Source organism: Solanum lycopersicum, chromosome 10 (assembly GCF_036512215.1).
Source record: "Solanum lycopersicum chromosome 10, SLM_r2.1".
Lineage (NCBI taxonomy): Eukaryota > Viridiplantae > Streptophyta > Magnoliopsida > Solanales > Solanaceae > Solanum > Solanum lycopersicum.
In genome coordinates, this window is record NC_090809.1 from 49,971,271 (window position 1) to 50,043,359 (window position 72,089).

The 72,089-nt window shown below is 33.5% G+C and overlaps 1 protein-coding gene and 2 long non-coding RNA genes across 5 annotated transcripts; 1 reads left to right on the forward strand and 2 right to left on the reverse strand.

Moving 5' to 3' along the window:
• Positions 1-12,844: 12,844 nt before the first annotated feature.
• LOC101266373 (putative late blight resistance protein homolog R1A-10) lies at positions 12,845-15,449 on the forward strand. 3 transcript variants are annotated; one of them, XM_069290348.1, is made up of 2 exons: positions 12,845-13,155; positions 13,228-15,449. In XM_069290348.1, the coding sequence occupies exons 1-2, from the start codon at positions 12,986-12,988 to the stop codon at positions 15,434-15,436; spliced, it is 2,379 nt and encodes a 792-aa protein (XP_069146449.1). In that variant the 5' UTR covers positions 12,845-12,985; the 3' UTR covers positions 15,437-15,449. The 3 variants fall into 3 exon arrangements, with proteins under 3 accessions (XP_069146449.1, XP_069146450.1, XP_010327575.1); XM_069290349.1 differs by having other exon boundaries at positions 13,248-15,449; XM_010329273.4 differs by having other exon boundaries at positions 12,846-13,155; positions 13,241-15,449.
• A 6,531-nt stretch (positions 15,450-21,980) lies between these two features.
• Positions 21,981-27,629, reverse strand: LOC112940150 (uncharacterized). The gene is made up of 2 exons (XR_003244082.2): positions 22,233-27,629; positions 21,981-22,133 (listed from the first exon to the last, which is right to left on the reverse strand). It is a non-coding gene; the product is annotated as an uncharacterized lncRNA (long non-coding RNA).
• Positions 27,630-34,136: 6,507 nt separating this feature from the next.
• Positions 34,137-44,687, reverse strand: LOC104649633 (uncharacterized). The gene is made up of 2 exons (XR_743512.4): positions 43,977-44,687; positions 34,137-34,681 (listed from the first exon to the last, which is right to left on the reverse strand). It is a non-coding gene; the product is annotated as an uncharacterized lncRNA (long non-coding RNA).
• Between the last annotated feature and the right edge of the window lie 27,402 nt (positions 44,688-72,089).

Genomic DNA, 72,089 nt, shown 5'->3' on the forward strand with positions numbered 1-72,089 from the left:
GTGTAACTTGATATGGTTCTTATGAATTCCTTGTTAAGCCGTTTGGGCTAACTAATGTCTCGACTACCTTTTGCAACTTGATGGAAAATGTGTCGTTTAACTATCTTGATGATTTTTTTAGTGGTTTATGTTGATGATATTTTTATCTATAGTCGAACATTGGATGAACATGTCAATCACTTGAGTATAGTGCTGACTCAATTGAGGAAATATACACTTTATGTTAAAATGGAAAAGTCTGAATTTGCTCAATAAGAGATAAAATTTTGTGGGGCATCTTTTTAGTAAAAACAAAGTTCCAATGGATCCTAAGAAAATTCAGGACATTGTTGATTGGCCAGCACCATATAATGTTAAGGATTTGCGGTCGTTTCTTGAATTGGCTAACTATTACAGAAAGTTCATTGTTGGTTATTCGAAAAGGGAGTGAATTGACTGATTTATTGAAGAAGGATGCTCAATGGGTATGGGTTGTATGATGTAATTTACCATTTGAGGTGCATACTGATACATCTGATAAAGTTATTAGGGGCGTATTAGTGCAAGAAGGTCATCATGTGGCCTTTGAAAGTTGAAAGTTGAATGATGCTGAGCAAAGATATTGATGCATGAGAGAGAAATGGTTGTTCTTGTACATTGCATGCAGTTGGGATAGTCTACTTGCTGGGAATTCAATTGGTGGTGCACACTGACAATGTTGCAAATACATTTTTCAAGATGTAGAAAAAGTTGAGTCCTAAATAGGCATGGCGACAGGAATTTCTGGATGAGTATGACTTCATGTGGAGCACAAGCCAGAGAAACACAATCAAGTGGTTGATGTATTGAGTCAAAAGGAGGTATTTGTTGTTGTATTCAATTTCAAAACCTGAAACTTATTTCTTTGGTAGAATTAGGTTATGTGTTGCAAATGATTCATTGTGTGTTAAGTGGATAGGTCAAGTGCAAGATGATACAATGAGACGGTATTGGATTGAAAACGATCTGCTCTATTTTAAAGGGGGGAGAATCATTGTACCAAATCAGGGTGGATTGCACAAAGACTTGATAAAGGAAGTGCATGATTCTACTTATGTTGGACATCCAGGTGTTGAAAGGATGTTGGCTCTACTGTCTCGTGTTTATTTCTGGCCAAAGATGGAAAATGACATAGAGGCTTACGTAAAGACTTGCCATGTTTGTCAAGTGGACAAGAATGAATGTAAGAACAAAGCAGGTTTGTTGCAACCTCTGCCTATTCCTGAAAGGCCTTAGTTGTCGGTAAGCATGAATTTCATTTCGGGTTTCTTAAGATAGATGGAAAAACATCAATAATGGTGGTAGTAGACAAGTTTTTGAAATATTTTGTTTTCATTGCTGCACCTGAATTATGTTCATCTGAGATTGTTTTTGATTTGTTCTATAAGTATGTGGTTAAATACTTTGGTGTTCCGACTGACATTGTGAGTGATAGGGATATAAGGTTTACATGCAGGTTTTGGACAACTTTGTTCAACATGATGGACACTGAATTAAATTTCTCTACTGCAAATCATCCACAAATAGACGAACAAACTGAAAGGATTAATCACTTGTTGGAAGAATACTTGAGTCACTATGTGACAACAAGTCAATGGAATTGACTTGCATTGTTAGAAACTGCGCAGTTTTGTTATAATCTGCCTAATTCGTCTACAACAGAAATGATCCCTTTCGAAATAGTTTTAAGCAAGCAGCCTATGACGCCATTGGATGTTGCTAAGTCTAAAAATCAGGGGAAATGTCCAGCAGCGTACAAGGTTGCATGATACAGACTTGAGATGTTATCTGAGGCACAAGACAGCTTACCCAAGGCTCAACGGCGCATGGAGAAGTATGATGTTCAACATCATCGCTCAGTAGAGTTTAATATGGGTGACTAGGTGCTGCTGAAACTTACTCCACAAATCTAGAAACAGATTGCAAGTAAGATTAGACATCGAGGTTTGAATCCTAAATATGATGGTCCATTCAAAGTGGTGAAACGAGTTGGCAAAGTTGCTTATAGATTGAAACTGCCAGAAAGGTTAAAGATTCATCCCACTTTTCATGTAAGTTTCTTAAAATCATACTTTGCAGATGTAGATGATTCGGACAGGAACAGGTCAAAGAGGGATCCTCCATCAGTACATACACAGTCTCAAAGTCATGTTATATAAATATAAACATTTAATAATAAAATTGCTATCCTTTGCATATTCATTGACTTTTGTGAAAAATTGGAATAAAGTTAAAAAAGGAATATGCATGATGCCGGATGCTTTAACAAGGTAAGCACAACTTACCATACTTCATTATTACTACATTGCACTTTTACAATTTAAAATGCTTCTTTTCTCAACTACAGGTATTTTGTCAATCACATCGTCAGAGCGAGATGGCTATTATCACCATCTATCCAGTTTCTTTCCAAATATGTAAATAGCATCACATAAATGCCTATATAAAGTGCTACAAATGTAATGTATACATAATGTATGTATCATATATTATTATAAGTGGGAAGCTTCTAACTTCAAAGTTGAATTACCATTTTACCCTTCACTTAAATATTTTTTAAAATGTAAAAGTATTTTTAATAAATAATTAGATAATAAACTTTAAAGTAATAAATATATAATGAAAGATAAATAGTCATTCAAACAAATGAAGTTCAAAAATTTCAAAACATCTCTTATTTAATTTTAGAGAAAAGACATAAAAACATCATCGAAATTGTCCCATATTTGTATGAAGACACCTAAACTTTTAAAGTGTCCTATCACCCTACTAAACAACTATATATCGATGTAAATTGGTCATTTTTAACCATTCCATCGTCTATGTAGTGCGCGTGTTTCTTACTCTTTAGGTAACCCGACCCGACCCTTTTTTTAAAGAAAATTCGTGAACTCCTTTTATTTTCATTTCTCAACTTTTTCCTAAAATCAAACGAAATACACAATGTTGTTGTTCACGATCTCATTATTGATCATTGTTGATCGTTGTTGATGTGTATTTGTGAAGATTCTAGGAGATTGAAGGTCTAATAGGTGAGGGTTCTAAAACATATAATAAAAATCTTCACTTTTTTTTGATTATTCTGATTTTATAGATTATTATAGTGTAGAATTGTTAGAATCTACCTCCTACAGTTGTCATTGTTATGATATTTTTGAGTATGTTGGGTAATCGACATGGTTAGTGTAGGGTATTGTGTTATTGACATAGTGCGACTGTTAGTGATTAGGGTTTTGTGATTGTGTTTTAGGTTAGGGTTAGATGTTATCCACTTAGGTCAAATCATATTATTTGTCACTTATACATTTGTAGACTTCAATTTGTACATTATCAACTGCTATTAGTGTTTTTGTTCTATTAGAGCTAAATGTTAGTGCTTTTTTCTACTTTTGTTAGTTAGTGTTTCTACTGTTGTTGTTTGTTAGTGATTATGTTTGTTGTGTACAACTTGTTAGAGTTAGTTATTGAAATGTGCATTTGAATTGTGTTTGTTGTTGTTACATGCTTTTTCAGGATGACTTTTACTCTGATAACTTTAAGATTATATCAAGGGGGGGGGGTAATAGAATTTGGTCAACCACCTAAATATATTGGGGGGCCATGTGACAAAATTCCTAGATGTAGATGTTGATAGGATTTCCTATTTTGAGTTGAGGGACTACATATAGGAACTAGGATATACAATAGATTGTGATTTTTTCATCAAGTGGGAGGGTTATTGGTCCTTGTTGACAATGATAAGGTTATATTTGACCTTTTCAATATGATAAATGATGGGGATACAGTGGAGGTGTATGTTTTTTGTGGGGTTAGTGAAGCTAATAAGGCCCCACTTAAATTGGAGTTTTTCCCCCATGTTCTTGCAAATTGGTCAAAAAATTGGAAAGGAGTTGAAAGAAGAAGAGTGTTTTGGAGGATAGCTAAATCCACATATGAAGCTGAGATGAAGGACGATATAGAGACAATGAGGAAATTAGGATAAGAAGGTTTGGATAATCTTTTATGGTACAATTTGAATATATGGTGCAAGAAGTATTTTGAAGAATATAGCAAATGTGATGTGTTGGACAATAATACGGCAGAAAGCTTTAATGCTTGGATTGTGTCTGCAAGGTATAAAACCATCATTACAATGCTTGAGGAGATAAGGGTGAAGATGATTAAAAGAATTGGTGATTTGAGAGAGTTCTCAAACACTTGGATCACTGATATATCTCTTATGTCTTTGAAGATTTTGCAAGAAAACATTCAAAAGTCTATGCAATGTAACTTGACTTGGAATGGAGAAAGAGGTTTTGAGATTAAACACCATATACTTACATACACTGTGGACATTGTTAATAGGAGGTGTAGTTGCAGATCCTGGCAGCTCAGGGGAAATCCTTGTCCTCATAGTGTTGCTGCCCTTCATTACAATAACTTGAAACCAACCCATTATGTGGCTAGTTGTTATAGCAAGGAAACCTACCTCGACACATATGCCCATTTTATTCAGCCAATGAATAACATGAAAATGTGGCCAACCTCAAATAATCTAATTGTAAAGCCACCAAAGATCAGAAAGTTGCCGGAAGACCAGGTAAGGTTAGAAGAAAGGAAGCAGATGAAAGCAGAAAAACTTGGAAAGTTGAGCAAAAGAGGTGCTGTAATGACTTGTAGCAATTGTGGCACACAAGGACACAATAAAAGAGGATGTCCTACAAGAAACCAATATGGTCCAAGTCAATCAAATGAACCATGTTCTTAGTCAAGAAGTACTGGTCCAAGTCAGTCATCTGAACCATCTTCTCAGACACAGGTACTTTTATTTGTTACTCTCAAATGTATGTTATATGTAGATGTATATGTATTGATATATTAATATATAGGCTACTAAAAATGGTAGAGGAAAAGGCACAGGAAAAGCAACAAGAGGAAGAGCAAGTGACAGAGGTGTTCAAGCTCAATCACATGGAAATGTTACAAACACAGAGGTAATATATCTATTTTATTATATCATTGTCAGATAATATAGATATGCTTTAATATTTTGATTTCAAAGTACAGACTATACATGGTAGAGGTAGAGGTACATGTAGAGGAGTAGGATTAGGGAGAGAAATGGCTCGAGAAAGAAATGTGAATGAAGGACTAAGTAGAGAAAGAGGAATGACTCAACATAGTCAAACTAGTTCTGAAGCAAACTGCAGTGGGGGAGGCCTAGGAAGAGGGAAGAGACCAGTAGAACATGAGGACACCAGTAGAGGACAAACAAGACCTTTTAAAAGGCCAAAAATGGTAGGTGTTGGCATATACCAAGCTGAAGATGGATTTACAACTCTCAATGTAAGTTTACAACTATCAATGCAAGTTTACAATTGTCATTGCAAACCTAATTGTCTAATATTTGAGTGTGTATTTTTTGACTAAGCAGCGTGGATTGCCAAGTAGAAGAGTCATCAATACTGGTACAAAAGTTACAAAGAGGGCTGATGTTGTCACTGTTGATATTGGCTACACACCAGTACGTGGATTCAAATGGAAGGGGATGACAACTATTACCAGTAGCAACCTGGAAAGAATGAGGGCTAAAAAGGTTATCCAAACTAGGTCTGTAGCTGCTGCGAATGCTGCTAATAGCCAAGGCCAAACAACTTCAGGTAGAAAGACTTATGTGCCATGGAAGTAGAGCCTTTTGAATGGTTGGAATCAAACTCGATTATGAAGTCTTCTTTTTAGTAAGTTTTGTTATTGCCTTTTTAATTATAATTGACATATTTGTGAAGTTTCTCAAATGGTTGTCATGATAATATAGATCAGAGACCCAAATACATTAACTAATTGTTCAAATCATAGCAATTTCGACAACAAAGAACAGTAATAACTTGAACATTCAACAAATTATATCCTTCAAGTTACACACATCTACAACTAGCAAGATCAAGACAATTAGCTTCTAGGTACACACACCTACAATTTCAAAAATTTGAAAGTAACTAAACATGTCTATGGCAATTTTGGTTGCACACACCTACAACTTCCATCCTTCACATTTTTTGTTAGACTTAAACATAGAAAACACACAATAATGATCAAGACGATTAGCTTCAAGTTACAACATTTGCCCTTCTTTTTCACCTTCATCATGACTTGGTTACTTTCAACACGACTTTCATAAGATGTCAATACTTCTTCCAACTCCTTAATTCTCTTTGATAATCTCGGAATAACGTACTTGGATCGTATATCAACTTCTTCTCGATCCCTCAATCTAAAGAAGTTGCACACATCCTCCTAAAATACGCAAAACACAAACTAAAGAAAAATACATAAATAGAAGATCTCCATAAAAGAATTAATAAACATACACGATAGCGTGGACAAGACCAAAATCTTCGAGCTAGGTTATGCTCCACCATGAAGTTTGCATTGATAGTAAGTCACCATGTTTGCATCGCAGTTTCACTCGCAACATCAGATCATTCTCGTCATTACAAATTCGATTCAACATTGTATTTGACATTTTCAATCAAAAACTAATCACAAAATTGAGAAGAAATTCAACCATAAAAAACTTCAAATTAACGTTTCTACTGGAAATTAAAAGAGAAAAGATGAATTCCTACCTTATTCTCTTGAAGAAGATGATGAAGTCGTCAAAAAGAGAACACCAATATTGTTCATGCCATGAAAATCAAAATTTTAGAGCTACCAACGGCTATTTTTGAGTTTAAATTAGGGAAGATACAAAAATTAATTAAATAATTAATATTAAAGAAAAAAGTGACATGTAATTGTTTTAAACTGGTAAATAAAATTAAAAAAATGGCTCATTATGCGCCTAACGTGCGTGTAAACAATCAAGATGAGTTAATGGGTAAAAATGGCCAATTTACAACTATATATAGTTGTTTAGTGGGGTGATAGGATACTTTAAAAGTTTAGGTGTCTTTATGCAAATATGAGACAACTTCGATGGTCTCTTTGTCTTTTCTCTTAATTTTAAGTGAAAGAATTTGAAGAGTTCCATTGATAAAATCATATACATGATTTTTCCAACAAAATACCTTATTTTGATGTCTTATCATGACAATAGCATGTGAATTGATTTATCTCACAAAATTCTTCTTCAAATTTTTCATGTTTCTTTTAATCAATAAATTTTAGACATATATGTATATAGGTAGAATTAATATTACATGTTTTGTTTCATTCTTTTCATAAAAAAATTTATGTTTTTAACGCAACAGGTGATAAATAATTCTAGAGAGTTTTTCATTTGGACAAAAAGTCTGCTCAACATTCATGAGGTAAAAAACCTACATGTGTGAAAAAGAATATGTATGTTATTTCGTTAATTTATTGACGGTAAATTCTTGGAGAATATCGTATCTGTATTAGAATTTAATTATTTCAGTGCATTCGATGCATTCTTCAAGAAGGATAAAGGCGTCATGGACATTTATTTGTTGTTTGATAAGTATTATTTTTCATTTCAATGTTGCATATTTTTACTTAGTTCATTGTTTGTTACATTCAATTTTTTCGATTGAAGAAAGGTAAATTGACTACTTTTTCTTGAATAATGGCAATAAAAAAAATCATTTACATGTCTGATGTACAAATCTTCTTTTAAAGATTATGTTTATTATAACAAGTTGATTATCATGTAGTGAACACACTAGGTTATTGGATAAGAGAATTAAATAATTCATGTAACTAGTTTTTTCTCATAATTAAATCTACAAAAATTAGCATGCATTAATTTAATGTGCTTTTTTAGAATTTATAAATGATTTACTACTTGTATGAAAATAAAATCATGGTGTGATTTCATATTTGTAAATAAATACCATAATAACGAAAGACGAGGAAGCGTTGAAGAAGAAAAACGGTATTGCTAAATATTTTTATATTCTGCAACTTTATGTTTTTATTGATTAAATTTAGAACTTATTATTCATTTATTCTATCTAGGAAAAAAATATTTGGATAAAAAATCTCATAGATTCTTTATGCTCATTTTAAGGAGTATATAATCCTTTTAATTTTTAAACATAAAACAATATTATTAATAATTTTTATACTATTTAAAAAAAATGTGTATTGACTGATATAGGTAAACGAGCGGAGGGCGAGTCCAGAAACTATTATTATTTTTATTATAAGTGAGAAGATCTTAACTTTAAAATAGGACTATGATTCTACCCTTTTCCTAATTTAAATATTATTAAAGAAATAATCAATAAAATATTACTTAAATATTACTTATATGGTATTAATCCATTATGTTTCTAGGTAGGATTAATTAAAGAAATATTTAATTCATTTTTTTTTCTAAAATAGTGTTCGGTAGATGAAGTGTTTCGTAACAACAAAAGACAGTAAATTATATTCAAAATATCCTTTAACATTAAAGAACAAAAATGTCTTTTGAATTACCATACATCTTAATATGACACATATTTAGATTTTAGTAAGAAACTTTACATATTCCCAACTTTAAACAATATAATTCTCATAGATGTTATGTATATCATCAATTTTTAAATGACTTTTACAATTCCAAACTTTTAACTATAAATACCAAAAATTTATCTTCAAAATCACTTTATATTAATGCATACACTTAGTTATTCCGATGTATAATTGTTGATGAATGATTATTGGTGGATGTAATTACACTGACACATTGTTCAACACAATTACTTTTTGTTGATGCATGAATGTAATTGTTCATCACATATGCAATAAAAAAGAGATAGATCTGTTTATGCTTTTGTTAGTTATTGAGAAAGTTCCTCTATTCTTATAAACTAGAATTATTTCTCTCTTTGATTTTTGTTATTTAAAAGTTTTAGAATTTATTAGTTATTTTATTGTTTTTAGTCTACTCTATTTCATTTTATTTTTAAATTCATTAGCTAATTTGGTATTACACACTCTCTCTCTCTTTTGATTACTTAATTTTATGAATAACTATTTATATATATTGTAACTGTATTTAAATAATTTACCAATATTTATACTAAGTAGCTGTCACGACCCAAAACGTGTCGTGAGTGGCACCCACACTTACCCTCCTATGTGAGCGAACCAACCAATCCAAACCCCAACGTGTCAATCATAATAAACAGAAAATAATGCGGAAAACTTAAAACTCAATAATGTAACCAATAAATAACTTATCATTATTCCCAAAATCTGGAAGTCATCATCACAAGAACATCTATCCTCAAATTACTAAGTCTAAGAGTATCTAAGAAGCTAAAATAACTAAACAGCTAGTCCATGCCAGAACCTCAAGGCATTAAGACGTGAAGAAAGAGATCCAGTCCAAGCTAGAAACATTAGCTCACCCTGAAATCTGACGTAATGAAGACTGGCTAGAGTTGCGGTTGAGTTGAAGACGACGGTACGTTTGCTGCACTCCACAATTAACAAAAAGAAAACATACAAGTAGGGGTCAGTACAAAACACAAGTACTGAGTAGATATCATCGGCCAACTCAAAATAGAAAGCAATATATATCAGATAATATCATAACATCAACTACAATGCTCAACAGGTAGCAACAACAAGTACAAGAATCATTGATAAATAACGCCAAGTACACCCATGAGGACTCAAGCCTCCATACCATACTCATTTGGGAAATAGGTTCATTAAATCTGAGTATATTAGCATAATTCAAGATTCATTCTCTTTACTATCCTGGTGTCGGAACGTGACACTCCGATCCTCCTCATACTATCCTGGTGTCGGAACGTGACACCCGATCCACTACTACTATCCTGGTGTCGGAACGTGACACCCGATCCATTAATACTATCCTGGTGCCGGAACGTGACACCCGATCCATTAATACTATCCTGGTGCCGGAACGTGACACCCGATCCATTAATACTATCCTGGTGCCGGAACATGACACCCGATCCATTAATACTATCCTGGTGCCGGAACGTGACACCTGATCCATTAATACTATCCTGGTGCCGGAACGTGACACCCGATCCATTAATACTATCCTTGTGTCGGAACGTGACACCCGATCCACTAACCTCATTCTTTTGATTCATCAAGCCTTCTTTTATACCAAGGCATCATCATTAACAAAGAGGTTCTTAAGGTTTAAGATTCAACAGCCTCATCATGCTAATTCATCACAATTACATAATCACATCATGCAAGCACACAATTATATAAGAGACTTTACAATACTACCCAACACATATCATTCGCTATTAAGAGTTTACTATGGAACTACCTCCACCGAAGAATTAGTGATCAAGAAATCTACTTTTCCAAAGCTTTACTTTCTTCTTCATTTCTCCTCTCTCTCGTTCGTTCGTTCTCCCCCTCCTTGTTCTTTCTATTTTTCTTATTCAAACCCTTTTTCCTTTACCCTAATTAGCATATAATTAAGTATAAAAGATGACAAAAGTAACCCACTAATTAATTCAAGGTTATCTCCTTTAACCCCCAAGAAATTGAATTATTAACATTAAACCACTAACTTCATAATTATAAGCAGGAATAGTCCAAAACGCCCCTTAAAACATTTAATAGAAATCCGACCTAGACAGGGTTACGCAGACTGTGACGGCCCGTCGTGCCTGCGACGGTCCATCCTTCTGCTTCCGTCACAAAGTTCAGAGACTCAATTCCTTGAAGAGTCTGTGACGGTCCGTCATGCCTGTGACGGTCCGTCATGCCTGTGACGGTCCGTCATGCCTGTGACGATCTGTCCTGCCATTTCGTCGCGAAGTTCAGAGAGTCGATCTCAGTACCCAAATTTCAGAATTCTAAGTGTTTTGGAACGAGACACCCTCGACGGTCTGTCGTGCTCATGACGGTCCGTCGTGGGATCCGTTGACTCAGACAATTATTACCAGAAATACTCTACTTCTCAAAATGACTAAACAGGTCGTTACAGTAGCATGCAATACAAATATATTTTCTATTCTGAAATTCAATTTTTTAAGTATGCATATATTTTTTATAGTAATTACAAGGAATAAACGTGCAACGCACGTTTTCAAAATCTAATATTTATATAAGAGCAACCAATATTTGTGAAAATAATCACTTATTTTTTGTATTGGGGCAACCACCATATAGTCTTTAAAATACTTATGAGATGCAAAATAAAGTACATTGTTGGGTAGTTCATTTAATTTTAGTAGTGTTTTGTGAAACTTATTTGACAAGACTATTTTTGTATCTTTTTTCACTTGAGTGGATCAATTACACCTATGAAACTTACATAAATATATTATAACAAAAAAATTATTTATCATTTATAATAATATTATTTTTTTCACTTGATCACTTTTAATATATTTATAATATAATTTTAATATTATTATAAAGAATAATTTATTAATTACGTATAATATAAGTTTTATTGATGGATAATATATTTATCACACATTTTAATACACTTATAATACAATGTGTTAATTTATTACCAAACAAGCATAATATATTTTAAAAATAGTTATAATCCATATATATTGCATAATATATTTAAAAAATAGTTATAATCCATATATATTGCGGAAATAATATGTATTGCTATAAATAACAATAATTAAAAAATTTCACTAATATCAATAATTTTTTATTAAAAGGTACTTATCCAACTAATTTTTTATTCATAGGGTATTTCTTTTAAGTACTCACATAGAGTGGTTTTTCATATCTATACCTATTATACCCATATATGGATGACCAGTTTTAAATTCGTAAAATTAGTATGATCAGCTTTTACCAATAAATTTAATACATAGAATTTAGTATCCTTAAATTTATTTTAGTCTATTATACCACTTTGAAATGAGTTTCTATGCGTATATCATACACAAATTTTGTTCACATCACATACCACGTATAAGTATAACTTGTTCTTTCCCTGAGATTTTAGATTGTTGAAACCTACATAAACACACAGACGTACACACACATGACATATCACAGTGGAAGGATGTCACCAAAGTTTAATATTATAATGACGTATAAAAACGTATGATTACTCTTGACAGGTTATAAAGAGAAATCATTATCAAGTTTTACTATAAAAGATGAAGATAAGACTCTATTCAGCAAAAGGAAACACTAACACACACACAAAAAAAAAAAAAAAGGCGGAGGGAAGCTTACGGGATTGGGGGAGACCAAAAGAATCAACAACAATGAAGTCAACGACAAAACAAGTCCGCAAAAGGCCTCAACAATTCTAAAATGGAGAAGTGCTAGAATTGTGGAAAGAAAGGACATTATGCTAGAGAGTGCTGAGGTTTTGACCAAACTAAGTCATAATATAAAGCAATTCACCAAAATAATATGTTTTTCTAAAGCTTTACAAAACTAGTATAAATATATTTTACAGTAACGTTTTAGGGTATATTTTACTTTTTTATAGCTGACGGCGTTAGATTGATTCACGTAACTCAAAGTAACGTTTTACTCCTAAAATATCAGTGTGATTAACGTTTTAGGAGTAAAACGTTACTCAAAATGATGTTTTAGGAGTAAAATGTTACTTATAGTAATATATATAAATCTAGTTTTTTAAAAATCTAGTTAATTATATTCTGCAATTTACTCGAGAATCCAATTCCTCAGCATTGTAGGCTAGTTAAGTGGTATCTTAAATAACCCAAGACAAAAGTCATTTTGCAACCACCCAAAAAGATGACTTGAGTTCTCCGTTCCTTCCATTAGAACGACTCGGGGAGTCAAATATCTCATTATCATGGAAGTAAATGTTCAACAAGTTAAAAGTTACACGTTTCACTTTAAAGGGTGTCCTATAAGTTTCAAAGGGTGAGTATCCTATGTCTTTGTCCCCCATTAAGAAAAAAATGGTGTGATAAAGAAAAGTAAATTATGTGGACAAAATGATCTCTTAGCCTAAGAAATAAGAATAACATAAGCAGAGACATTAAATCTTTTACTCATTCCAGCAAACAAAGAGAAATGGCTTATGCTGCTATCTCTTCACTTGTGTATACATTGGAACAACTCTTCAAACCTAATCAATCGTTCCTTTGTCCATGCTCTACACAACAATATGTTCAATCTCTCTATCAAAATCTTTCTGCTCTGCAACTTTTCCTTGACAATACAACCACAAAGGATATTGAAACTCTTAAGGTATGTAATTAATTAACTAGTATAGTTATCTAAATTGTATACATTTTTTTAAATAATATTTAATTTATCCAGTTTCAATTCCAAGCTTGTAGAAAAGAGGATCAGAGATGTAATATGCAAAGCAGAAGATAAGGTTGATTCAAGTCTAAGAAACATCATTCTAGCAGATTGCGGAGAGAAGAGAGAAGGGGCTGCTAAATTCTTCGAGGAAGAGTTGCTAAAAGTGGAAAAAGATGTTGATTCTCTCAGGAAAGAGGTGATGGTAGTTGAGTTTAGCAAGCATGGAAGAAAATGTGCAGAATTAGCAACAACTCCTTCCTCACCAGAAAAAAGTACAATTGAGGAAAATACTATTGTTGGGATGGAGGATGACTTCAACATCATATTTGATCGCGTCACTGCCCAAACAGACGAGTTAACTGTCATACCAATTTTTGATATGGGCAGTATAGGTAAGACAACTCTTGCTAGAAAAATTTACGATGATTCATATATTCGCTCTCGATTTGATAAACATGCATGGGTCACTATCTCTGAAGAATACAATCAGAGACAAATGCTTCTTGAAGTTGCCTCTTCGATTACCGAAAGCAATCAAGAAATGAGTGATGATCAATTAATGGAGTTTGTGTACAGAGGTCTGAAGGGTAGGAGATTTCTAATTGTCATAGATGATATTTGGAGTACTGAGGCATGGGACCTAATGCAAACAATATGTCCAAATGATGACAATAAAAGCCGAATTCTATTAACTACTCGGCTCAAGTATGTTGCTGATTATGTCAACTGCCCTGATTTTCCGCCTCATAGTAAGTCTTTGCTAAGTCGAGATGATAGTTGGAATCTATTCATCGAAAGACTATTCAAAAAAGATTTGTGTCCTCCTTTACTTGTAGAAATAGGGAAGCACATTGTACAACAATGTCAAGGATTACCTCTCTCGATTGTTGTCGTAGCTGGACTTCTTGGAAAAATGGACTTAACGCATGACAATTGGAAGAAGGTTGAGGAAAATCTGAACTCATTCTTTGGTACGGTATCCGAACGATGCCAATCAATTCTTTCTTTGAGCTACAATTACTTGCCACAATATTTGAAGGCTTGTTTTCTCTATGTTGGAGGTTTTCCAGAAGACAGATGTATTAATGTTTCCAGGTTGATTAGGCTATGGATTGCAGAGCAATTCATAAAGGCAAGAAGCAATAAAAGATTAGAAGTGGTGGCGGAGGAGTATCTACAAGAGTTAATTGACAGAAGTCTAATAATGACCGGAGAACAAAAGGTTAATGGAAGGATGAAATTTTGCAAAATTCGTGATCTTCTTCGCCAATTGTGCCTAAGTGAAGCTGATCATACCGAAAATGTTGTGCATGTCATGAATGGGGATGTTCTCCAACGGAGATATGATCAACATGGAGTGATCTTTCTGTCTAAAGTCAAAGATAAGCATGATGATCGTCCAGTACGTAAAATTGGTACAATCCGTACCTTTATTTCAATTAATATGGGAGAAAACGGGATTTATTCCCGTGTTTCAGAGTTCAAGTTTCTTAAGGTGTTGGATGTATTATCAGTTTGGTTAGATTTCTCTCTGGTAATACCCGAGCTTGTACATTTGAGATATGTTGCTGCAACAATTGGAGATTGTCTTTCATTAGCCAAATTGAGAAATCTACAGACCATAATTCTTCGAAAAACTCCCAGACTTTTAATAAAGAATTCAAGAGAGTTGAAGCAGCCAATAGATATTTGGAGAATGACAGAGATAAGACATGCGAATATTGATTGCCCACTATATATATCAAATCCTCTTGAAACAGAACAACCTTTGTGCCTTCTGTATAACTTGCAAACACTTTATCTCTATAACTCTCCTTTTGTTGCGGAAATCATAACAAGAACTCCCAATCTAAAAAAACTAACGATTTCAGATGATTCTGAGCATTGCAATGTTCTTGATTCTCTCAGTCTTGTACAGGATCTGGAGACACTACACATAAGAACAGTCCGGATGAATTTTTCTGTAGACATTTTCCCTCCTAATCTTAAGAAATTGAGATTATCATACACTAGATTACCATGGGAAATTATGAAATTGCTGGCTAATTTACCGAATCTTGATGTTTGTTTGACGTATCTAAATACTCTGCCCTTCATCTATGCATATACCTTTTTTCTTATTCTATGTATTTGTTTACTAGTCTACATCATGTATGTTGTACGTGTGTATCGTATATATTGTATACGATGTTGTAAAATAGAATTGATATTAATAAATTAATTATTTAAGTAAATAGTTATGATTTAAAGAAAATCAGAAAATTCTTTGAAATGATTAGTTGATATTGTCATTGAGTAACCTGTATTTTGAGATGAAAATGACCACATATCATTGGAACATTTGAAGTATTAATTTTACTTCATTCAATTTTGTAAACAAATATAACCGACAAAATTAAAAAGAACTATCCATACAAAAATTGTTGCCAATAGCCTTTCCTCTTCAGGTTATCAACATAAATGATAGACATCATTTAAGTACATTTTTTTCTTAAATGTTCATACTTGAAATTTAGTATGTGCATGACTGATTGCACGTATCAGGATACTACTTTTAATTCAAGTGCCAACAATCGTGAGGCGTAATATAACCCAACCGAATGAGTTAGGGTCGAGTCTAAAGGAAGCAATTAATCGTCGAGAATCAAATAGACAAGTAGAACTTTGTTCTAATCAATTATAGCTATAAATATTAAAGAATAAAAGCGTACTAAATCAAAAAGTTACACAAATGTCAATTATTAATGGGGGGTTTGTATTCAACTATTAAACAAAAAATAGCAAAAATATGAGGATACAAAATAGGAAGACGGGATTATTGGGATGTGATATGAATATGGGATAAAATAAATGGAAAAGGGTCAAAAATATCCTTGAACTATCTGAAATAACTCACATATACCCTTCAACTATATTTCAGCTCAAATATACCCTTCCCGTTAAACTATAGGGTCAAAAATACCCTTCTCATTAACAGAATCTGTTAAACGACACTTGAATGCCGTGTGGATGCTACATGAAATGCCACATAAGCCAATAGAGTTTCACTCATGACACACTAATAAACTACTGTGGAAGTACACAAATGAGGTTGCATATGATAAGTTGAAAGCCAATTGAGTCACTTTTGGAACATGTGTTTCTCCTGGTGCTACAAAAGCACCAGTTTTCGGAGTTGCCTTCGTAGTTTGGTACTCTTCAATCTTCATACATGCAAAACTGTAAGTGCGAATAGGAATATCAATTCAACGGCATCCACCTGTTGATCATCAACAAAAACTATCACTTCATTACAAAGCTATCTTCATTGGATAAGTTATTAACAACGACTGATTAGGGGTAAGTTTATTAGTCTATGTGTCGTGAGTGAAACCCTATTGGCTTATGTGGCATTTCATGTGGCATCCAAGTGGCGTTTAATAGATTCTGTTAATGGAAAGGATATTTTTGACCCTATAGTTTGGCGGAAAGGGTATATTTGAGTCGAAATGTAGTTAAAGGATATATTTGAGCTATTTCAGATAGTTCAAGGGTATTTTTGACCTTTTTCCGTAAAATAAATAACTAGGTAAATGCTATTGATAGTAAATCGCTGAACATTTGTAACTAAGCTAGACTTTACTGGGAGTAAATTTTCTTTCAAACAATTTACCTCAAATCAACTCGGTTTCTCTCAAACACCGAGTTGCAGCATTTAAGCACAACCTTCACCCTATCTCATTCACTCTCTCGAGCTGAACCCGCGATGACCTAATAACCATAGGCTATCGATTTAGTAGTTTTGGTTTTAAAACCTCTCTCTAGAGCAAGTCAAAAATACGAAGATAAAATCATATTTTCAACTACAATTCCATTAAATTCAAACGCAACTAAACAAAATTACATTTAAATAGAAAATGGACTATCAATGAGCAATACCCAATAATAAATTTAACCCATATTCATAGAATCACACCCAAGAATTTAGGGTTTTAGCTAGACATAAAAAAGAGATCGAAATTGATACCAATAGGTGTTTCCATCAAATGGGTACGATAAATAATGTATTTAAACACGTCAGGGATGAAGATTTTCAAGACCTACTTCCAATTTCTTGGAATTGAAAACCTTCAGAGCTTAAGAGCAATGTTTCCAAAAACTCTAAAACTGAAAAAATGTCTAAAAATTTCTATATTTTGTTCTGAAATTCAATTCTAGATAGATAGCTAACAATTCAAATAAGTATATAGTGTTCAAAGATTTGTGTTATGAAGGTCCACTTGGCGCAGTTAGTCGGGATTGTCGGCACGCTCGGCGATCCGCCCTGTGGTCTGGTTCTTCACCTTTTTTATTTTTGCCTTCAGCGTCTTTGCATTTTGAATCATTAGGCGATATGGTGTTTCTTTCGCGGAATTGTGCAGCAACGCGGAGACTGCTCCTTTTCATTACCAACTTGATATTTTCCTTCAGGGATCAGTAGACTGTTCCATTTTTCTTGATAGCGTCCATGCTTTTTCTCTCAATTCATATAAGTGGAACGTTAGGATTTACATCAGTTATTGAGGCAAAATATGTGTTTGAGAACATTAATTCTATGAAAATATAGCCCTAAATGAGTCCAAATTGTGGACTCATCAATGATAATAATAAGATTTATCATAAATATTTCAATATTTTATCTTTATAAGTAATCTTTCTTTTATAAAATATTAGGATTCAATTAATATTTGATTAAGAATATCACAGAGAGGTAATTTTACAAAAATAAAGAATACATAGTTGTTATAACTAATGATGGTCAAATAGAGGTCTGGGTGTATGTCATATATATATATATATATATATATATATATATATATATATATATATATATATATATATATATATATATCATATTTTAATGTTAATATATGAAAAATATAAACTTTGGTGAAAAAAAATTCACTTCTTTAACTTTCAACGTTATCTTTGTAAAATTGTAGTCTTTTCCTTTTTTGCCGCATACAGATAATATAGTTGTTGTGTAATGAAAGTATCTAATATCTTATAAAAGTTGTGTAGTGATATACAAAATATTCTTGATGAATAAAATTTAAAGTATTAATTTATAGAATATTTAATTTGATTTATTAGTATTTCATGTTCATACTTAAAAAATAATCGTTATTTTTTTATATAGCTAGCAAGAAGTGTATCTTGTGACATACCATATTCTCAATTTAAAATGAACACAAAATAACAGAAAAATTCATACTTAAAAAAATCCATACTCAGACTCGATATAAATATAGAAAAGAAAAAATATATAGAACAATACATAGCGAATGAAGAAGGAAGACGAAAATACATGTTCATACTATACTCACTATAGTGTTCATTTGATTAAAATATCTTGTCACCAACACTTTACTTTCTCCTTTTATTTTTTCTTACATATCTATTAAAAATATTATTATCATGACTATATCACCATATTATAAGTAAAAGTGAAATTACATTTTTGAAAAACATCAAAACTAATAATTTAATAGACGACGTTGATGCCCGTTGTTTTAGAAAATTAGAAAGAAACTCCTTCTTTTGAAGGTAAAAGAATAAAAAATAAAAAAAACAAATAAGAAACATCTTACTCAAATCATTTGACTATTTTCATATATTTTTATTAGTACCGTCTTTTACACAACTTTTTGTCACTATTCACTCATGAAAATCAAAAGAAAAAATATGAGTGTAAATTAATGAATGATTTGCTACAATGTCTTCAACAACTCTTTTTTATGGGGTACTTCGAATTTTATTAAATTTTGAATATCAACTGTTGTGAATAACCCTTGATATTTTATAAGAAGAAGAAGAATGAAAACATGAAAAAAAAATCATACTTTAAAAGGGAGAGGAAACTTATCTGTTTATATTTAACAAATAGTAGTATGAATAGGTGTTAATTGTGCCTTATCAAAAAAGTTATAACCTTTCAAAAAGTCACCACATATAAAAAAAAAGTCACAACTAGGAGTGTTCATGGGTTGGTTTGGATCGATTATTGATCAAAACCAAAAACTGAACTAATTTAATTGGTTTTAAAATTATCAAAACCAAACCAAATGTAAGGTACATTTATCGGTTTGATTGTTTTTTTTTTGGTTTGATTTGGTTCGATTTTTAGGTTATTAACCATACATAAAAATAAAAGAAAAATTCATTCAAAACGTGAAAAAAGTGACAATAATCCATTCAAACGAAAAAATAGTTAGAATGAATCCCATTATAGAACTTTCGATCATTGAATTTACTAAATAAAACTTCAAAATTCACTATTATGGTATTAAAAGGAATAGACAATGACATTTTCAGTTCCACAAAGAATTTTGATAGACACTCATATAAATGCAACCAATTAGAAAAATGTTCTCACCTTTGATATTTTTTTTCATAAGTAAATTATAAATAAACTTTGATGAAACATATATAATATCTTTAAAATTGTTTATGAATATTAATATATGTATGTATAATAATAAAATTTATGTATTTTACTTGTTGGTTCAGTTATTTCTTTGATTTTTTCGAACAAAACCATAACCAAATCAAATACTATCGATTCTTAAGAATCTAAAACCAAACCAAATCAAATCGGTTAATTTGATTGGTTTGGTTCGATTTTTCGGTTTGGATCGATTTTCATCCAAACCGTGAACACCCCCTAGTCACAACCCTTTGAAAAAGTTACAACTCATCGAAAAAGGCACAACCGTTTTGAAAAGTCACAACCATTTGAAAAAATCACAATTCTTTTATATAAAAAGGTATCTACTTTTAATATAATTAAAATAATAAATATAATAAACAGAGTATTTCTAATTGAGGGTATTATAATAGTTCAACATTCAAGTTTGGGAGTTCATATTTTTAAGGTAGTATAAATTTATGAAATGTCTATGCATTTTCTACCAAATATATATGAATTTTTTTTCATGTATCCGAGCGTGTTATTCTATGCATATGAGATTTTTCTATCATGATCTAGTATGCTTCCTTTAGTGTATCTAAGATGACTATGTCATGCATATGGTCATACATCAACAAGATCGTTTAGATCACACTTTTATAGAACTATGACAATCACAAATTCAATGTTGGTGCAATTAGCGATAATGAAGACCCACTAAAGCCAAAACGTACATTTATTGATTCAAAAAATCCTTTACTCGACTTCCTGGATTGGGTAGTCGACACACATGCAGATTAGTATGACAGTAAAAGATAAGAGTAAAAGAGACTCAGAAGTTTTGTACTAGCTGAAAACACTGGTATGGTGCCTACGTTCAGTCTCATTGGGTTCCAAAGATTTCCTTAAGAGATTAATGAGAACTTTGGCAGTACATAATGTGTTGACTAATAAACCTCTGATGTGCAAAATCAGATCTTCTACCTTGACACCACCTCTACTTGTATAACCTACATTCAAATTTTCTCCCTCTTTTCTTTTTCAATTGTACGATCACGAGAATACAAAGTTTCATGAGAGAAAATTGAAGATTATAGTACAAGTTCAAGTAAGGTGCGTACTTCAAAACCAAGGCTATGAGAGGTTTACATAGATATCAGGACAACTTTTTTAAGGAAAACTCAAGAGTGTTTTAAACCAAGGAGCTTGATTGAATCTTTAATTTCGATTGATTTGTTGATTCATGTCTATATCACATATGTTCATGAGAAAATCATCCTTCACCTGATGAACTTCTTGAAATCTTTGAATCTTAGCTAATATGTTGATTGATTTTGTCTATCTTTGATTTATCCTAGTCAGCTGCAAGTATTGTGGTTGTCTTGAATTAATTATGTATCCCTTGATTGATTATCGTCCTTGCTTGTATTACTTGAGCGATTACAGATTATTCCTTTACTTCTTGATAATGCTAAGGTGTTGTATGCTTTACTTCTTCCCTCTTTGAATTTTTGGCCTGCAATTCACATATTTGTTCAGTGTTTCATTATCAAAAACAATCGATGAGGCTAACATAAAGGGGTACTCGCAAAGGCAGAGTTAGGTCGGGCTTTCGTGGGTTTGAACAAACTAACTAGCTTTTTGATAAATCATGTATTTGTATCACAAAATTAAATAAAAGTATATGTATATTAACTTTTTACACTATTGTTACAATATTTTTCTCTTTTATCCTCAAACTCATCATCCTGGCTTCATCTCTAAGTACTCGTATTATAGCTACTTTTGTTTTATTTAATAGGTTTCTTGTTGAGTATTGTGTTGTTTGATAATCACTCCTTGCTTATATGCTTGTGTAAGTTTCAATCCCTGATCCGTGTGATTGCAATACTAAAAACTGACAAAAAGAGACGCAGTCCGTCCCCTTTTTTGGCCAAAAGCGACGAAAATAAGACGCATTTATGTCCGTCGATTTTTGGCTCGACACTTTTTCAAAAGCGACGGACAACGTCGCTAAAAAGTGACGGACTACGTCACGTTTTAATCTTATTTTTTTAAAAAATCAAAAGGCGGTGCAATCCGTCACTTTTTGGAAATTTGATATTTGAAAATCCCAGAAAAGCGACGGACAAAAGATCTGTGTCAGTCGCTTATCTAGAAATTTTTTAGACCCTGAAAAAAATGACAGACTAAACTATGCTATCCGTCACTTTTTCTGCAATTTTGTTGACAGCAGAAATTGACAATTCTGTTGCCCACTTGCAAATTCAATTCAATTCAATTTTACACTATTCAGCCCAATCAAACACACACGATTATATAAACAATCTACACAACATAAAACAAGAAACTTAAAATAACATTCAAAAGCATCTAAATAAAAATTTAAAGACTTATAAAGTCTTTCAAAATTACAAAAAAAAATCATAAATGTCTAGAGATCTAATATAGAGTTTTTAAAGCCCAGGCAACATCCTTTGCCGGATGCCACCTACAAAACACATAATAAATATGTTAGTACATGAATAATATATTAAAGTATAAGACAATAATAAAATAAACTAAGAAATAGATAACAAAACAAACTTACGGTGATCCATTCGGTTCAATTATGACTCTACCAAGTCCGTCCTTCTGGTCAGGAACTAGAGGAGGCATCTCATCATCTGGAGTAGCATAAGGTGTAGCTGTAGCTGAGGATGATTCGTAAGAATGCACATAACGCTAAGCCAATGGAGGCGTACATGCCATGGCATCTGAATGCTCGCTACTAGAATCTCTAGTCCTCATGGCAGATAACTGAGGAGATGTACTTGTGGGAGATGGAGTACCGAACGATAAGGGTCATCCTCAATGAATAGTTTGTAAAAGTAGGTCCTCGTAGCGTAATGAAGGCAATGTCTATAAAGTAGAGGAACCACCGACTGATTGACGGTAACTAGGATAATATTGTTGAGGATCCGCCATACTAAATGGAATAAGTATATGTGTATCATCGTTGATGCAGTCTAGCGCAGAAGACATAGATTCTGCAATATCCTCACGATCTATAGGTCTCCTAGACTTCTTCTTTTTGGATTGTTTAGTCAGGCGAACTCCAAGATGCTCACAATGTCTATCACCGTGACCGCTTGATGACATCCGCATGCAAATTTACATGTATAATACATATAAAAATCATAAATTCAATAAAATTAGCAAAATACACTAACCTACATATATATACTAGCTAGCTTTCATTCTACACTATTCCTCCTAACATGTTTCAATTCCATCATTCTTCATTCTTGCTCCTCAGTTTATTCATTTTCATTATCGTCCTATTCTTCTTCATCAAATGATTCATTCTCCTCATTATCAGATACTTTTTCCTCAAAATTCAGTATCTCATCATCAGATACTTCTTCTAATATTGTTGAGGATGTTGTAGTATGGCTTACAATTCAACATCAACTTGCCATTGAACAATCACAACATCATTTTGATACGCTACATCTAATACAATGTCAATATCAATTATTCCCACAAGCTTACTTTTTATAATAATCCACCAGTCAGCTTTGTCTCTACGCAATAGATATGGAGTGTAATACACTTGTTTAGCATTTTTTGCAATGATAAAAGAATCATAATTTCTGCATTTCCTAGTGTGATTAACTTTAATTATATTATGTTGATGGTCCACCTTTGTGCCTCTATGTGATGGGTCAAAGCACTCACATCGAAACAATACAATCTTCTTCTTAGGCCAACTTAAATACCTCACTTCGGTAATCTGATGAATGACACCATAATATTCAACAGTTTGGCTAGTACCGTCAATATCACCTTGTATATAGACACCACTATTATTTGTTTTCTTGTTCCTAGAAACTTCTTCAGTTTCAAACTTAAACTCATTGACACAATACTTATTCATTGCCAGTCCTGAGATTCCGATTTCACTAATTGCAAATGTTTGACACTTGACTATTCATCGTAAATCTACGTGATTGTTATTTCAAGTAATATAATTTAGTATAACATGAATATATTATTAAATACTTAGTGATTGCATAATTACATAGTTGTATAGCCATTTGAAAATTTTTGTCTAAATGGCTTCATTACTCCATGTGTTTGCTAACAAGCAGATCATTTTACATTCAAGTATTTTGTTAGTTAATGAAAACTTATATATTAGTATGTAATACCAGGTGATAACATATTTTTAACACTTACTTGAGATATGGTTGAATCTCTGGACAATTAAGCAAAATATGTGTCACAGTTGATTGCATTTTCATATCAGTGTAGCCTTGCTTTACATGCTTTTTAGATCCTCGATCATTTTGATTAAAAATCGATACAAGTGGAAATGAAAAATCAATATCACTTTTATCATTGCGATTGAGCTTGTTTCTCCTATATGACACATCATCACCAAAGTAATAAGAATAAAAATCACCATTTTTTCTCCCAATATGACCTTGAACAAATGATCCTTCAATCTTTCCCCTTTGCTTAATTGTTTGCTTGGATCTATCAATTTTTTGCATGTATATGTGTATATATTTGATAATTGATAAAAGACTTGGTGAATATATATAACTTAGTGAATATTTCAAATAGATACCTCTCAAATGGATACATCCATCTTGTTTGAAGTGAACCTCCGAGTCAGCCCTCTTGTACAAGGTGAATTGATATATGCTCCGCCACATCAAAGAAACCACATGAAAATATCTTCTCCAACTTAGTGGTAATAACAACAATATATTCTTATATCCGTTCTAAACTATTCTCCAACAATTTTCCAGAACACAAGTCTTTAAAAAAAGACTTACCTCTGTGATTGGTTTCCATATCCTTTCTGGTAGATGACTAAAAGCGATAGGAATTAAAGTTTCCATGAACACATGACAATCATGAAGTTCTATACCTATCAATTTTCCTTCATTTATGATGCTCACTTTCCTAAACTTGAAGCACAGCCCTCCAGCATCATCAAGATCTTAACCCGCTCACAAAATTCACGTTTCTCATTCAATGTGAATGAAAAGTTGACTTTTGGCTTAACTATTCTACCATTAGGTAATTCCTGCAGCCATAATCTTTTCTCCTACAATATTCATTTAAGTACATCCTTTCTTTTGGATAGTCTTTTTTCTTATCCTTAACATTCATCATTGTGTTAAACAAATTATCAAAATAATTTTTTTCAATGTTCATCACATCAAGATATGTTGTAGCAGATTGTCCTTCCAACACCATACCCAGGAAGTCTAGAAGGTGAAGCTTCTGTAACTTTAGGTAATTGAGAAACTTTCTCCCAAATTTGATGCTATGTGATAATGGAGGTGGGGGGGGTCACTTTCAACCTTATTTTTTCTAAATGCATTTTTCATCTGTCTAAAATCATGGTCCATTGTCAAGAACTAGGTATAAAAATTAAACCATGTATTTTTTTACCATACTTTAAAGTGAATGCCTTACTATAACCAAACAACATTCTGTATGCAGGAAAATTTTTAATAGTCCACATTAAAGAAACACATATAGTAAAATTCTGCTTAGTTGATATATCATAAGTCAAAATGCATTCAAACCACAATAGTTTGAGCTCATCTACAGATTATTGTAGATAGACATCAATCAAACTTTTTGAATTATGGGGACCTGGAATAAAACAACTTAAAAAGATGTAGGGACTGGTCATGTACATTTCAGGAGGAAGATTATACGAAATAAGAAATACCAGCAAACATGAATAAGGCAAAACTGCATTACAGAATGGTGTAAACCATCTGAACACAACCCCATTCTAACATTTCTTGGTCCACTAGAAAAATCATGATATACATTATCAAAATGTTTCCATGTTTCACCATCATATGGATGAGACAAGACACCTGGTGACCTTCTATATTCACGATGCCATCTCATATGTGGGTAGATCTCATCGATGCATACAATCTCTTTAACCTAGCAATGAGAGGTAAATAATGCATCGCCTGAATTGGCACCATCTTTTTATTTGGAGTCCTCTCATAACGAGCATGTCCACAAAATTTTTAATTTTTTAATTCACTACCAGTCTTGTAAAACAACATGCAACCATTAATACAACAATGAATTCTATCATACGTCAATCCTAACTTGGACATCAAACGTTTTTCTGATAGAAGTTCTTTGGTATGTTAAACTCCAGATTATATCCGCATTAAGAATATTCCAATCTGACTTAATATTCATTAATTTAACGGCAACTAACAAGGTAGAATGCAGATTCCTTTCACATAGTGGACAACTAGACTCTTCTAATTGATCATAGAAGTGTCTTGCTTCTTCATTGGGAGATTCATCAAAATATTGTTCCGATCCCATCCCCCTTTGAACCCCAAACGCATCATGATCATTTAATGAACCATGTTATATTCAACCCTAACCTGTTCAATCCTTTTGACCATGTGGTGTAACCATATTATATACATCCATAGGCATCGAATTATAAAAACATACCATCAAATTCGTCAGTGTCTCCATAATGAATCCATACAAAATATCTGGGCTTAAATCCATTATGGTACAAATGAACCATAACCTTATCTGGTTCAAAAAATTTAAGCTCTTACAATGCACTACAAAGACACCTAACCAATCCATTATTCTTGCAAATGTCAAGTGTCATTGTTTGGTCAATAAAATTTCTAACACCGTCAATAAACTCAGATTTCAAACTAGCATCAATTTCATAATGCACATACTATACATCCACAAACGATGATCCATCTACAAAAATGTAGATATTCAATTAGTTTTGACTTAATTCCACCAACTAAATCACATTATTTATTTGAACTTATTTACACAACTTAAAAATTTTAACTACTTTAGTTTTGACTTAATTCCAACAACTAAAACACAAAAGTTATTTTAACTTATATACACAACTTAACAATTTTAACTAGTTTAATTTAAACTTAATTCCAACAATTAAATCCACCATCTAAACCAAATTATTTGTTTAAACTTATTTATACAACTTAACAATTTTAACTATTTTAGTTGTAACTTAATTTCAACAACTAAATCCACCAACTAAACCACATTATTCATTTCAACTTATTTACACAACTTAACAATTTTAACTAGTTTAGTTTTAACTTAATTTCAACAACTAAATCCACCAACTAAACCACATTATTTATTTTAACTTGTTTATAGAACTTAAGAACTTTTTAACTTTAAGTAGTTTAGTTTTGACTTAAATTCAACAACTAAATCCACCAACTAAATCACATTATTTTTTCTAACTTATTTAAACAACTTAAAAAATTTTAAATGAAGTTTAGTTTTAAAGCTAAGTGTGAACACTAGATGAACACAAATCGATTTTCAATAGGATCAGCTAGTTTTGGTGCTTATGCTAAATAAACAAATAATTCCTAAATTTAAAGCTAAGTGTCAACACTAGATGGACACAAATTGATCTTGCAAGAAAGTCTATTTTGTCATCAATAGAATCAACTAGTATTTTTAATTATGCTAAACAAACACATGATTCCTAAATTAAAGTCAAGTGTCAACACTAGATGAATACAAATCGATCTTGTTAGAAAATCATTTTTGTCATCAATAGGATCAACTAGTGTTGGTATTTATGTTAAAAAGTACTTATATTAAACAAACATATTATTCCTAAATTAAAGCTTAATAACAACACTAGATGGACACAAATCGATCTTGCAAGAAAATCAGTTTTTTCATCAATAGGATGTTGGTATTTATGCAAACAAACACTCAATTGACACAAAAAAAATTATCACAAAATTAAATCAAAGTATCAATACTAGATGGACACAAACACATTATTGAAAACAATTGTATTTGAACTTTTATAAATTTAGAAGCACCAATCTCATCTCTTACTTTGATGAAAGAAGCAATATAGTCTTGTATCAAGCTTTCTAGATGTTAAGTTTCCTCAGTTACCTAGCACGAGAAGTTCTAAAATTAGTTAAATATAATCTTCAAAACCAAGAATATATATATATATATATATATATATATATATATATATATTATAAGTGGGATGTCCTTTAGCTCAAAGTTGAATTACGAATTTGCCCTTCACTTGAACATTATTTGAATATATATAACATTATATAAAAATAAAAGCATAATATTTTCATTTTTAATGACCTGGAAAATAAATTCACACTTCAATTACCATAATTAGGATAATTGAAAAGACAACAGTTAAACTTACATTTAAATAATCATGAATAGGGTAAACGAAAAGACAATTGAAAGTAATAAAAAAATTCCAAGTGAATAATGACTTTCTTCAGGTAAATAAAGAAACTATGTTTATCTTTAAGTAAATCATTTCATTTTCATATACATTTCAAAAGGTATGGAAGATATAAGAACGTTATTTTAATTAAGAAATCAAAGACTTTAAGACAATCATGAAGAACGTATGAAGTGTGGTGTCTGCAGCGATTTCTCGACAGCGACAACGGTGATAAACTGATTTTGTGTTCCTAGAAATCTCATAGTCCTCCAGCATCCCCTGCCCTTCATCATTTTCCTTTTTTGAAACTGGAATGTTTCAAATTTTCGACACTATTTCTTTGTTGATGTTTTCTTCTAGCCCCCTCCCCACCCCTCCTCTTATTGTAGAATATGCCTCTTCTTAGATTTATATGTGATGCAATTTGAAGTGTTCTTGAAATTCAAGGTATATTGATTTATCTGTGTAACAACCCGCTAGCCGTTTTGAAAACTAGGACTATTTTGGCTCCTTGCAGAAAATTTAAAGGGGGATATTTTAACTATTCGGTAACTACGAGTACCTAATTGAGGAAAACTTTATTAAATTAGTATATAGTTAATAGTTAGTGGGTCATATCTATAATTCATTTAATACCTTTATACTTGACCATGTATTGGAATAAATTAGTGGGTTAAAATTTTTATATCATAATATGAGGAAAACAAAAATTGGAGAAGTTTCTCCTCGGCATCTGAGAAGAACACGTTCAGGTACAACCGCCCTTCTCAGAATCTGTAACTTTATATGAATTAGTTTATAATCTATTTTGGTATAAAATGATTTATTATATGTATTATATTGTTGGTGTTAGATTCGAGAAAATCTGTCAGTAGGGTTGAAATTGTTGTTGACAAATTTTCAATTTCTTTTGTTGTGCATTGTGTGTTAGTAAATGGTGGAGGGGGACAAATTTATTAGCCAATCATTAGGAAATTATGCCAATGATTGGAATTGATATGTATTATTATTAAAGGGATAGAAAATTGGTCGTACAAGATTGGAGAAAAGAAAGAAGATGGTCTCGTTCACTGTGCAATCCTTATTCTCTTAAATTTTTTTTTTTCTATTTATCAAATTTAGTTACTAGTTTTTAATATATCGAGATAGGTAATTAAATATTAGGTGTATATTATATTATTTAACATTGAATCTAGGCTATTTGGAGAGGTTAAGGTTAAGTTCTTGGCTTGAAATTTGACGAATTGGCATATAAATTATACCAAGATTTGGGCTTGATTGGAAATATGAGTGAGTTTTGGAGTTTAGATTAGAATATAAATTGAGTACCCATGAACTCGTTTACTTACGTATATTGCACAATGGATAGATTAGGAACGTTCCGAAGCTTTGCGAAAAGGAAAGGAAAAATCTTGAAGATTGGTGACACGAGTTCGACATTTAAGATATGTTAAGACTTTTTAGACTTGTTGAAAGACGTTTTCCTAATTAAAGAAGAAAAAAAGTAAAATGAAATAGACAATGGGTAAGGGCGAAAGATGGGGGTCTCATATCAATGGTGTGACGGGCATTGGTACGAGTACCGGTGTTATAAAAGGGAAAGTTACTACTATAGAATGTGGATTGTAATTTGAAAATGCCAAAGCATATGGGCATTAGCTGATGTATTATTGACTTGAAATCTTTGTGTGATTGTGTTTTCTTTGTTACACCCGTATAGTTGTGATTATTGAGGTGATTATGTATTATGTTGATACTTGATTGAATGAGGTGCATCATCATCCCCGTATTTGAAATAATAGTGTACATGCATTGACATGAGATTGAGTATAAGTTGGGCACGTGGAGATCATCCGTGCTGGGATGGTGAGATGTTAAGATCGTAATTTGGGCACGCAGAGACTGTCCGTGCGGAAATTGTTAATTTTATCATTGTGCATTGAGATCGTCCGCACAGACACGTGGAGATTGTCCGTGTCGGTATATGGACCTCGCGAGTCCCCCATGGGTCATGAACTCTCGATGTACTTCCGAGGAGTATCATGTTTATACGGTTGAGGAAGTATTGGATATTCTGAGACATATCATTCATGGCATCATATTGCATTGCATTTCATCACATCCTTCATTCTCGATGATTATGTGTTTTTATTTGATGGTAGTAATTTTCTTAATGTTTGATTTCCTCTATTTGATAAAACTTGACTGGCGAGTGAATTTTAGACTTGTATAATTAAAGAATTAATTTTTCTTATATAAACATCCGTCACTACTTCTTCGTTGTCGGTCAATGAGATATACTGGGTACACGTGGTTTCGTACTCATACTACACTTGTTGCACTCTTTGTGGTGCAAATTCGTTTCCGGGTACGAGCGCATCTCGTGGAGCATTTTGAGTCCGAACTTGGAGTGTGTTGGATTTGTGAGAGCTTCTTGTCTGTTCCGTGGCCCACACCTCCCTCTATCTTTTAATTATTCTGTTATTTAGTATTTCGACAGGATATCCCTTATGTTAGATTTGTCATTTTAGTTTCAGACTTGCATCGTATTTTAGAAGCTCTTGTACTTAAGACACCAATTCTTGGGTGGTATATTTTTTTAGCTTCCGCATTTCGTACTTATAAGGAACTCAATGTTGGAGATTCTTGCTAAGTGTTAGTCTTTTTACTCATTCGTTGGTTTAGTTGGGTTAATATGTTGGGTTGACTTACCTATTGGTTGGAATATAGGTGTCATCACGACTTGCAAATTTGGGTCGTGACAATCCGAGTATTTCTATAACGCAGTTTCAATCAGGATATTCACTGGGTTTTTTTCTTTCTCTATTTTATTGGTCTTTATTTGTTCCTTTTTATCCTTTTTACTTTTTTTTCTTAGTTTGTTTTTCATTTTTTAAAAGGAGAAATTTCAACAATAAATATGATGAAAGTATATAATTTACAGGTAATTGTAAAATAATTTTACCTTTAAGAATCACACATGGTATTTTTCGCAGCTATAATTTTTTTATACAATTTATTTATTCTCTTATTTTCATATATAGGCTTTTAAATTGTATACATCATCATTTCTCTTACAAGAGTCTTTCATTTTCCTATATAATTTTTGGGTGATTGAAGATTAAGATCTTAGTTAGAGAACATATTTTAATCTTAGTATGTCTTGGATATTATTTTCTCTTCAGTTTGAATTAGTAATATTTTTTCCTTCAAATTATATATGACTCATCACAAGCATGTTTATAATGTTATTATTGGTTCGTCTGCTTTTTTTTAAATTTATTTTATGTTTATTAAAAATTAAATTTGAAAACTAAAAGATATTAATTATTTTTACTATTTGAATAGAGTGATGATTTTTTCATAAATACTGAAACACCATATCATAAAAAAATCTAACACAAATAGTGTTATATTTCATGTAAATACAATAAACTATACTCATATATAGACCCATGGACTTATCACAAGTAATTTCATTCTCAAGACCATCATATCGTATTGTCGTTAAGTTTCGATGTTTATGTTCTTTATAGAAAATGCAAAATGTGTAATTGAAATTTATATTTCTGATAAATTTATCTCGCGCCTTTGTTATTTCATTAACATTTATTATTATTTTTCTATATGAATTCATAGACATATTTTACAGTCATAATTCACATATTTCTGGTTTGATAGCAAATTCACCATTCTATTTTATGATTTATTTTAATGAATAAAAAATAAATAGTAAAATTAATATTGTTAATTTCAATATCTATACCTTATAACTCACTTCTAAATAAATAAAAAATTGTAATGATAGTAGGGGAAAAACGTGCAACGCACGTTATCAGAAACTAGTTATATTATAAGTGGGAAGCCCCTTAGCACAAAGTTGAATTACGAATTTGCCCTTCACTTAAACATTATTTGAATATATATAATATTATATGAAAATAAAAGCATGATATTATAATTTTTAATTACCCAAAAAATAAATTCACATTTCAATTACAATAATTAGGATAATTGAAAATGATAATAGTCTGAAACTTACATTTAAATAACCATGAATAGGGTAAACGAAAAGGCAATTGAAAATAATAAATCTATTTCCAAGTGAATAATGAAATCATTTCAGCTTCATATACATTTCAAAAGGCATGGAAGGTATAAAAACACTATTTTAATTAAGAAACAGAAGACTCTAAGACAATCATATGAAGTGTGGTGCCTGCAGCGATTTCTCGACAACGACAACGGTGAGGAATTGATTTTGTGTTCCTAGAAATCTCATAGTCCTCCTCCATCCCCTGCCCTTCATCAATTTTCTTTTTCTGTAATCAGAAGGTTTTAAATTTTTAACAATATTTCTTTGTTATTCCTCTCTCTCTTATTGTAGAATATGCCTCTTTTTAAATTAATGATGCAATTTGAAGTGTTCTTGGAATTCAAGATATATAGATTTATCCGAGTATTTTTATAACATAGTTTCAGTCAGGATATTCAGTGGGTTTTTTTCCTTTCTCTATTTTATTAATCTTTATTTGTTCCTTTTACTCATTTTTATTTTTTTCCTTAGCTTGTTTTTCATTTTTAAAAAGGTGAAATTTCAAACAATAAATATGATGCAACTATATAATTTACAGGTAATAGTAAAATAATTTTACCTTTGAAAATAACACAAGGTATTTATCGCAGTTATAATTTTTTTATGCAATATATTTATCCTCTTATTTTTCACATATAAGCTTTTAAATTGTATAATCATCATTTCTCTTTGAGATTAAGAATTTAGTTACAGAACATATTTTAATCTTTCTATGTCTTAGATATTATTTTCTCTTTAGTTTGAATTTGTAATATTTTTTTCTTCAAATTATACATGACTCATCACAAACGTGTTTATAATGATATTGAATCGTCTGTTTTTACTTATTTTATTAATTTATTTTTTGTTTTGTTAAAAATTAAATTTGAAAACGAATACATATTTATTATTTTTTACTATTCGAATGAATGTTAAATTTTTCAGGAACACTGAAGCATCATATCATCAAAAAGTAACAGAAATAGTGCTATATTTTATATAAATACAATAAAATATACTCATATGTAGACCCGTACACTTATCACAAGTAATTGCACTTTCAAAGAAATCTTATTGTATTGTCGTTAAACTTCGATGTTTAGGTGCTTTATTGAAAAATAAGTCATTTGTTTGGTACATATTTTAGGATATTTTTGTAATAGTATGCGGAATATGTAATTGAAATTTATATTTCTGATAAAGTTGTCTCACGCCTTTGTTATTTCATTAAAGACATTAGATACATTTATTATTATTTTTCAATCAGGAATTCATAGACATTTTTTTTAAAAGCAATTCATAGACATATTTTACAGTCAGGTTTCATATATTTCTGGTTTAATAGCAAATGCACCATTCTATTTTATAAGTTATTTTAATGAATAAAAAATAATAAATAAAATAAATACTGTTAATTTCAATATTTTATATCTTATAACTCATTTAATAATAGTAAGAGACAAATGTGCAACACACGTTATCAGAAACTAGTATAGAAAATAAGCAATATGTCAGAAAAAACAATTGACACAAACTTTATGGTCAAACTAAAGTTGAAGTACGGGAATAAAATAGAAATAAAATAAAATAGAAAAAACGATTTTGTATTTGCATTACAGTTAATAACTGATTTATATAATGAAACAAAAAAAAAGTAGACTTTAAATTTATTATGTATGGAAAGTTTTTGCATTACGTTTGTATTAGAATGATTTTAAGTAACTAATCTTGAAATATAAAAGGAAAGTTTTTGCATTTACGTTTCCTAATTATTCTTAAATTTGGTTTCCATTTTTTAACTACCTTAACGTCATATAATATAAACAAACAAATATATTAGGCCTTTGGGCATCCATACAGTTCTTCGAAATTTTTTCTATATAGTTCGAGTGTGCTAATAATACGTCACGTACGTTAATCATATATCATTATTTAGAGCGATTGCCTAAAACTAATAAAGTTTGTTTCTACTCTCATCAATAGTTATGGCAATTGAATCTCCAGACGCTGAATTGGGAGTGAGATTTCGACCCATCGATGAACAACTCATTCGCTATTTGATTAAATTTGTTGTTTCTAAAAATTACGTTTGTAAAGATATTGAATTTGAAGAACTTTACGGAAGTAAGAAGCCATGGGAGTTATTGGAAGACTCATCCGATACTAAATATTTTTTTACTAAATTAAAGAAACGCGATACAAGGTTTAGTCGGACTTTGGTGGGAGGAGGAAGTTAGAGCAAAGGAAAACCGGTAGGTGCAAACAAAGCTGGGATCAAAAGAACTTACAACTAGGAAGAAAATAAAAAGAATGAAGTTCTTGGATCATGAAAGAGTATAGTCTTGACGACAAGGTAATAAAGTTGTTAAGTAATAGAGGTATGATGAAGCACAAGGATGTTGTTTTGTGGTACGTTAGGTGTAAAGTTAAAAAATTAAGAAATCAACTGTCAGTGGAAACGACGATGATGGTGATGATACACTACTACCCCAAGGGCCTAATGAATTTGGATATGGTGATCAATATCCTCAACAGATTGTGAAGCCAATGCAAAATATTGAATCAGGGTATGTTGGATGTGATGATGAGAATAGGAACGATATGACAACACAGCCGCAGTGGCCTATGGATGATCATCAACTTTCTCAGCTAATCGTCATGTTTCCAATGGTTCAAGGGAACGGTGCTGCAATGAATGAAGGAAATATGAATGGTGAATTCGCTTGTCAACATATCAGGAAGAGCAAGTACAGAATGTTGAAGAGACGGCAGGTAATGATTATTTAGTCGACCCAACAAACAACGACGAGTGTTTATTAGATGAATTAGGTGATTTTGATAAATTTATGGGACAAAACCAGCAATGGCTATCTGAGTTGCTCTCTTAGTCTAAACTTAATTAGTTGTATATTCAAGCTAATTAATTAGTTCCAATTCAAGTTCAAGTTCTAATTTCAAGTTCAAGTTCAAGTTCCAATTTCAAGTTCAACTCAGATCTAAGTTCAACTTCAAATCATATGTTCAAGTTCAAGTTCTAATTTCAATTTCATTCTAAATTCAAGTTCAAATTCTAATTTTAAATTCAAATTCTATTTTCAAGTTAAAGTACAAGTTCAACTTCAAAATATGCTTTGTTTGGTCTAATAAATTTATAATAAAGTCAAAATTAATTAAGGTCAATAAGATTTTCAAGTACTACAAAATTCTAATTAAGCTCAATTAAAATTCAAATTCTAATAGGAATAACAATAAAATTGAAATGAAAAAATAAATTATTATATCATGATCAAAATTAGGATAATAAATAAATAGGTCAAAATCAGTATTTCATTATAAAGAAATAATAAACGATAAATGACAATATTTTCTTTCATCTTTATTATTTTATTTTATAATGAAATAGTAATTTTGTGCTATTTATTCAAATTTAATCATGAAGCTAACATAAAAATAATTTATTCTCTTATGTCAATTTATTTATTGATAAATTTGGGTGAGTGATTTTATTGATATAAAAGTCTAAGTTGATTGATTTTATTGAGACAAAACAAAGTTTAATGATTTTACTAGACAAATTTCCAAAGTTGAGTGACCTTTTCAGATATTAACTCTTGAGATGACACTCATGAATTTCACAAGGGAAACTTTCACATATAGCAAACAAAAAATTCATATTTGTATGCTATAGCAAAGTTTGCATAATTGCGCTCCATAACAAACATATAAGTTTATAATTCGCTATACATATACAACTGTATATTTCGCTGGCCTAAATTGTATAATTCGCTGGCCTCGCTATTGTAACGACATGTTTAGTCGTTTTGAGCAGCAGATTTTATTTCTGGGAAAACAGGCTGAGACGACGGAACCCACGACGGACCGTCATGGGCATGACGGACCGTCGAGGGGTCTCGTTTCAAAACACTTAGAAATTCTAAAAAATGGGTACTAAAATCGACTCTCTGAACTTCGTAACGGAATAGCAGGACGGACCGTCACAGACTTGACGGACCGTCACAGACTCTTCAGAGAATTGAGTCTCTGAACTCTGTGATGGAGCAGCAGGACGGACCGCCGCAGGCACGACGGCCCGTCACAGACTACGTAATCCCAGGCGGAGTCGGATTTCTTTAATGTTTTAAGGGACGTTTTTGACTATTCCGGCTTATAATTATAAAGTTAGTGGTTTAATATTAATAACTCAATTACTTGGAGGCTAAAAGAGGTAACCTTGAGTAAATTAGTGAGTTATTATTGCCATCTTTTATTCTTAATTATATGCTAATTAGGGTAAAAGAAAGAGGGTTTGAATAAGAAAAAGAAAAGAATAGAAAGAGAGAGAGAGGGGATCAAACGAGAAAGAGGAGAAACGAGAAGAAGAACAAAGCTTTGGGAACTTGCTTGCTTGATTTCTAATCATCGGTGGAGGTAGGTTATGGTTTTTATACTATTCGTAGTTAACTCTTAATAGCGAATGATATGTGTTGGGTTGTATTGTAAAGTCTTCTATATGCTTAATTGTATGCTTGCATGAATATGATTATATAATTGTGATGAAATAAGCATGATGAAGTTATTGAATCCCAAATCTTGAAAACTCCAATCTTGAAAACCCCTTGTTAATGATGATGCCTTAGTATAAAAGAAGGTTTGATGAACTAAAGTAATGAGATTGATGATGCCTTGGTATAAAAGAAGGCTTGATGAACTAAAGTAATGAGATTGATGATGCCTTGGTATAAAAGAAGGCTTGATGAATTAATAGAATGAGATTAGTGGAGCGGGTGTCACGAACCGACACGTAGAATTAGGGGATCGAGTGTCATGAACCGACACGTAGAATTAGGGGATCGGGTTTCACGAACCGACACGTAGAATTAGGGGATCGGGTGTCACGAACCGACACGTAGAATTAGGGGATCGGGTGTCACGAACTGACACGTAGAACTAGGGGATCGGAGTATCACGTTCCGACACATAGTAGTAGGGGAGCAGAGTGTCACGTACCGACACAAGAATAAAGGTGATGAATCTTGAAAGATGTTAATATACTTCAATCTAATGAACCTAATTCCCAAATGAGTATGGTATTGAGGCTTGAGTCCTCATGTGTGAACTTGGCGGTACTTATTAACGATCATAGTACTTGTTGTTGCTGCATGTTGAGTAATGTAGTTGATTTTATATTATTACTTGATATATATTGTCTTCTATTTTGAGTTGGCCGATGATATCTACTCAGTACCCGTATTTTGTACTGACCCCTACTTGTATGTTTTCTTTTTGATTATTTGTGGAGTGCAGCAAACGTGCCGTCGTCTTCAACTCAACCGCAACTCTAGCCAGTCTTCATTACTCCGGATTTCAGGGTGAGCTAATGCTTCTAGCTTGGACTAGATCTTCTTCTTCATGTCTCGATGCCTTGAAGTTCCGGCATGGACTAGCATTTTTGTTTATTCTAGCTTTCCAGATACTCTTAGCTTTAGTAATTTGAAGTAGATATTCTTGTGATGATGACTACCAGATTTTGGGGATAATAATAAATGTTTGAGTTTTAGAAGTTATTTGATTTATTTTGTTAATGAGTTATTAAGTCTTCCGCAATGTATTTAGTTCATTTTGTTTGAAATGATGGGGTTTAGATTGGTTGGTTCGCTCACATAGGAGGACAAATGTGGGTGCCAGTCGCGGCCCGATTTGGGTCGTGATAAACTTGGTATCAGAGCATTAGGTTCGTTGGTCTCACCACACAAGAACGAGTCAAGTAGAGTCTTAAGGAACGGTAGGGGGACGCCTTTACTTTTCGTTGAGAGGCTATAAGACTTTAGGAAAAATTCCATTCTTTCTTTCTTTCGTGCTATTACTTGGGTTCAATTGGTATTTAGGTGATACAAATTGGTATCTGACCATCTTCACTCTATTTCGCAGATGAATAGAACTAGAGCAACAACCGCGCCAACACCAGCACCACGCAAATCGAGTTGCAAATGGCCCAATTATCTGCGACTATGAACACTCGGAAACTGGGCACTCTTCCTAGAAACACTGTCCAAAATCTGAAAAATGATGCACACTGTATGGCAATCACTACTCGTGGTGGTAAGCAAACCATTGACCCACCTATGCCGTCTAATGAGTAAAAAGTGAGACAGGATGATGAAAAGGTGGTAAAGGGTAGTGGTGAAGCAAAAGAGAGTAGTGGAAAAGATGCAGAATTCCCTACGAAGGTAATTCACATGCCTAGACCACCACCACCCTTCTCTCAGAGATTAGTGAAAAAGACCGAGGATGGTAAATATAAGTGTTTTATAACAATGCTGAAGCAGCTTTCTATCAATGTACCTTTGGTAGAAGCTCATGAACAAATGCCCGGTTATGCCAAGTTTATGAAAGATCTGGTTACAAAGAAAAGATCGGTCACTTTCGAGGATGATGATAGACTGCAGCATTGTAATGCTATTACTACAAGATCTCTCGTACAAAAGAAAGAAGATCAGGGTGCGTTCACTATTCCTTGTACAGTCGGGTCATTACATTTTGCGAAAGCATTATGTGATCTGGGGGGAAAGCATAAATCTCATGCCCCTCTCGATTTACAAGAAGTTGGATTTGGGTGACCCAAAACCCACTGCGATGCAGCTACTGATGGCTGATTGAACAGTGAAAAGGCCTATAGGAATACTCCATGATGTGCTAGTAAAAGTGGAGTCATTCATATTTCCGGCAGATTTTGTTATTCTTGATTATGAAGTCGATTTTGAAGTGCCTATTATTCTTGGGAGGTCATTCCTTGCTACAGGTAGAGCCTTAGTTGATATGAAAAAGGGGCAGATGAAATTTCGGTTGAACGATGAAGAAACGACCTTCAACGTTTGTAAGACCATGAGGAAAGTGGTGAGATCCAATCGGTATCCGTCATATCCCACAAAGAAAAGATGAAGAAGGAGAATGAACAAAAAAGTGCAAAACAAGAGTTTATGGTTGGGGATTTGGTTCTTTTAGACAGATCTGGGTTGCCTTGTCTTCCGGGCAAGCTCAAGTCCAAACGGACTGGCCCTTACTTGATCACCCAAGTATTCCCTCATGGAGCAGTTGAGTTAAAAACCAAGGAGGGAGTGCGGTTTAAGGTGAATAGAGAACGAATAAAACTCTATTTTGGGCATACTGCATCGGTGAATGAAATGATAGAGGCATACCATCTTGATGAAGGCTGAGTAATCAAGTGTCCTCAGTCGTGCCGCGACGTTAAATCAGGCGCTTGTTGGGAGGCAACCCAATACTTAGAGTGTTTTTTTCTTTCTTTCTAGTAGTGGTAGCATTTTCTACTAATGGGTTTTAAATTTGCAGACACATCACCAGAAAATTCTGCAGAAAATCACTCTGCAACAGTCACCAACGGACACATGCGACGAACCGTCAAGACCGTCGTTCTCTCGACGGTCCGTCCTGCACAATTGTTCTGGTTGTTAGAGACCCTATTCCTAAAGGTCTTTCCCATTTTCTAAGTGTCCTCCAACGGACATCTACGACGGACCGTCATACTCTCGACGGTCCGTCCTACATAACCGGCATGACGGTCAAAGACCCTTCTCTTAAGGGTCTCCATTTTTTTAAGTGTCCCACGACGGACCGTCATAATCACAACGGTCCGTGCTGATTGTCGGCGCTTTGCGCCCCAGGTTTGCTTCACCTACCACTCTTGTATATCAAATTTTTTTTATGCATTGGGGACAATTGCATGTCTTTTTGTTGGGGTGGGGTGAATGGAAAGTGAGTACTAGGGTGAAGTCTGAGTAGCCCAATTTACTATCCTCTTTTGGGGTTTTCTTGCCTGTGTTCTTTTTCCCCAAGAGACTGATTACTTTTTCTGTTGAACCGGCATATCTACATCTTGTGTACATAGTTTAATTCTGGAGCATGATGACTAAATTGATATCCTGATAAAATGGAAAATGATGCATGACTAGGCATAGTAATTGATAAATGTGTGGCTCTAAGCATGACATAGAGGTACACCACTGCATGACCCTAAGTCTAAAATTTGAACTATGTGTCTAATAATCTGGTAGAGTGATGAGATGTCAAGTGAGTGTGAGAAAGATTTGAATAGTCCACTATTTGTACTGAGCTAGAACTTGTCTGGTTAGTCCTGCTAAAAGTAAACTGTAATAGACAATCATGAAAAGATCATAGGTCATTATTCAATATAGCCCATTTTTAGCCAAAATAAAAGAAAACCAAATGAAATTTATTCTTCTTTGATCCAAATGATTTGAGCTTAAATTAGACCTTTCTTTCTCACCCCAACTGATCTTTTCTGGGAATAATGTGTTGGCCCTGGTCACTCCTTGAACATGTGCATCTCAGCTTATGCCAAAAGCATAAGTTGAGGGTGGCTAATGAAGTAAACAACATTTTTATGGCCCTGACCCAACTTTGGGTATTGTGTACTTTGACTCATGGCAAAGCCATGAGTTGAGGGTGACTATTATGAGGAATGCTCTGGAAAGTGGGATTGAAGAATAAAAAGAGAGAGAAAACAAAAGTAAGTGACTCAAAAATTAATTAAAAGAAAAGTAAAAATGAAAAAAAATATACAAGCAAGAAAAGAAGAGAGTCACTTACACAAATGAACAAAAAAGGAAAATAACAAGGTGAAAGAATGTGGGAAACTAGGCAAAATAAAATGATAGAAAATGGTATGTTTAGGCGATATGTCAAGGAGGGCAAAAAGTCACTAAAGTATACCTAAATATATCCTACCTGACCCTAAGCCTATGTTACAAGCTAAGAAAGTTCTATTGTGATCCTAAGGGTTGTATAACGAACTTAAAGCAGTGAAAATAAGGGCAAGCTTATGGAAATAGGTATGAATGAGTGTAAATTTGTTCAAAGAGTGAGTGCTGAAAAGTAATCCTTATACTCAAACTGAAATCATTGTGTGAAAAATGAGGATTTTGTTTTGAAGTGAGAACACTAGTTGCATTACCGGAAATATTACCACCTCGGTGAGAAATTGAAGAGGATAGGTGTTAGTGCATGTTGAGTCTGTGTCATGGACTGATTCCACATAATTCAAGTCTAATAGTGATAGCATGCATAAATATGATGAGATTAATCGGGATTGATAGCCAAATGATTGCAAAGGATAAAACATGGATACGATTGTACAAAGATGTTGTATTGAGTCATAGTGTGTCGCTGTAGGACAAACAACGAATTTAAGTTGAGGGTGTTGATATACCGTGGTATCACGGTATTATTAATACTTTTTCCTTAAGTTTAGAGTGTCCAAAAGCCTTTTTATGCTAATTTTTATATAAGTTTCTCTTTATTTGCAGGAAATATGTCCTAAGATGAATGCGGAGATTTGAGCGAAGAAAATGCAGAAGAGACCACCTACGGAGCTTGTGACGGTCCGTCATGCTTGTAACGGTCCGTAGGTGGCAGCGTAGTGCAGCTGCTGAAGGAAGATGGAGAAGTCTAACCAAGTGTGGAGTTACGGAGTCTATGACGGTCCGTCGTGTCTACGACGGTCCGTCCTGTAGGTTCGTCATGAAGTTCAGAGAAGTAATCCCAGTACCCATATTCCAAGAGTTTAAGTGATTTGGAATGAAGACCCTCGACGGACCGTCGTATCTGTGACGATCCGTCATACTTGTCGTTGAGGGTAATGAAGAGAGCAGCAGAAGAAATTGCACAAGTATGGGACAGTCCATGACGGTCCGTCGTGACCACGGCGATCCGTCGACCCAGCCGCGTTTTGACAGATTTCCAGCAAATAGAGTCCTTGTTTAATTAGGTTTTTATTTTCTATAAATAGTTCAAAAAACCTCATTTTAAAGGTTAGAGTAGTTAGACTCTGGATTATTTGGTTAGGCTTTTGATTATCATTCGACTTTTTGTGAGATTCTTGATACTTTGAGATTCTTGCAAGTGATTGTTGGTGATTTTTGTTGATTAATCAAGCAAACTTTCGAATTTTACTCTTTCTCATTGAAGTAAGTATATGAATTCTTATATAATATATTTGAATATTGTGATTATAACTATGGGTAACTAAACTCCATAATTAGGGTTGTGGGAACCATAGGCAAATAATGAGGTAAAACCTAACTAAAATAACAAGTGTCTTGCATGTATTAATAATTATTTCGCTTAGAAGTCTTTTTAACGGATGGCCAACGTTAGAACTCGCCTTAATGCTACTTGCCGGACCAAGGAGGTAGATAATAGGAAAAAAATTATCAACATAAATTTAGTGTATACTATCTAATAGGCTAGTATTGATTGGTACGAGGTAATAACTTAGTCAAATATCGAATACGATGCTTAATATGAGGTAAATATAAGGGTTAGGATAGCATCACACGTAGCCGGACCAAGGTACGGAGTGAAATTTTCCACATGCCGAACCAAGGATTTAGAAATAAATAACTTATCAGTTTGCATGCAAGATACTAGAAAAGAATTGTTATAGTTAGAATTATCATGTTATGAACCTGTGGAGAACACGTAAACCCTAGTTACTTGACCCGACCGTTTTACTTCTTATTTGAGAAGTAAGTTTGAGCGCATTTAACATTAGCGGATTAATAAATTGGCTGCATTGTGTGCTCATTTATCAATAAATTAAAGATAAAATTACGTGAGATGTTAAATTATACTAAGTAATTAATTAATAAGCGTATAGTTTAACTTATTTACTCTCAGTGATTATAATTTCATTTTTTTGTCATAATTAATGGGACCCACCACCTATTTATATACCAGTAAAAGACTTATTTATGATTTTCTATATATAGTTTTATACAAAATTATATCGCTCATATCCCCATTACATTTCTTTCCCCTAAAATCACTCCTCAACTCTATTTGAATTTCAAATTTAGGAAGATTTCACATTCTCCTTTCCATCTTGCTCTCAATTTTTGCACCTAATCGCCAAAATCAACCCATGAATCTATTTTTTAAAAAAGAAATCCTTCATCAGCAATTGTATATGTATTATACTTCTTAGTTTTTCAATATTTTTTTTATATTTTTTTTTTTAAATTACAAGTTCTTCAAAATCAGAATGGAAGATTCATCTCCATCCATAAAAATTGCTTGCTTGAATATTGTATATATAGTTGTTTGTACATCAAATTATTATATATAAAATTGATCAAGGTATTTGTGTTGTTATATTCATATTTTAAGTTTTTGTATATTCAACTAGTTATATATGTATATAAGTAATTACTTTAAAAATTGATGCAATTATTTATTTTAAATCATAAAACTTTTGTATTTTACGTTATTATATACAAAGCTGCTTGAGGGATTTGTGTATTTACAAGTATATGTATATAATAATTACTTTACAATTTGATATAAATCAAATAATTTATATTCATTTTATTTACATTCGTATATAACTTTGTTTATACATATACAATTTTTTGTATATTATTATATTCATTTTATTTACATTCATATTTAAACTTTTCTTTTTATACATATGCAATTTTTTTGTATGTTCAAGTAGTTATTTATGTATATAAGTAATCACTTTTAAAATTTTGGTATAACACAAGTGAGATACACAAGAGATTACATTAACTATAGATAAGACAACCAAAAGCATAACCGAACAGTGGGGATGTGGAACTATACCGCTAATGCACCCAAAATAATGATAAAACTATTTCGAACAAAATGGAACTAAACTATTTTGAACAAAACGGAACAGTGAAGGAACAAGGACTACAAAGCTAGCATTCTCAAACCAAAAATCAAATAAATATCAAACTATTCTAGAAAAAAAAAAAGAATGAGTCAAGGATTTAACTAGTTATAAGGTACTCTGTAAAACCAACAGACCCAAAATATTGACATTTTAATCACCCACATGGACTTCATCAATGACTACCTATGGTTATTTCTCATAATTCAGAAGAAAGTTATACGTTGAAGAAGAAATAAGAAGAGGATATTACCTTTTCTAGTGCAGCGACGGGGACGACGACGAGTGAGAAATTGACTTTCACCACCGACTTTAGACTTCAGAAATTCGACAAGTTTCAAACAAACAATGAACAAACAAAGAAAGCGTATATCTAAATCGCATATCTTATATGAGTGATGTAATTAACTGATTCTCTCTCTGCAACTATTTGCTAAGAAATTCCAACTCTATCTTCCAACCTTTTTGGCTAAGCGAACAATCAGTTCCCAAATAAAGAACTCTCCCACAAAGACCAGAGTAAGCGATCTTATATACTAGAAATTTAAGGTTGATTCTGGGGAAAAAAGCCCTAGAAATTTAGGGTTGATTCTGGGGGGAAAAAGCGGAGGGTAAAAACGAAAATACCAATCCCTTTTCACAATTCAAAAACCCCAAGGACAAAGGGAAAGCTGGGGGTACGAAAATCAAACACAAAATCCCCAAAAATCCGGCTGGACAGACCAAATGGACGACAGGGATTGATCGAGCGTCCTTGCTTGGTGACATGTCATCATGTTGCTAGAGAGGACACAATAGCAGCTAGAATCGCAGAAAAAACTATGTAAAATTGTACCAGACTGAAGATGGAGACGTTGAGAGTCGCTTTCCATCTATTGACGATGCTTCCGTGAAATCATCGCCGCGTGAGGCGCGTTAAAAGTTGAAGTGTCATCCACGCGTGCTTCCCGTTTTAACTTTTTACGCCGTGTATTTGTTAGTTGTTGCTCCTTGAGTAAAGGATGGTGGGTCCGGTCTGGGAATTTTTGGGCTGGATAATCGGTAATTGGGTTGAAGATAAAAGAAATAGGAAAAAATGGGCTTGGGTTTAGAAACAAGAGAACTGGGCTGCTGAAAAAGGAATTTGGTTGGGGCGATTTTGGAATTGAAGAAAGAGTGGGCTGAATTGTTGAAAAGCAAATTGGGCCACGGAAGTGGGCTCCAATTTAACCAAATTAGAATGTAATTGGCCAAATTGATTAAATTTTGAAAAATAATACGAATTAGTAATTAATTAATAAGGTTAAAAAAAATAAAATAATTGATATGAATATAAACTAATAATTTAAAATATAAGCTGAAGTACTTAGACAAATATTTATATAAAACAAAGAATTACTCTCAATGTTATTTTTCGATCTAGAATATTAACAAAATTGAAATAGGTATATGAATAATTACGTTACACATATACATTAGCTAAACAATATAAAAAGTCAAAATCTTATTTAAAATAATTTGCAAGCTAAAATTTTATTTAATACTATTATTTTATTTTATTTATATATATATACTAATCTAATTAATTATTTTAAAATTATTTAAACTCGAGAAGCTTGCTAGTTAATTATTATCGAGGAGTGTCAAAATTTGGGTGTCAACATTCATTTTGCAGTTTATTTGGTTGATTTGTTACTGTTGGATTAATAATTTAATTCATTATTAATACAAGTTTAATTCACTCTTAGATCAATGCATGTTCTTTCATTAGTTGCATTTTTCATCATTCATTCTTATTTCTCTCTTCTAGTTCAACTCTAATATTGTGTAATACACTTTTAATGCAAATTTAATTGATTTTGCAGTTTATTTGGTTAATTTGTTACTATTAAATTATTTGTTTAATTCATTATTGATACAAGTTTAATTCTTTCTATAGTTCGATGTATGTTATTTCATAAGTTATGTTTTTTATTCATACTTGATTCTCTTCTAATTCAACTTTAATATTTGTGTAATACACTTTTCGTACAAGTTTAATTTATTTTGCAGTTTATTAGTTGATTTGTTATGATTGGATTACTTGTTTAGTTCATTATTGATGCAAGTTTTACTTAGTTTATTGTTTTTTTATTGCTACATTTCACATTCATGTTTAATTCTCTTCTAATTCAACTTCAATATGTGTGTTATATATTTTAAATTCAGGATTAATTTATTTTCCAACATTTTAAATTTAAGTTTAATTTATTTTGCAGTTTATTAAGTCACTTCATTTGTTACGATTAAATTATTTATCTAATTAATTATTGATACAACTTTTATTCAGTCTTCGAATTATTGACTACTCTATGAAAGAAAGTAGAGAGAAAGAAAGGAAAAAAGAGCAACTAAAGGAGAAGAAAAAATGAATCAGAAAGCAAGGGAGAAAGAACATAAAATGAAAGCAAGGGTGAAAGAGAATAAAAGGAAAACAAGGGAGAGATAACAATAGAAATAAAGAAAAAGAGAATGAGCGACAAAAACAGGTGAGAGAAAAGGGATAAAGAGGCGAGAGACAGAGATATTTCTAATAATTTTTATAGTATTGTTATATATTGCTATAAATAGTAATAATCAAATAGTATATTTAAAATAAGTAATTATTTTTTAAAAGGAATCCACTCGTGTAATTAATCCTTATAATAAAAGAAGGGTCAGAGAGGATCAAGTTATTGTCAACTGAGTTGGCTTTATCACAGGTAAGTTGCATTGTTCTTCCTTCATTTTAAGCTTTTCAGATTTGAGGATTACATTTTTAATGTCTCAACTTCTATGTTTACTACACAATCACACTTTTACCATTAAACTATATATACCTGCTACAATTTCATAATATTAGTTTACAAATGCAAGTCTTATCAAACAAAAGATAAAGTCATCAAAATGACTAAAATCATAACATAAAAACGCATACATAGATATACATGTACAACTGAATATTTCACTTTGAACTTAAATTCATTGTCCCTCTTCTTCTGCAAGTACTTCTTCTTAAGCTCTCACTAAACATCGGAAAATAGATAAGATGCAGCAAAACGTAAATAATGCAAGATGTAAATAACGCATCCACAAATGATTTTTTACTATATATATAACATCTATGTGTGTGTATATATATATATATATAACCTTTAAACGATGTGTGTGAGAGAGAATGTCTCTGTAGACTGAATATGTCTGCTGAAGTTAAGTCATTTAAGCTGATTTCTTTTTTTTATTGGTTTAGATTATATTCGAGAAAATGAAAAGAACAAGTAATGGAGAAAATATAAAGACATTTTAAAGTCATATTGCATTGTCCACTGTGGGCTCCAGTTATGTTAACTAACATGCCACCCTTTTTAACTATTGAAACTTCTAAAGTTAGTAATATATTTTACAATGTTATGCCTTCAACATTGAGATACAAGTTTTAAACAATAATATTTAATCCAAATAAAAATATAATTTTTAAACATTGAATTCAAAATCAAACTTGTAGGCTTTTTAATATCAATTGTGGAGAGTCAATTATTGATATAGATGAAAAAATGATAATTAAACATATATTTTTTATTGATTAACATACATATATCATTTGCTAACGAACAATTCGGTAAATGTGGATGTGAGGGAGTATAATAAATAAGAAGTATGAAAAAAATCATATCATATATTATTATAAGTGGAAAGATCCAAAATGAAAAATTAAATTATCATGTTATCTCTACACTAAATATAAATTCAATTAAATATCACAACAAATAATAATATTTTAATGAAAAAATTGTATATAATAGCAAACTAATAACCTAAAATAAATGGAGTAACTAGGGTTTGATTTAATTGTGTTCCATAGCAAACGTTTGCAAAAAAAATTGTCAGGCGCCTCTTTCCCAAATATCTCGCTCCTCACTCTCTTCCAATCTCTCACTCGCTTCCACTTTTTATACAAACACAAGTGTATAAAAATTGTTTCTAATTGTATAAAGCAGAGAAAATTGTATAAATACATATATTTTTTAACCCCTCTCTCCCCTTTTTCAGATCTCGCTCGCCACTCTCCCAAACCTCGCTCGCCACCATCGCCCTCACTTATACAAACAGAAGCGAAATGTATAAATTGTGTTTCTGTTTGTATAAAGCGTGAGAAAATTGTATATACACATACAAGTACATATATTTTCGTCCTATAAACTTATAATTATACAATAAAAATACTTCCCTGCCCAGTTTCTTTTGTCTTTCTCTTTTTCTCGTTTTATACAATTTTCAAATTGTATCTAATTTCTCTATTTCTCGTTTTATACAATTCGATTCAATTGTATATTCCTTGTCAAGTCTCTTTTGTCTTTCTCTCTTTCTCATTTTATACAAATTCAAATTGTATATAATCGTTCTATACACTTATAATAATACAATTCGTTTTATACACTTTGTTTTTATAGAATTCTCTGCCCAAGTGTCTTTTTCTTTCTTGTTTTATACACTTCCTTTATACAATTTGGTTCAATTTCATATGTATAGCGAATTATACGGTTTCTATGTTTGCTTTGGGGCGCAATTATGCAAACTTTGCTATAGCATACAAATATGAATTTTTTATTTGCTATATGTGAAAGTTGCCCTATTTAAATTAGGAAAAATTATATAAATATACTATAATAAAAAAATATTTACCATTTATAGCAGTAATATTTTTTTCACTTGATCAGTTTTAATTCAATTATAATACAAGTTTAGTATATATTACAAAGAACAATTTATTATTTACATATAAGACAAGTTTTAGGATAAATAATACATTTATCACACATTTTAATACATTTATAATACAACGGTCATTTTTACCAAACAAACATAATATATTTCAAAAAACAATTATAATTCATCTATATTGCATACGTAATTCACTTTTTATTCATATTGCAAATTTTACATGATATTACTATAAATAGTAATAAATAAAAAGTATCGCTAAAATCAATAATTATTTATTATAATGTACCAATTTATGTAATTCTTCCTTTTAATTATATAAAGATAACCTTAAAAGCCCAATAACGATAATTTTAAAGGGCAACTTTCACATATAGCAAACAAAAAATTCATATTTGTATGTTATAACAAACTTTGCATAATTGCGCTCCATAACAAACATAAAACTGTATAATTTGCTATACATATACAATTGTATAATTCGCTGGCCTAAATTGTATAATTTTCGCTGGCCTATTTCGCTGCAATTGTATATTTGTTTTGCATACAGTTGAATCGAATTAAAATGTATGTATATTGCATAATTATAAGTGTATAGAAAAAAGATATATGTTTTTCTCGCTTTATACAAAAACAGAAACACAATATATACACTTCTGTTGTATAAAGCTAGAGAAAATTGTATTTCACTGCAATTGTATAATTCGCAATTGTATAATTCGTTGGCCTTTTTCTCTGCAATATTTGAAGTAAAATGTTTGTAAATTGTATAATTAAGTGTATAACACGAAGATATACATTTTTGCATGTGTATATACAATTTTCTCTCGCTTTATACAAAACAGAAACATAATTATACAGTTCTGTGTATAAAGCGAGAGAGGCGAGCGAGAATGGAAAGTGGCGAGCGAGATTTTTGGGAGAGAGACGCTGACAAATTTTAGCTAATGTTTGCTATGGAGCACAATTAAATCAAACCCTAACTATTCCATTTAATTTAGGTTATTAGTTTGCTATTGTATACAATTTTTCCAATTTTAAAATATAAAATTAATTAATAATCATATGCATTGAATCGGATAAGTACCAGATGGTTCATCTGCCAGTAATTAATATAGTTTACATTCTCAATATTAATTAGAATTCAACCTTTTCATATTTATTAGTTTGATTGAAGCTTCTACCTGTTATATTCGTTCATATATCAATACTTACTACAACATATTTATCTTAATATGTAGTAATTTAGAATACAATATTTTCCCAACATAATATTTTGTAATTTTTTCATTCTTCTTCTTCTTCTTTTTTTATGTACTTGCAATGTATAAATCATAACAATGGTTATACGTAGGTGTTGTTTGGAAAAGTCTTTTCGTCTCCAACAATAAAACTTTTGATGTTCTTTAATTTCCTAATTTAATTGATGATGAATGATCTATCTATTCCTAATTTTATATATATATATACACATATATATATCAAGAATATGTATAACTCTCTCTATTAGGGCCGGGAAGTAGTAGAGGATATATTAACAAGTAAGTTCATTTTTTAGATTTGTTATTTTTCGTGAACACATGTTCGTAAAGTATATTCTTGTTTATGTAATATTTTATGGGTTTTAAGTTTTATAAATTATCAATGTTTCTTATATTCATATTTATGAGTTAAAATCAATTGGATGTATTGATATAGAACTGGTAGAGATTGACTTTCGGTCCACTTATATGTCATACTTTTACCATTTAGTTTTGAGTCTTTGCTTAGCTTGAAGTTGTATGAAACTTTAATTTTTTTTAATGTTTGCTGAAGTTGGTAAAAAAAAGTGAATAAATGAAAAAGAATAGGTATTCACATATAATATTTTGGTGATATATTTTTATTAATGTTTTCCTAATTATATAATTATAAATTGATTAATGAAACTACTCTAATCGTTGAAATTAATAAGCAAAACAATATATGGAATACATAACATTACTTGTGAAAAAGTATCATGTAAATATATCAATATATTAAATGTTGCTGAAAATATATATAATTCATTATACATTTTACCTATCTAGATAAATTTAGTTGTTGAATTTTGTAATTTCAAATAATATTTAATCATTTGATATTGTTCAATATAAAAGTCATTTAAATATAAGCTGGCTGTCATCTCTTTCAACTTGTGCTTTTTCTATTATTCATTGCAATATATTTTTAATATGATTTGTTTTGTATAAACTACTCTTATTGGACATATATGTGAAGCATGTATCCAAAAACTAGTTACCAATAAAAGAATAATAATTTGAAAAACAGCTTCAGCTCGAGAGTTACACAATTCTCTTAGTTAAAAGCTCTCACATTTGCAAAGGTATATCTTTGTTTGTTTGATTAGCTTAAATGCATGTTGATTAATTAAGAGTAAATTATATATAATAGCAAATTATTAATTCAAATTAAATGATATAAATATGATTTGATTTAATTGTACTCTATAGCTATTTTCGCCTCTCTATCGAGTGAAATCTCGCTCGCCACTCTTGTTTTGGTGGCAGTCTTGCTCACCTCTCGCTTTTATACAAAACAAATGTATAAAATATGTTTGTGTTTGTATAAAGCGAGAGAAAATTGTATATATACTTATATATCGTTCTCCTCTTCCAGATCTAGCTCGCCTCTCTCACTTTATACAAACACAAATGTGCACATTGCGTTTGTGCTTGTACAAAGAGAGAAAATTCTATATACAAATAAAATGCATATGTTTTTGTCCTATACACTTATAATTATGCAAATACAATTTTTCCGTGCTCCGTTTTCTTTTCTCGCTTTATACAAACACAAATTATACAATTAATCTTTTGTATATTTATACAGAAACATATTATACAATTATTTTCTTTTGTATATATATAGGAAATTATACATCCGCTTTCTTTATATATATAGCAAATTATATAACTGCTTTCTTTGTATATGTATAATAAAACGCAATTATATAAATTATAGTTATATATTTATATTTAAATATGAATTTTATATTTCCTAGTTACTCATTAATTAATTGAAGTTGTCAAAGAAGACAAAGCAGATGAATAATCTTTCTTAGGCTGATTAAACCATTGTGTCAGCATTTGTCAACAAACCCATCAATTGTTTAATTAAAGATAATGACAAAAGTTTAATGTGCTATACCTTGTTTCACAATTATAAACATATGGTGTTCCCATTTAGAAAAAAATAAGTCAATTGGACAAAACCTCTAAGCCTAATAATAACAAAGCAGAGACATTAAATCCGTAAATTGCAAATAAATTTCCTATCTATCGACTCTTTCTGCACTGCAAGAGAAATGGCTTATGCTGCTATTTCTTCACTTATGTATACATTGAACCATCTCTTCATACCTAATCAATTTTTGGAGAATCAGTTTCAAGATTTTTTTTTTTTGGAATTAATTTGTTATTCCTTTACACCCTTGCAATTGACAATTAAGGGTTGGAATTGAAGTGAGTGTTGGATATTATTGCTCGATTTCAACACATTAATAGTTGGTAACATCATAGATATACTTTCTTTTCTTTCAATGATATGTGGCTAAACTCCAACTCTAGGATGTGACTATCAGATTGGGTGTTGATTTAATATAGTGGGTTTTATGCTATGCTTTATTTTATTGTTGTTCATGTATGGATTTAAGTTATTTAGTATGAGGTTAACTTAATGCGTTAAGGTTGCAAACTAAGTCCTACTCTAGATATGATTGATGCTCGAAAAGGATCCTTTGAAGTGGGTAAATAACAAGATGCCAACAAATTTAGGGTTGAAATCTATGATTTTCTCAAAAGAGAAATTATGGTTCACTTCTAGTTCCCAAATCTGCTCCAAAGAGAAATTTTACTAAGGTAATAAGTTGATTTGTGTAACGACCTGTTTAGTCGTTTTGAGTAGCAAATTTTATTTCTGAAAAAACTGGCTAAGACGACGGAACCCACGACGGACCGTCATGGGCACGACGGACCGTCGAGGGTGTCTCGTTCCAAAATACTTAGAATTCTGAAAATTGGGTACTGAAATCGACTCTCTGAACTTCGTAACGGAATGGCAGGACGAACCGTCGTGGGCACGACGGACTGTCACAGACTCTTTAAGGGAATTGAGTCTCTGAACTCTGTGACGGAGCAGCAGGACGGACCGTCGCAGGCACGACGGGCCGTCACAGGCTGCGTAATCCCAGGCGGAGTCGGATTTCTTTAATGTTTTAAGGGACGTTTTTCACTATTCCGGCTTTAATTATAAAGTTAGTGGGTTAATGTTAATAAGTCTAAATACTTGGGGGTTAAAAGAGGTAACCTTGAGTAAATTAGTGGGTTATTATTGCCATCTTTTATTCTTAATTATATGCTAATTAGGGTAAAAGAAAGAGGGTTTGAATAAACAAAATAGAAAGAACAAAGAGAGAGAGGATCGAACGAGAAGAGGAAATCACAAAGCTTTGGGGAATTTGCTTGCTTGATCACTAATCTTCGGTGGAGGTAGGTTATGGTTTTTATACTATTCGTAGTAAACTCTTAATAGCGAATGATATGTATTGGGTAGTGTTGTAAACCCTTCTATATGCTTAATTATGTGTTTACATGTTGTGATTATATAATTGTGATAAAATAAGCATGATGAAGCTATTAAATCCTAAATCTTGAAAAAGAAACCCTAATCTACTTTGTTAATGATGATGCCTTGGTATAAAATAAGGCTTGATGAACGAAAGTAGTAAGATTAGGGGATCGGGTGCCACGTTCCGGTACCAGGATAGTATATGAGGATCGGAGTGTCACGTTCCGACACCAGGATAGAATATGGATCGGGTGCCACGTTCCGGTACCAGGATAGTATATGAGGATTAGAGTGTCACGTTCCGACACCATGATAGAATATGGATCGGATGCCACGTTCCGGTACCAGGATAGTATATGAGGATCGGAGTGTCGCGTTCCGACACCAGGATAGAATATGGATCGGGTGCCACGTTCCGGTACCAGGATAGTATATATGGATCGGGTGTCACGTTCCGACACCAGGATTAGTAAAGAGAATGAATCTTGAAATATGTCAATATACTCAATTTAATGAACCTAATTCCCAAATGAGTATGATGGGGAGGCGTGAGTCCTCATTGATGAGCTTGGTGTTGCGACCAAGGGTTATGGTAATTGTAAATGCTGCATGTTGAGTATTGTAGTTGATTTTATGATATTATCTGATATATACTGTTTTCTATTTTGAGTTGGCCGATGATATCTACTCAGTACCTGTGTTTTGTACTGACCCCTACTTGTATGTTTTCTTTTTGTTCATTGTGGAGTGCAGCAAACGTACCGTCATCTTCAACTCAACCGCAACTCTAGCCAGTCTTCGTCACACCAGATTTCAGGTTGAGCTAAAGTTTCTAGCTTGGACCGGATCTTCTTCTTCATGTCTTGATGCCTTGAAGTTCTGGCATAGAATAACTATTATTTATGTTTAGTTTTTAGATACTCTTAGCTTTAGTAATTTGAAGATAGATGTTCTTGTGATGATGACTTCCATATTTTGGGGAATAATAGTTGTTGATTTTTTTTTTAGAAGTTTATGGAATTGATTTTCATTAATGAGTTTAAGTCTTCCGCATTGTATTTTGTTCATTATGTTTAAAATGTTGGGTTCAGAATGGTTGGTTCGCTCACATAGTAGGATAAGTGTGGGTGCCAGTCGCGGCCCGATTTGGGTCGTGACAAAGTTGGTATCAGAGCATTAGGTTCGTTGGTCTCATCACACAAAAACGAGTCTAGTAGAGTCTTAAGGAACGGTGGGGGAACGCCTTTACTTTTCTTTGATAGGCTATAAGACTTTAGGAAAATTCCATTCTTTCTTTCTTTCGTGCTATTACTTGGGTCCAATTGGTATCTAGGTGATACAAATTGGTATCTGACCATCTTCACTCTATATCGCAGATGGTTAGAACTAGAGCAACAACCGCGCCAACACCAGCACCGGCGGGACAGGGTGCGTCTGAACCAGCCACTAGGGCTGTAGCTAGAGGAAGAGTAGCGGCAAGAGGCCGTGGAAGAGGTCGTGGGAGGACGTCCTCTAGAGGAAGAGGACAAGCACCTAGCCCACCTGATACTAGGGCGGTGACTCCTCCACCGACAGAGGAAGTAGTAAGAGAAGGGGAGGATGGGGAAAATGAACAAGTACAGAATGAGGGATTGCCACCCCAACCTACCCCAGAGATGATCAATCAGGTTCTTGCTTACCTTAGCGGGTTATCTGATCAGGGCCAGACACCTCCAGTGTTTTCTGCACCAGCACCTCAGATTCCGGAGGTACAACATGCGGCTACTGTGGCTCCCCGCATGGATGCCTCATTGTAAATAAGCACATTTCCTCGTCTGACTACAGGGCCTGTAATGACAAATGATCAGCATGAACTTTTCGGTAAGTTCATGAAATTAAAACCTCCAGTCTTCAAGGGTGCTGAATATGAGGATGCTTATGATTTTCTGGTTGACTGTCATGAGCTACTACACAAGATGGGTATAGTAGAACGGTTTTGTGTGGAGTTTGTGACTTATCAGTTTCAAGGGAACACCAAAATGTGGTGGCGGTCACATGTTGAGTGTCAACCAACAGAGGCACCAGCTATGACTTGGGCATCATTCTCTAGCTTGTTTATGGAGAAGTATATCCCCCGGACTTTGAGGGATAGGAAAAGAGATGAGTTCTTGAGCCTAGAGCAAGGCAGGATGTCGGTTTCTGCCTATGAGGCTAAGTTTCGTGCACTCTCCAGGTATGCCACCCAACTGTGTTTCAGTCCACAAGAGCGGATTCGCCGTTTTGTGAAGGGGTTGAGGTCAGAATTGCGGATTTCGGCCTTATAGGTAGCGGCTACGGTAAAATCCTTTCAAGAAGTGGTAGACTTCATGATAGAGGTGGAAGGAGTGAAGCCAGATGACTTCACCATGGTATCAACATCAAAAATCTTTCGAAAGGGAGGTGAGTTTAATGGTTCTTTCTCTAGAGGACAGGGTTCAGGAGGTTACTCAGTCTGACTAATTCAGTCTTCACTACAGACTGTAGTTGGGGGTCCACCGCAGACTGGTCAACACTTCTCTGAGTTTGGAGGTTATCCCCAGACTTCGTCATTTTCACAGAGACCAATGCTTGAATCCAGAGAGTGTTATGGATGTGGGGAGACTGGACACATTAAGAGGTATTGTCCAAAACATAGTTACAGACCTCAAATAGTCAGAGGTAGAGGTGGTCGTGGAAGAGGCCGTCATTCTGGAGGGCGTGGTGGCCGAGGTAATGGTGGTCACCAAAATGGTCGGGGTGATGGACAAATGGGAACTACTGCAGCGCAGCCTGGTAGAGGCAACGGGCAGACAGGTGATAGGGCCCATTGTTACGCTTTCCCTGGGCGGTCAGAAGCGGATACATCAGATGCTGTCATCACAGGTAATCTTTTGGTTTGTGATTGCATGGCTTTTGTATTATTTGACCCTGGATCCACATTTTCATATGTATCTTCCTCATTTTCTACTGTTCTTAAATTAAATTGTGAATTGCTTGACATGCCTATTCGTGTTTCTACTCCGGTGGGTGAGTCTGTGATAGTTGAGAAGGTGTATAGGTCTTGTCCTGTGACTTTAATGAAGAGCAATACTTATGTAGACTTGGTTATCTTAAAAATGGTTGACTTTGATGTAATTCTGGGTATGACTTGTCTTTCCCCAAATTTCGCAATCTTGGATTGTAATGCTAAAACTGTGACGTTAGCCAAGCCTGGGAGAGATCCGTTAGTGTGGGAGAGTGACTACACTTCCAATCCGGTTCGTATCATCTCCTTTCTTCGTGCTAAGAGAATGGTTAGTAACGGGTGTTTAGCTTTCTTGGCACACCTCAGGGATGACACTACCCAAGTACCTTCAATTTAGTCGGTTTCGGTAGTCCGTGAGTTTCTGGATGTGTTCCCTGCGGATCTTCCTGGTATGCCACCAGATAGGGATATTGACTTCTGCATTGATCTTGAACCGAGTACTCGCCCCATTTCTATACCTCCTTATAGAATGGCTCCCGCGGAGTTAAGAGAGTTAAAGACCCAACTTCAAGAGTTGTTGAGCAAAGGCTTCATTAGACCAAGAACATCTCCTTGGGGTGCTCCTGTTTTGTTTGTGAAGAAGAAGGATGGAAGCTTTCGAATGTGCATAGACTACAGACAACTAAATAAGGTAACGGTTAAGAACAAGTATCCTCTTCCTCGCATTGATGATTTGTTTGATCAATTACAAGGTGCTTGTACCTTCTCAAAAATCGACTTGAGATCTGGTTATCATCAATTGAAAATACGGGCAGCAGATGTGCCCAAGACTGCTTTTCGAACCAGGTATGGGCATTATGAGTTCTTAGTAATGTCTTTTGGGCTTACGAATGCCCCTGCTGCTTTCATGAGCTTGATTAATGGAATTTTTAAGCCATATCTGGATCTCTTTGTGATCGTATTTATTGATGATATATTGGTATACTCAAAGAGCAAGAAGGAACATGAGGAGCACTTGAGAATTGTATTGGAAATGTTGAGGGAGAAAAAGCTTTATGCCAAATTCTCCAAGTGTGAGTTTTGGCTAGATGCAGTGTCCTTCTTGGGGCATGTGGTTTCTAAGGATGGGGTGATGGTGGATCCTTCTAAGATGGAGACAGTGAAGAATTGGGTAAGACCTACTAATGTGTCAGAAATAAGGAGCTTTGTTGGTCTAGCTAGCTATTACCGTCGATTTGTCAAGGGATTCTCTTCCATTGCTTCCCAATTGACAAACTTGACTAAGTAGAATGTTCCATTTGTATGGTCGGATGAATGTGAAGAAAGCTTTCAGAAGCTCAAGACCTTGTTGACTACCGCACCAATCCTTACCTTGCCAGTGGAAGGTAAGAATTTCATTGTCTACTGTGATGCATCCTATTCGGGTTTGGGTGCAGTACTAATGCAAGACAAGAATGTAATTGCTTATGCTTCGAGGCAATTAAAGGTGCACGAACGTAATTATCCGACCCATGATTTGGAGTTGGTTGCGGTAGTGTTTGCATTAAAGCAATGGAGACATTATCTATATGGAGTCAAGTGTGAAGTCTATACGGATCATCGTAGCCTACAGTATGTCTTTACTCAGAGGGATTTGAATTTGAGATAGAGGAGGTGGATGGAACTACTGAAGGATTATGATGTTACCATCCTGTATCACCAAGGAAAGGCTAATGTTGTGGCAGACGCCTTAAGTAGAAAAGCAGGGAGCATGGGTAGTTTAGCCTGCTTACAAGTTTCTAGACGCCCATTGGCTAGAGAGGTCCAGACTCTGGCTAACGACTTTATGAGGTTAGAAGTAAATGAGAAGGGAGGATTGTTGGCTTGTGTGGAGGCAAAATCTTCTTTTCTTGACAAGATTAAGGGAAAACAGTTTAATGATGAGAAATTGATCCGGATCCGAGATAAAGTGTTTCGAGGAGAGGCTAAAGAAGAAATAATGGATGAGAAAGGTGTTTTGAGGATTAAGGGAAGGGTATGTGTGCCCCGTTTTGATGATTTGATCCACACCATTCTTACAGAGGCTTATAGTTCCGGATATTCTATACATCCTGGTGCAACCAAGATGTACCGTGACCTAAAGCAACACTTTTGGTGGAGTAGAATGAAGCGCGACATTGTTGATTTTGTTGCCAAATGTCCAAACTGTCAGCAAGTAAAGTATGAACACCATAGGCCTGGAGGGACACTTCAAAGAATGCCCATTCCTGAATGGAAGTGGGAGAGAATTGCAATGGACTTCGTGGTTGGTCTTCCAAAGACATTGGGGAAGTTTGACTCTATTTGGGTAATTGTGGACAGATTAACTAAGTCTGCTCATTTCATTCCGGTCAAGGTGACTTATAATGCAGAGAAATTAGCCAGACTCTACATCTCAAAAATTGTGCGATTGCACGGAGTTCCACTTTCCATCATATCAGATAGAGGTACGCAGTTTACTTCTAAGTTTTGGAGAACATTGCATGCTGAATTAGGTACTAGGTTGGACCTTAGTACTGCATTTCACCCTCAGACCGATGGTCAGTCTGAGCGAACAATTTAAGTGTTGGAGGATATGCTTCGTGCATGTGTGATAGAATTTGGAGGACATTGGGACAACTTCTTACCCTTAGCAGAGTTCTCATACAACAATAGCTATCACTCAAGTATTGATATGGCTCCATTCGAGGAATTGTATGGGAGAAGATGTAGGTCTCCCATTAATTGGTTTGATGCATTTGAGGTTAGACCTTGGGGTACTGACCTTTTGAGGGATTCATTGAAGAAAGTGAAATCTATTCAAGAAAAGTTTTTAGTGGCGCAAAGTAGGCAAAAGGAATATGCAGATCGAAAGGTTAGAGACTTGGAGTTCATGGAGGGTGAACAAGTCTTGCTGAAGGTTTCACCCATGAAAAGGGTGATGCGTTTTGGTAAAAGGGGTAAATTAAGCCCAAGATATATTGGTCCCTTTGAAGTACTTAAGCGAGTAGGGGAGGTGGCTTATGAGTTAGCCTTGCCTCCAGGGCTGTCCAGAGTGCATCCGGTATTTCATGTGTCTATGTTGAAAAGATACCATGGGGATGGAAACTACATCATTCGTTGGGATTCAGTTCTGCTTGATGAAAATTTGTCTTATGAGGAGGAGCCTGTTGCCATTTTAGATAGAGAAGTTAGCAAGCTGAGGTAAAGGGAGATTGCATCCATCAAAGTTCAATGGAAGAATCGACCCGTTGAAGAAGCCACTTGGGAGAAAGAGGTTGATATGCGAGAAAGATACCCACACCTGTTTATAGATTTAGGTACTCCTTTTCGCCCTTGTTTTCCTTCTTGTGATCGTTCACAGACGAACGATGGGTAAATTGGTATCTATTGTAACGACCTGTTTAGTCGTTTTGAGAAGCAAATTTTATTTCTGGAAAAACTAGCTGAGACGACGGAACCCACGACGGACCGTCATGGGCACAACGGACCGTCGAGGGTGTCTCGTTCCAAAATACTTAGAATTCTGAAAATTGGGTACTGAAATCGACTCTTTGAACTTCGTAACGGAATGGCAGAACGGACCGTTGTGGGCACGACGGACCGTCACAGACTCTTTAAGGGAATTGAGTCTCTGAACTCTGTGACGGAGCAGCAGGACGGACCGTCGCAGGCACGAAGGGCCGTCACAGGCTGCGTAATCCCAGGCGGAGTTGGATTTCTTTAATGTTTTAAGGGACGTTTTTGACTATTCCGGCTTTAATTACAAAGTTAGTGGGTTAATGTTAATAAGTCTAATTACTTGGGGGTTAAAAGAGGTAACTTTGAGTAAATTAGTGGGTTATTATTGCCATCTTTTATTCTTAATTATATGCTAATTAGGGTAAAAGAAAGAGGGTTTGAATAAAGAAAATAGAAAGAACAAAGAGAGAGAGAGGATCGAACGAGAAGAGGAAAACACAAAGCTTTGGGGAATTTGCTTGCTTGATCACTAATCTTCGGTGGAGGTAGGTTATGGCTTTTATACTATTCGTAGTAAACTCTTAATAGCGAATGATATGTATTGGGTAGTGTTGTAAACCCTTCTATATGCTTAATTATGTGTTTGGATGTTGTAATTATATAATTGTGATAAAAATAAGCATGATGAAGCTATTGAATCCTAAATCTTGAAAAAGAAACCCTAATCTACTTTGTTAATGATGATGCCTTGGTATAAAAGAAGGCTTGATGAACGAAAGTAGTGAGATTAGGGGATCGGGTGTCACGTTCCGGTACCAGGATAGTATATGAGGATCGGAGTGTCACGTTCCGACACCAGGATAGAATATGGATCGGGTGCCACGTTTCGGTACCAGGATAGTATTTGAGGATCGGAGTGTCACGTTCCGACACTAGGATAGAATATGGATCGGGTGCCACGTTCTGGTACCAGGATAGTATATGAGGATCGGAGTGTCACGTTCCGACACCAGGATAGAATATGGATCGGGTGCCACGTTCCGGTACCAGGATAGTATATATGGATCGGGTGTCACGTTTCGACACCAGGATTAGTAAAGAGAATGAATCTTGAAATATGTCAATATACTCAATTTAATGAACCTAATTCCCAAATGAGTATGATGGGGAGGCGTGAGTCCTCATTGATGAGCTTGGCGTTGCGACCAAGGGTTATGGTAATTGTAAATGCCGCATGTTGAGTATTGTAGTTGATTTTATGATATTATCTGATATATACTGTTTTCTATTTTGAGTTGTCCGATGATATCTACTCAGTACCTGTGTTTTGTACTGACCCCTACTTGTATGTTTTCTTTTTGTTCATTGTGGAGTGCAGCAAACGTACCGTCATCTTCAACTCAACCGCAACTCTAGCCAGTTTTCGTCACACCAGATTTCAGGGTGAGCTAAAGCTTCTAGCTTGGACCGGATCTTCTTCTTCATGTCTTGATGCCTTGAAGTTCTGGCATAGAGTAGCTATTATTTATGTTTAGTTTCTTAGATACTCTTAGCTTTAGTAATTTGAGGATAGATGTTCTTGTGATGATGACTTCCAGATTTTGGGGAATAATAGTTGTTGAGTTTTTTTTTAGAAGTTTATTGAATTGATTTTCATTAATGAGTTTAAGTCTTCCGCATTGTATTTTTTCATTATGGTTAAAATGTTGGGGTTCAGAATGATTGGTTCGCTCACATAGTAAGATAAGTGTGGGTGCCAGTCGCGGCCCGATTTGGGTCGTGACAATTTGTGATTCACATATATGAGTCCGGAAGGAGATTCTATAACATGGTACTATCATGAGATCGAAAGAAGAGTAGTGTCATTGAAAATACCTACTATATCCATACTTGTTTAGCACAATTGAGCATCACTTATACCCCTATGTGATATCAATACCAATTCCCATACCTCTAGATTGTCTCTTACTTGTGAAATTCCTTTGATCTTGTTTAATTGCATATTTGATTACAGATATCTTTTTGTAAATTTAGTGGAATCATCCACCCAATCGTTCTAAAGTGCTGCAACAAACAGGTTTGCATACTTGAATTTTCTAGTTAAATTCTTGCCCTTAAATCATTCCTTGTGGAATTCGATTCCGACTTTTACTTTTGATATTTTTATCGACAACGATTACTTACTCTTTTAATCATTTTTAAAATAATTTGAGCATTATCAGTGACCCTATTACAAATCAAACATATACGTCAAAAAATATGGTATTTGACGAAACGTCAACTTGATGGTCCAAAGAAATCTCCTTGCCAGACTCAATAGCTCTTGAGCAAAAGTTACAAGATAAGTTCAATGAAATAAAACAGGGGAACAAGATCGATCCAATCAGGATATATCTCCACAAAAGGAAAGAAAGAGCTATGGCAAATTGGAGCTAATGAAAAACTAAATGAGTTGCGACTAAGGATCGAGGTCTACACGATTGAAGGGTCCAAGCATCAAGTACATAGATATAAAACATTAACAGTGGTGATTAACATCAAAGAAGCTATTACCTTTGAAGAAGCTTCAAAAAGTAGCAATCAAAATAATTTGACGAAGGTGGAGATCCTTAAAAGTAGTGGATGATGCTTGCAGAGTTTCAAAAGTTGCTCACAATTGACGCAAGAACAAGTTAAGAATGAGGAGTGTTAAGAATTCATCAACTGACATAATTATTTATTAGGATAAATCTATAAAAATCTAGAATATTTTAAAATTCAAAAGAATCGAAGAAAGATCTTTAGAATGGTATTTTAAATAGAAAAATCTAGAAATGTTATAGAAAAGAATAGCTAGGAATATTCTAGAAGAGAATAATATATATCTTCTAGATTCTTCCATGACCTCCCAAAATAGAGATGATGCATTTGATTTGCAATTAAGTGCAAAAAAAAAAACCAAGTAGGAAAGCAAAAAAAGAACATAAGTAAGAGATCAAACAACAAGTGAGCGAGAAATAAGAAAGAGCTTGCTAGAGTGTGAGTACAATAAATATTTGTGTGTAAAAATTGTAAGACTAGAATGAATTCTTACTTTGCAATAATAAAATTCTAGTTGTGGGCAACCAATTATGTCCATCACCAACATAATATTCAAAAAAGTGAGAAATTTACTTTGTCCATCTCCAAATTATATTCAAAAGTATATAGATTTACCTCGTATACATAAGATTAGAAATTAACTTTAATAGCTGAGGGAGGTCGATATTTATTTTAAAATCCCAATTCAAATCTCAAGCACTACACTAAAATTATGAAGAAACATATTGTCATACTTAAAGTTGTCAAATGAGCATATCAAATTAGACTGAATTAATAAATTAGCAAATTATTAATCCATTCAGAAGCTGCTTTACGCTTAAATAATCAAGATTATAACTCAACTTAAAATATCAATTATAACTCAACTCGTCAAATCGACTAATCGTTATTCAAGTCGTTCGTTCACTCTTATTAGAAGTTTATATAGGATGATATCCATTTTGGAAGGTCTCGAAATCCCCTTTCTTATCACTCCACAAATAATATTTTTTATTATTTCAGAATTCTCATAAAATTCTAGTAATTCATTTAACTAGTCAAATTTCTTAGTATTTCCAGAATAAAACAAATTAAAATTTTCAACCTATTTTAGTATTCGACACTAGTTCAATAATAATAATAATATATACTAGTCAAATTAGCATTTTAAACTTTGTGTCTGATAAAATATCAATAGGGGCAAACATGTCAATTCAGTGGAGGAATCTCATAACTGACGTGACTAACTGAATTGGGTTTCCCGCCCTGTGAGTGACAAGTTACAGCTATATATAAACCTGCACAGACCTCTCCTTCCCCTATTCATCTTTTTCACACCCATTTTCTCGAGAGAGAGCAACAACAATGGAGATTTCTCACAATCTCCTTCCACTTCTCATTGCTCTCTTCATGATCTCCGCTTCCGCATCAATTTTTCCTGACTCACCTACACCGTCGCCGGTGATATCTCCTCACGACCACACATTTTCCCCTTCTATCTTCCCCAATGTTCTCTCTTCACTCGGTTTCCAGCAGCTCTCCTCCGCCGCTTCTGCCGCCAATCTCTCAACTACCGGCACTCCAGTCACCATCTTCGCTACGGCTGACTCTTCTCTAATCACTTGTCCTACTTGCTCTCTTCCGTTGCTACTTCAGGAACACTCTGTTCCTGGAATTTATCCACTTCACTTTCTTCGCTCTTTAGCTTTTGGTACTAAGCTGGAAACTCTAGCTCCGAATCGATGCCTCACCGTCACTTACACCGCTACTTCTCGTGATCCGAAAGTTTTCATCAACGGCGTTGAAGTTGCTCAGCCGGATCTGTTTAATAATGGAATGATCCTTGTACATGGATTGCGAGGCTTTGTATCGCATCTCTCTCCACTCTCCTGCAATGTGGAGAGAATGAGTTCTATGTCGTTTGACTCATTTCCTCTTCCTAATTCGGTTTCTACAGTTTCCTCTGCATCGCCTTTCTCTGTTACGCGCTTCATGTTAAAGGATGCCATTATCAGGTTGAGGAACAGCGGTTACAGTATTGTAGCACTAGCGCTGAGAGTGAACTACGCAGAGCTTTCGGAGCTTAAGGCGATGACGGTGTTTGCTTTAGATGATGTGTCGATTTTTGCCAGTGGAGGACATGCGTATCTCCCACATTTCAAGTTTCATGTTGTGCCAAATAGGAGGATTATGGCTGGGGAATTGGTGAGTTTGCCTGCGGGGACAGTGTTGCCGACTATGGAGGGCGAACAGAAATTGGTGGTAACTACTGCCGGAGGAGGAGGTGTTTTAGCTCCTATGAAGATTAATTACGCGAGGGTTGTGCATTTTGATCTGCTGCATAACGCTAGGATTGTGATTCATGGAGTGTCTGTTTCATTTCCTCACATGCATCATCACGTCACAGCTGATCAGAAAGGCTTCGCTCAGATGGAACAGTCACACGCACACTGTGACGTCTCTGGAAGTGGTGGAGTCTGTGACGTTCATGATGATTTTGCTCCATCTAACATGCGATCATCAGTGCTGGGGAATATTGAAGAGCATGAAGGTCTCTGAAACTTGACTACTGTTTGTTTGTGGAGTAATACGGTAGTATCAGACTATAGCGTAAATAATTGACTTTCACTTGATCATTCTTCAAATCCCTGTTTCTTAGCTTCTCCTTGTGTTAGTTACTTTAGTGTTACTATCTTTTTGTAAAATGAGGTTTTCATTGCTGATATATGAAGAGTATTTGTAGTTTGTTTGGGTTATTGATTTGTTGATCCCTATATTTTTCTTGCCAGTTTTTCCTGTTTTGGGTTCAAATCAGCCAGTAAAGGAATAAGAAGAAGAAACATAGATATTCATTGATTAATCAAACCAGAAAGTTGAGTCTGGAACTACCCCAATTTGATCATTAATTAGTGAAGCTCTTTCCTACAGTTAGATCAATTGATCAATATCCAATGGAACTCCACTGTTCCATTTTACACACAATGAGATACTTGATAAGATTGATTGAACTTGAAAGTCTTTTAAACTCTTATTAGAACAGTGAAGTCTTACATGAGTATGGTCATATTTAACAGTACTAGTGCTTGCTCATTTGGTTCATGATATATCAAATTGCTTCAAGGTTCATAGTCTTTAAGCTAAGGAAATATCCCAATGGGAGTTGGGGAATACAGTGATTAATCGAAAAATATTCAAGTGTTGTAGGCTGCTCTGATTGATATATGCACTCTTGGTATTATGAGAATTTGATTGTTATGCAAGTTGGAAGTTTCTTCAAGTTCTTTTTTTGAAATTTTGAAAAAAATAAGTCATTCTATAAATCAATTCATCAAAACAGTATGTTTGATAAAGAAGAGTATTTTTTTGTGATTCAGGTAATTTTGTCATACATTAATTTAGTTTATCTTATAGTTGATGAATTTGTTATTTTCCTTTGGTGAATTGATTTATAGAATGACTTATTTTGATCAAAAATTCAGATTTTAATGTGTTGATGTAGGTTAACCCCTGCCACTCTTACCATTAAAACTAATGTTAAAAAGCATTAAAGTTGAATGACAACAGTTGTAGTAAAAAATTAAAACTCATCTTTAATTTTATAGTGATCCAAAAGCTAATTATACTCATCAAGAAGCAACCTAATGGTTGATCAATTTAATGTCATACCAAAATATTTGGATTTTGCTGCTGTAAACAACCTAGCTAGTGCAACATGCTACATATAGTAGATTGAGGAAAGCTTCTAAGTTACGTTGTATTCTTACTTCTGTATAGGTATTTATTTTATGGCTGCTAATAATGCATACCAATTGGATCCCGATCCACTTGATCCGTCTGTATTAACTGGACAACTCACTCATAGGTCACGAGATATATGGATAGCGAATGATAATATGATTTTGAACACAAGGAAATGTGATGGGAAGTTTTGGGACCTAGTAAATGAACATCTCATTCATCCACGAGTCCTAGATGTGATTAAACTATCTGGATTATATGGTGTTTATAGGTCTCATAGGCCTGTTATTGATCGTACCTTAATCACCGCACTAGTTGAGAGATGGTGGCCTGAGACTCAAACATTCCACTTTAGGACGGGTGAGAGTACGGTCACTTTACAGGACATGGAGATATTGTATGGCTTACCCGTGAAAGGTAATGCAGTAGTTGGGTATGAGCCATAGAGGTCTGTAGTGGATTGGCAAAATATTTGTCAAAGATTATTAGGTTTTAGTCCACAACCTCAAGACTTTAAACATAGTAGTCTCAAGGTTTCTACGCTTAATGCACACTTGCGACTTCAACCACGATTACCCAACTTGGCAACACAGGATATGGTCAATGAGAAATTAGGTGTTATATGTTTTGGATGACTGGCTTACTATTGGCAGACACATCTGGTGGTCTTTTAAAGCTTATGTACTTGCCTATGCTGGAGGATATTACTACAGTAGGGTCTTACAGTTGGGGTAGTGCAACCCTAGCATATTTGTATCGTTTTCTTTGTAAAGCCTCCCAAAGTAGCCAATATGAGATTGCTGGATTCCTACCACTACTTCAGGTATACTCAATAATAACACTTAGTATTTATTGAAATTTTATCTAGTTTATAATTATCTATTATGTTCAGATTTGGGCATGGGAGAGAGTTACCGTCCTTAGGCCTCAGATTGTAGCAAAAAGAGATACAAGGAATATTTTCCCTATTGGTTTACCAAGGGGTCCACATGCTTCTAGATGGTATGCACATTTTAGTTGGACCGACACTACCAAACACGTGTTAAGAGTTTTTAGGGATGCGCTGGATTCCATGACAGAAGATCAGGTAAGATTTTGTACTAATTTTCTCTTAACTTTCGTATATATTGTAATTGTGAGTACTTTTTTTATAGTTTATTTGGGAACCATATTCTTCTGACATAATTGAGAGTCTTCCCAAATATTGCCGCGTTGGAAGAGACATATGGCATGCTAGAGTTCCAATTTTTTGTTGGGATGTTGTTGAGGTTCATTTACCCGATCGAGTTATGAGGCAATTTGGACTGGTACAAGCGATACCATCTTCATTTGCATTTGACGCTACACATTTTAACCATGATCGTCGAGGAAGATCAAACACAAATTGGGAATTAGAGCATGCACAATGGTTGCATTTTTGGAACCATATTGATCAATATGTACGGAATGCACCAATCCTTCATGGATCACTTCGGTATGATGATCCCTACCTTATTTGGTTTAGACGTATTACTCATTTTATCATTGGTAATCCTATTTCGAGCCCTCAACAACAACAAGGTTACGTGCCTAATGCGACGATATATGAAACAATGGTAAGTTTGATATTAGCTTATTAATTGTTGGAGCATAAATGATTTCTTTCGAACCATAGCTAGAATCTATATTGTTGAGTACTCTTCTTGCATATTGAAAAAGTTTTGCTCATTTTTGTTCTTCTTATGTAAAAATTAAGTCTAGTTTTTGAAACTCCGGCAAGAAACTCCATTTTGGTGGTTAATATTTTTTTCATTTAACTTTATATGGTGTCAAGTATTTTAGTATGTATAATTTTGTGTATTTTGTACTGCTAACCATGTTTGAGGTTGACATATTAACTAATAGTTTGGCTAGATCGGTGGAAACGAGCTCTGCTAAGGTTCTCGAACAGGTATGATTCTGTGAACCACCCTAGACTGTGGGGGATTACATTCGGTATGTTGTTGTATTGAATTTGTGGACTACAACTAGCTTGGTCGCATAGTTGGATACTGATGAGCTGACTCTATATTCATACTGATTTGAAATTCTGGCAGAAAAAGCACAACATGAAATTAAGGTACAAAATTGCAGGCTTGGATAGATATGAGAGGTATGATTGTGGAGGTTCTGAAGATATTTGTTACTTCTGAGATCCTCTTTGTCTTGTGTGGTTTACCATATAAATAGGGACATGTATTTCCTTTAATAAGCTAGTGGCATAAGCATTTTAGTCCACTTTCTTCTATCTTGAACTTCTTATTTCTTTACTGATTCCATGTTTGCATTTTCTGCTAAACTTTAGACTAGTAACATCGGATGACTTGTGGAAGTTTAGATATTTTTCTAGTCAAATACATTCTTTCACCAAATTTGTATTTTTATCATATTTGCTTTCATTTGTATTGATGGATTCAACTCTGAACCTGAACCATCTTGCAGTAATTATCAGTTGCCAATAAAAATTCTGGTGCGTGCTTTTAGTAAATTAATAATAGAATTTTGGTAGTCCATATTTGTTATATTAGTTCCTTTTATCCATGAAATATGCCTAGAAAGTCATACTGAATTAAATAAGAGTTCGCCATGGAAATCTCGTATGTGCTATAGCAAGTTCATGATTATCAATATATATTACCAGAGCATGTTGGGCTCACAATCTGTCACTGGGTCTTTCTACACAGGATTTATTGCTTGGATAGTTCTGTTGTTCCTGTTTGAACTTTGAGTAAAGCAAGGCCTAACTTTTTTTTTGTCGACATAACTCTAGTTTCTTATGCCACTGATCGTTGAAGCTTAATTTTGTGATAGACTTAAGTCCAAGTAGTTTGAATTAATAATTCAAATTTTGAGAGCAACTATGAGACATTCTAACTCTTGAAGTTCAGGTGTATTTCCCTTTTGGGTTTTTGTTGTAAAGTGTAAACTAGACAGTTGACAGGATGCTAGATTTTCTTACTTCCCTACAGTAATTGTTGAGGACTGAATTTGATGTAATCTTTCGCACAATCTTGGGGTTTCATTTATACAACCTTACCATTCTAAAAGAATTAATCACTCAAATTTTATTTAATAGTTGCTTACATATCTTTATTATTATTTGTTGTTTGGTTCTACAGAGCTTGTATAGTGAGCAGATTTGTATCATAAGGCCTCCAATATTTGACTAGTGAATGTGAAGCCAATCACTTTGGCGTTTTGTTAGTTGGTGCAGATTTGTGATGGTTGGATCATTTAAAACTTCCATGTTTTAATTTATATTGTGTTTGACTCAATGCAAGAGTTCAAGAAAGCAAGACTTTTGGAACTTGTGGTCTTAAACATGCCTTGGCATTTGAATGCTATAACAACATGCCTTTAATTAAGGGGTAAATAGAATATTTAAATTGTTTCCAAATTTAGGGTGGTGTTATTCTTATTGGAGCAGACTAATATGAAGGGAGTATCACATATAATTGAATGGAGGAGTATTTTCTACAAGCTGTGTAAATGTTTTTATGCCTTAAATGTTGCTCCTTTGCTGGCTTTTTAAGTTTTGAAATGTTTTTCTGATAATTGAAACATGTATATATGTTTCATCCTTGTAATTGTAAAATTTAGTGCAGTGTTTTATTCTGTAATCCCAAGATCCTGTAAGTTTCTTGTGATCATTAGGGATCACTTAAGTCACCATCTATTCTGGTTGTGTGGATCTTCCTATGCACATACCTAACATATAAAGGTTTATACTACAATAGTCTTTGTTTGGAAGATTTTATAGTCTCTTATTAAAAAGAAATGCAAAAGCTTACCTTGGATGTGAATGTGAAAATATACCAACTTGAAATGTGTAAATAATGAGATTGAATCCAAACTCAATAATTCCTACACCAATGTTCCAGTTTTTGAGGATTATGAAACAAGGACAAGAGTTAATAAGAAAGATTTGTCTATTTTGAATTCTGATTTTTATATCTCAAAATTTTTAGATAATATTTTTTAAGCAATAAAAAGTGGCACATACTTGTAGACATTTTTTTAAGCGCAAATCTCGTTGGCATTTTCTTATAATCGATAGAAGTATCTCATTTTGCAGATATTGAATTATGGTCGCCTATTTCTCAATTCTTGTGTTTATGTCTATTCTTATGTTTCTGTCTACCTAAGCAACACTTTGATGAAATTACAACTGCATAAGCTCCAGACTAAACAACAAAAGACAAAAATTAATTATTATTTAAATTACATTACAGTAGCTAACTGAAAGAAAATTATCAAAACTAGACATTGACCCACATTTGGAATTAACACAATTAAACTAATCAACAATTGTCTACTTAATTTTAATTACGATATGGACATCGACTCCTATAATGTCCGATTTGTCTACATAATCGACAAGCTCGCTCATATACAACAGCACAACGATCCATCTCATTGGGTATTCTACTGTTCCTTGATCGATTGAGACGACGATAGAATTCATTACTTTCCATTCTAAAATTAGGAGATGGTCAATACGCCTTATGGCCAACCGGTGAGAAGGACCCAGAATATATTGCAACATAATTCTCTACAGTGAAATGTTCACTAACAAAGTTTCTATCTAACTCTCCCATTCTATCAGTAACCTTCATGACATGTGAACATGGGAAATGCAAATTAACCCATTTTCCACAATCACATTTTCTTTCATTCAGTGAAACACAATGAGGATTACCACCAGTACCATCAACTTGAATAGATCTAACCTCATATACCCCTGTGGGTATATTCCAATAAAAAAATAAAGTGCCTTTTTGAACTTTCATAGTTCTTCTCCCACTTCATTTTGAACCTTTCGGTCCACAATTCATCTTGTTCTAGGAGATGCTGCACTTTTTTAGACCTACGAGTGTATCGTTCAACAGTTTGCTCTAATGAAAGTCTGACCATAGAATTGACCGGCAAGCCACGTGCTTTTTTCAACACTCCATTGAACGACTCTGAAATATTTGTTGTCAACACTCCCCATCTTTTACCGACATCATGGCTAACCGTCCATTTCTCCAAGGGGATTTCCATGAGATATTCATGTGCATCTTCATTTTCTTCTCTAATTTTCCAAATCAAGGACTCAAATTTTCTTACTTGATGGGTTGAAGCAGCCCTCTACATCAGCCTACTAAGATCCTTGTTTGGAAATCAAGATTGAAAATTACTCTTAAGATGTCTTATACAATATCGATGGAAGACTCGAGGCTCCTGAAATCGCCGCAACTCCTGTAAACTTGTCAATATTCCTTTTGCCCTATCAGATATAACACAAATATCTTCTCTATCTTTTATGACATGTGCACTCAAATTCTTAAAAAACCATTTTCATGCTACTTTCGATTCTTTATCTACAATAGCAAACGCTAGAGGAAGAATATTATCATTTCCATCAATTCCAACAGCAATCAATAATTTAATCTCATATTTTCCATACATATGAGTTCCATCTACTGAAATAACAAGGCGACATGTTTGAAATCCATCAATGCATGACTTGAAAGCCCAAAATACATATTTGAAAGTTTTTACCTCTAACGAACTCATAGACTCTGCGTGTTTCCATTCCACAATTGTTCCATGGTTAAAGTGTTGAAAAGCTGTAAAAAATTTGGGTAGGTCACTAAATGATTTCTTAAAGTCACCATACACCAATTCAAATGTGCGTTGACGTCCAAGCCACGCTTTTCTTTATGTTATTTGATGACCAAATTTTTCGTGAACCTTGGAAATGACATCTACCACCAAAACCTTGGAATTTTTTTCAATTTGATTAAGAATCAAAGATGCAATTAAATTGGTATTTAGATTTGCATGACCTCTAGAAAGCCCCTCAGTCTCACATCTATGATTTTCAATATATTTTCCTATTTTCCAAAGGTTATCTCCAACCTTTCGTCCTCGGAGAAACCACAAGCAACCCAATAGAGTATGAAACTTGCATCTTGCAACCCATAAACTCTTGTTTGATGTCACCACCTTGAATTCATTATTTTTTTTCAAACTTCAAATTGTCACAACTCGTTTTAATTTTTCTTTACTATTAAAAAAATACCTTTTTTTCAAATCTTTTGTGCCATCTTCAGACCAGACGGAACAATACTCCATCTCAGATTCACATGTCGACATGAAAATGTCTTCCTCGTTATCTAATGTTCTAAAATATGGTACATCATTTTGCACTTCAGACACATCCTTTTCAAATTGATTAGGAAAATTTATACCAATGTCATTTTGAGAAAAATCTCTAGCATTATTGATATCTTCATCTGATTCACTCTCACCATCATC

Bases quoted from the DNA above. Each gene is read 5' to 3' on its own strand.
- LOC101266373 (XM_069290348.1), top strand. From the start codon at position 12,986: ATGCTGCTATCTCTTCACTTGTGTATACATTGGAACAACTCTTCAAAC. The intron at 13,156-13,227 runs GTATGTAATTAA...TAATTTATCCAG, and splicing joins AGGATATTGAAACTCTTAAG to TTTCAATTCCAAGCTTGTAG.